The sequence below is a fragment of the Camelina sativa genome, chromosome 20, assembly GCF_030686135.1.
Source record: "Camelina sativa cultivar CO46 ecotype springtype chromosome 20, ASM3068613v1".
Lineage (NCBI taxonomy): Eukaryota > Viridiplantae > Streptophyta > Magnoliopsida > Brassicales > Brassicaceae > Camelina > Camelina sativa.
In genome coordinates, this window is record NC_141899.1 from 35,307,047 (window position 1) to 35,366,428 (window position 59,382).

General features: G+C 37.5%; 9 protein-coding genes, 2 long non-coding RNA genes, 1 other non-coding gene and 2 pseudogenes across 22 annotated transcripts in view; 4 read left to right on the forward strand and 10 right to left on the reverse strand.

The window, feature by feature from the left end:
* Positions 1 to 6,366: 6,366 nt before the first annotated feature.
* LOC104707625 (putative disease resistance protein At5g47260) lies at positions 6,367 to 9,120 on the reverse strand. Its single transcript, XM_087505285.1, has 2 exons — positions 8,666 to 9,120; positions 6,367 to 8,443 (listed from the first exon to the last, which is right to left on the reverse strand). Exons 1-2 carry the CDS (start codon positions 8,695 to 8,697, stop codon positions 8,098 to 8,100), a joined length of 378 nt encoding a protein of 125 aa, XP_087361411.1. The 5' UTR covers positions 8,698 to 9,120; the 3' UTR covers positions 6,367 to 8,097.
* LOC147919890 (putative disease resistance protein At5g47260) lies at positions 6,428 to 7,739 on the reverse strand. The gene is made up of 3 exons (XM_087504155.1): positions 7,312 to 7,739; positions 6,822 to 7,061; positions 6,428 to 6,632 (listed from the first exon to the last, which is right to left on the reverse strand). Exons 1-3 carry the CDS (start codon positions 7,737 to 7,739, stop codon positions 6,428 to 6,430), a joined length of 873 nt encoding a protein of 290 aa, XP_087360281.1.
* Positions 9,121 to 10,547: 1,427 nt separating the features above from the next.
* LOC147919891 (uncharacterized) lies at positions 10,548 to 11,445 on the forward strand. The gene is made up of 2 exons (XR_015593036.1): positions 10,548 to 11,022; positions 11,132 to 11,445. It is a non-coding gene; the product is annotated as an uncharacterized LOC147919891 (long non-coding RNA).
* A 2,390-nt stretch (positions 11,446 to 13,835) lies between these two features.
* On the reverse strand, positions 13,836 to 14,580 carry LOC147919892 (putative disease resistance protein At5g47250 pseudogene; annotated as a pseudogene).
* A 1,286-nt stretch (positions 14,581 to 15,866) lies between these two features.
* Positions 15,867 to 17,289, reverse strand: LOC104771983 (uncharacterized). Its single transcript, XM_010496617.3, has 2 exons — positions 17,101 to 17,289; positions 15,867 to 16,712 (listed from the first exon to the last, which is right to left on the reverse strand). The coding sequence occupies exons 1-2, from the start codon at positions 17,132 to 17,134 to the stop codon at positions 16,081 to 16,083; spliced, it is 666 nt and encodes a 221-aa protein (XP_010494919.1). The 5' UTR covers positions 17,135 to 17,289; the 3' UTR covers positions 15,867 to 16,080.
* Positions 17,290 to 18,589: 1,300 nt separating this feature from the next.
* Positions 18,590 to 20,202, reverse strand: LOC104771984 (uncharacterized protein At4g02000 pseudogene; annotated as a pseudogene). The gene has a single exon (XR_015592741.1). The product of XR_015592741.1 is annotated as an uncharacterized protein At4g02000 pseudogene (transcript).
* A 2,143-nt stretch (positions 20,203 to 22,345) lies between these two features.
* On the reverse strand, positions 22,346 to 26,003 carry LOC109131403 (uncharacterized). Its single transcript, XM_019242382.2, has one exon. The coding sequence runs from the start codon at positions 26,001 to 26,003 to the stop codon at positions 24,849 to 24,851; it is 1,155 nt and encodes a 384-aa protein (XP_019097927.2). The 3' UTR covers positions 22,346 to 24,848.
* On the reverse strand, positions 25,035 to 28,506 carry LOC104771985 (casein kinase II subunit beta-1). 4 transcript variants are annotated; one of them, XR_015592743.1, is made up of 6 exons: positions 27,843 to 28,506; positions 27,397 to 27,615; positions 27,124 to 27,218; positions 26,889 to 27,054; positions 26,497 to 26,722; positions 25,035 to 26,238 (listed from the first exon to the last, which is right to left on the reverse strand). XR_015592743.1 is itself a non-coding variant. In XM_010496621.3 (5 exons), exons 1-5 carry the CDS (start codon positions 28,087 to 28,089, stop codon positions 26,592 to 26,594), a joined length of 858 nt encoding a protein of 285 aa, XP_010494923.1. In that variant the 5' UTR covers positions 28,090 to 28,506; the 3' UTR covers positions 26,306 to 26,591. The 4 variants fall into 4 exon arrangements, 2 of the variants coding, with proteins under 2 accessions (XP_010494923.1, XP_010494922.1); XR_015592742.1 differs by having other exon boundaries at positions 27,124 to 27,233; positions 27,843 to 28,478; XM_010496621.3 differs by lacking the exon at positions 25,035 to 26,238 and having other exon boundaries at positions 26,306 to 26,722.
* LOC104771986 (uncharacterized) lies at positions 28,500 to 30,175 on the forward strand. The gene is made up of 4 exons (XR_015592744.1): positions 28,500 to 28,642; positions 29,177 to 29,272; positions 29,548 to 29,644; positions 29,788 to 30,175. It is a non-coding gene; the product is annotated as an uncharacterized LOC104771986 (long non-coding RNA).
* Positions 30,176 to 30,421: 246 nt separating this feature from the next.
* Positions 30,422 to 35,870, forward strand: LOC104771990 (regulator of nonsense transcripts 1 homolog). 3 transcript variants are annotated; one of them, XM_087504813.1, is made up of 13 exons: positions 30,446 to 30,942; positions 31,382 to 31,962; positions 32,152 to 32,403; positions 32,497 to 32,652; positions 33,052 to 33,166; positions 33,488 to 33,559; positions 34,122 to 34,214; positions 34,344 to 34,425; positions 34,507 to 34,566; positions 34,653 to 34,705; positions 34,959 to 35,125; positions 35,236 to 35,449; positions 35,735 to 35,870. In XM_087504813.1, the coding sequence occupies exons 1-5, from the start codon at positions 30,903 to 30,905 to the stop codon at positions 33,085 to 33,087; spliced, it is 1,065 nt and encodes a 354-aa protein (XP_087360939.1). In that variant the 5' UTR covers positions 30,446 to 30,902; the 3' UTR covers positions 33,088 to 33,166; positions 33,488 to 33,559; positions 34,122 to 34,214; positions 34,344 to 34,425; positions 34,507 to 34,566; positions 34,653 to 34,705; positions 34,959 to 35,125; positions 35,236 to 35,449; positions 35,735 to 35,870. The 3 variants fall into 3 exon arrangements, with proteins under 3 accessions (XP_087360941.1, XP_087360939.1, XP_087360938.1); XM_087504812.1 differs by lacking the exons at positions 34,653 to 34,705; positions 34,959 to 35,125; positions 35,236 to 35,449; positions 35,735 to 35,870 and adding an exon at positions 32,743 to 32,946; XM_087504815.1 differs by lacking the exons at positions 33,052 to 33,166; positions 33,488 to 33,559; positions 34,122 to 34,214; ... (4 more) ...; positions 35,236 to 35,449; positions 35,735 to 35,870 and having other exon boundaries at positions 30,422 to 30,942; positions 32,492 to 32,537.
* Positions 33,357 to 39,369, forward strand: LOC104771987 (regulator of nonsense transcripts 1 homolog). Its single transcript, XM_087504156.1, has 22 exons — positions 33,357 to 33,382; positions 33,488 to 33,559; positions 34,122 to 34,214; positions 34,344 to 34,425; positions 34,507 to 34,566; positions 34,653 to 34,705; positions 34,959 to 35,125; positions 35,236 to 35,432; positions 35,744 to 36,121; positions 36,311 to 36,544; positions 36,622 to 36,792; positions 36,929 to 36,979; positions 37,159 to 37,254; positions 37,368 to 37,418; positions 37,502 to 37,620; positions 37,722 to 37,893; positions 37,968 to 38,089; positions 38,169 to 38,240; positions 38,322 to 38,393; positions 38,490 to 38,556; positions 38,721 to 38,863; positions 38,935 to 39,369. The coding sequence occupies exons 1-18, from the start codon at positions 33,357 to 33,359 to the stop codon at positions 38,200 to 38,202; spliced, it is 2,178 nt and encodes a 725-aa protein (XP_087360282.1). The 3' UTR covers positions 38,203 to 38,240; positions 38,322 to 38,393; positions 38,490 to 38,556; positions 38,721 to 38,863; positions 38,935 to 39,369.
* A 12,559-nt stretch (positions 39,370 to 51,928) lies between these two features.
* Positions 51,929 to 54,834, reverse strand: LOC104772946 (BTB/POZ domain-containing protein At5g47800). Of its 2 annotated transcripts, none has more exons than XM_087504407.1 (6): positions 54,406 to 54,834; positions 54,119 to 54,190; positions 53,978 to 54,047; positions 53,491 to 53,889; positions 52,676 to 53,422; positions 51,929 to 52,544 (listed from the first exon to the last, which is right to left on the reverse strand). In XM_087504407.1, exons 2-6 carry the CDS (start codon positions 54,175 to 54,177, stop codon positions 52,134 to 52,136), a joined length of 1,686 nt encoding a protein of 561 aa, XP_087360533.1. In that variant the 5' UTR covers positions 54,178 to 54,190; positions 54,406 to 54,834; the 3' UTR covers positions 51,929 to 52,133. The 2 variants fall into 2 exon arrangements, with proteins under 2 accessions (XP_087360533.1, XP_087360534.1); XM_087504408.1 differs by lacking the exon at positions 54,406 to 54,834 and adding an exon at positions 54,326 to 54,402.
* Positions 54,835 to 54,969: 135 nt separating this feature from the next.
* Positions 54,970 to 57,979, reverse strand: LOC104771991 (protein phosphatase 1 regulatory inhibitor subunit PPP1R8 homolog). Of its 4 annotated transcripts, none has more exons than XR_015592502.1 (4): positions 56,760 to 57,979; positions 56,420 to 56,552; positions 56,101 to 56,308; positions 54,970 to 55,629 (listed from the first exon to the last, which is right to left on the reverse strand). It is a non-coding gene; the product is annotated as a protein phosphatase 1 regulatory inhibitor subunit PPP1R8 homolog (transcript). The 4 variants fall into 4 exon arrangements; XR_015592500.1 differs by having other exon boundaries at positions 54,970 to 55,485; positions 55,565 to 55,629; positions 56,101 to 56,552; XR_015592499.1 differs by having other exon boundaries at positions 56,101 to 56,552.
* Positions 57,980 to 58,239: 260 nt separating this feature from the next.
* Positions 58,240 to 59,382, reverse strand: part of LOC104771993 (farnesyl pyrophosphate synthase 2) — a 2,614-nt gene continuing 1,471 nt past the window's right edge. Inside the window, exons 7-12 of the mRNA XM_010496626.3 lie at positions 59,342 to 59,382; positions 59,125 to 59,220; positions 58,991 to 59,035; positions 58,808 to 58,897; positions 58,654 to 58,725; positions 58,240 to 58,569 (exon numbers count right to left, since the gene is read on the reverse strand). The exon at positions 59,342 to 59,382 is cut by the window's right edge and continues 11 nt beyond it. Coding sequence (XP_010494928.1) covers positions 58,441 to 58,569; positions 58,654 to 58,725; positions 58,808 to 58,897; positions 58,991 to 59,035; positions 59,125 to 59,220; positions 59,342 to 59,382 — 473 coding nt within the window. The 3' untranslated portion in view covers positions 58,240 to 58,440. The remainder of the gene's footprint in view (positions 58,570 to 58,653; positions 58,726 to 58,807; positions 58,898 to 58,990; positions 59,036 to 59,124; positions 59,221 to 59,341) is intronic.

Consider the following 59,382-nt stretch of genomic DNA (forward strand, 5'->3'; position numbering starts at 1 on the left):
CACATGTTATTAAGTGTAATAAATTTATAAATCTACAAAATTTTTTAGGAAATTATAAACCAAATTGGTATAGACATTTATAATTGATTTTGTTTTTTTGTGCAATTTTTTAGGAATTAACTTTGTAAACAAGTATAACTAAAAAAGGGTACCCTTTGTACTTCAAAAATGTTAATATAAATAGAACTATCGTGGTGGTGGGTTTAGGACTACTGAGCCGTACAGGCCCAGATAAATATACAATTTAAGCTAGTATACGGTCGTTAGAGGTTAGTTATGAACAGAGCTTATCGTTTTTTTTTCCTTTGGTTACAGGGATTAAGAAATCACAATTCAACGTTTTTAGTCTTCGCTAACTTCACCTTCAAGCTTTTTTGTGCCTCTCTTATCCTTCTTGCTTGTTCTTCATATCGTTTCTAAGTACATATAGAATCTGTACTAGAGAGTGTGAGAGATAATGATTGGTTCAAGCTTGTATAACCTTTGATTAGTACTTAGTAGTGGACTTTGCCGTTTGAGAGTCACAGTGATCAAGGAGAACTCGTTTATTTGGTGATGTTCTTGAGTGAGTTTCGATCTGTTATTGTCGGAAAACTAGAAGATTAAACTTTCACACTCACATTTATACAAACAAATCGAAAATGCTGAGGTAGACACCATAACATGTATAGTATAATCTATCAAACGTACTATTACAATATACAACTTAGAAGAAAATAAGTAAAAGAGTTTTAAATATCACAATTATACTTGGAAGAGCAAAAGGGAGTTTTTAATTACTACGGTGGTTGCTGCTTCCGCGGGTTGTCGGTGCGGTGGATGGAAGCAAACCTTGAGAAGGTCTGATTCCCACACCACAAAGCTGATTCTCAGCCTGTTCAATATTAATCCGTAATTCACGCTCACAAGAAGTTGCCTTTCCGAGTTCCGCTCTTGTCATGCTAAGGCGAACCAAGGCAGCTTGGAGCTCATCATAGCGGACTGTAACCGTTGCTTCACGGGAACCACATCCGACTGGGACGATCACTAGGTTCAAACGGATGCAAACCTTGAGCAAATGTCCTTCCTGTACGACAAAGCTGGCTCTTAACTTGTTCAAAACGAACCTTACCTTTAAGCTCTTTAGAAACCATAGCCTTTAGCTTCCTCTATAGCACAAGATGTTCAGCCAAGGCATCTTCCAGCTGCTTAATTCCAACTGCAACGTAGCCACGATGAGGACGCTCCTCAACTCTTACAATGTCCGTTCTACGGGAGGAAGCATGACCTGCTCTTCTGGAAGGAGGAGCAGGGTCCGGTCTCCTGGGAGAAGGTTCTGCTATCTGGGAATGACGTCGAGATTCCACAGCTCCTATAGGTTCTGAATGTTTCTTATATAGTTATATTATTAAGAAAGAGTTATACACATACATATAATACAAGGAAAGTCTAGGGTTTACTAATATTTACAAGTAGATCTCTAAGTTCTATTGTTATGTACTTATCACCTATATGCCCCCTCAAGATGGAAGGAGCTTGATCACACCAATCTTGTAACAGTCGTCCTGAAACCGTGCGCGGGGTAGAAGTTTGGTAAGATTGTCAGCCAACTGGTCATGAGTAGAAACATGTGAAACACGAAGCTGGTTGGATTGTATTTGTGTGCGTACAAAGTGGTAGTCAAGGGCTATGTGTTTCATTCGGGAATGGAAGACCGGATTTGCACAGAGATATGTGGCCCCAACATTATCACAATAGATGACAGGAGTGGATGGGAGATGCAAGCGCAGTTCAGAGTACAGAGAACATAGCCACCGAAGTTCTGCAGCAGTGTTAGCAACCGCTCTGTACTCAGCTTCAGTCGAAGAGCGAGCTACACCAGACTGCTTTTTGGAGGACCACGAGATGGGGTTGCGACCAAGATAAATTACATAGCCATTGGTAGAGATATAGTCATCAGTATCACCCGCCCAGTCCGCATCAGAAAAACCATAAAGTTTAACAGGAGACGTGGAGAAACAATGGAGAGAGTTAGGAGAGGAGGCCTGAAGATAAATACCATGAGTCGTAGTGCCGGCAAGATAGCGAAGAACTCTTTTTGCGGCTTGCCAATGATCCTGTGTAGGGCGATGCATGAACTGAGAGAGGCGACTAACGGCGTAGGAGATATCAAGGCGAGTGAACGAAAGGTACTGAAGACTGCCCACAACTGATCGATATTTAGAGGGATCATCAAGGGGAGCACCACTTGTGAGTGTAAGTTTTGGTGTTGTAGGTAACGGTGTAGAGACAGGTTTGGCGTCGAACATGTTGGTCTTGACCAGGAGGTCATTGATGTACTTACGTTGCATGAGATGCATTCCACGCTTGGACCGAGAGACTTCAATGCCAAGAAAGTAGTGAAGATCAACAGGATCCTTGATGGAGAATCGATCCGCAAAGGCAGTGAGTATAGCATCAACGGTGCGTGAGTAACTCTCAGTGACGATGATATCGTCGACGTAGACAAGGACATATGTGAGTTGAGACCCGGAGCCATGAATAAACAGGGACGCATCTGCAAGAGAGTTAGTAAAACTGGAATCAAGGAGGTGTTGTTTAAGGGCCATATACCACGCGCGTGGAGCTTGCTTAAGACCATAGATAGGCTTGCGTAGACGGCAGACGTAGTGTGGTTGATCCTTGTCAATAAATCCCGGCGGTTGAGACATGTAGACTTCTTCAGTGAGATCCCCTTGAAGAAATGCATTGTTGACATCTAGCTGTTTGATTACCCAGTTCTTCTTCACTGCAACATCAAGAACAACAAGGATAGTTGTAGACTTGATCACAGGACTAAAGGTATCAGCGTAGTCTTTGCCATATTGTTGATGAAATCCTTTAGCAACTAAGCGTGCCTTATACCGATCAAGAGACCCATCAGAAAGAAATTTTGTGGTGAATACCCATCTACAACCAACGATATTCTGTTTGACATCAGGAGGCACCAAATACCATGTGTAATTGTCCATTAAAGCATTGTATTCCACTGAACATGCCCTTCCCCAAAACGGATCCTTGAGAGCTTGAACTATTGTTTTTGGTTCCGGTGATAAAGAGTTGCGAACTGTTGCATGGAGACCAAACTTCGGGTTGGGTTTGGTAATATTATTTTTGGAACGAGTTTTCATTTTGTGGTGATTTTCTGGTGGTTCAACATGTTGTATTTGGCTCTGTGGTCGTGTGGGAACAGCTTGGTGTGGAGGGTGGTTTTGTGGTGGTTGGGTCTGAGTTGTGGGTTGCAACTCATTTTGTGGTCGAGCAGTAGGCTCAGGAAGACGAGGTTGAGTCTGAGTTGTGGGATTCAACTCAGTTTCATGAGGAGCAGTAGGCTCCAAAGATATTGAGGGAGTGAGAGAAGACGGAGAGGATGAGGAGGTGACAGAGATAGAAGAAGATACCTGAGGGAGAGGAGATGACCGGGGGTGAGGATCTGTGGTGGGGGGTCCCAAACTTATCGGCGGCGAGGAGGTTGTCGGAGACGGGTGAACCAAAGTTGGAAAAGCCGACGCAAGTGGCCTAGTAGTTGGGCCTTGTCGAGCTTGAGATTGATCTTGGGCCTGAGAAGTGGTTAATGGCCTAAAGAATTGCCCATATGGTTATTACGTCGTTGATACGTGAATAATATTGGAGGTCGTGAAGAACCAGCGACGTCTTCAATCGGTAATGTCGTCGATGACGGTGGAGACGGTGGTGAAATCACCGGTGATGGCGTAACCGGAGTGAAGGAAGGAAGCCACGACAAGGGTGGTGAGCTTTGAGATGATGTTGTCTCAGCAGTGTGTTGCAAGATTGTTTGACGAAACGGGAAGGTGTGTTCCACAAATTGGACGTGACGAGAAGTATAAATGATGTGAAGACAGTAGTATGCACTCTGCGTGAGGGAGTAACCAAGGAAGACACAGCCAAGAGATCGAGCATCAAGTTTATGAGTCGCATAAGGACTTAGCCAAGGGAAGCACAAACAACCAAAGACCCGAAGCTTCTCATAGTTTGGAGACGTCTGAAAAAGTTTCTGAAACGGTGATTGGTTGCCAAGGATAGGTGTGGGCATCCTGTTGATAAGATAGACCGGGGTGGCAAAAGCATATGGCCAATGATCAGTAGGTAAGTTTGCCGTCGACATGAGTGTGAGACTGGTCTCCAAAATGTGGTGATGTTTTCTTTCTGATAGACCATTATGCTCCAGAGTATGAGGTGGTGAGGTGAAGTGAGTGATACCATGAGTAGAGAGGAACTGCCTAAGAGCAATGAACTCGCCCCCATTGTCAGAAAACAATGTCCCAATCCGTGTTTGAAATCGATTTTCAACAAGGGGCTTGAAGGTAGAGAACACAGCTTTGACATCAGATTTTCGTTGGAGAGGATATAACCATGTGTATCGAGTGTAGTGGTCAACAAGAACAAGGTAATATTTGTAATTCTGAGTAGAGAGAATGGGAGAGGTCCATACGTCGGAGAAAATATATTCAAGAGGGTGTGTGGAGGTGATAGAAGATTGTGTAAACGGTAATTTGTGACTTTTATTAATAAAGCAATCTGAGCAAGATAAATGTTTGGAAGTAGAAGAAGCAACAAGAAGAGAAAAGGTAGAAATAATAGTGTTGAGAATTGGAGGAGAAGGGTGACCCAATCGTGAATGCCACAAGAGGAGACTTGTTCTTGGACCGGACGAAGATAACATGGCCATAGCCATCGGTTGTGTCAGCGGCCACACATACAGATCTTTTTCAGTTTTGCCTTGGAGTAATGGGACCCCCGTAGTCAGATCCTTCACCTGAAAGAAGGCAGGAAAGAAGTGAACAGACACTTGGTTAGCGTTACAAAGACGATACACATAGATAATATTCCGATGTATATCAGGAACACATAAGACTTTATCCAACTGTAAGATCGAGTTTGAGTGGGAAGAAGCATGGAACCAGTGTGAGTAATAGGCATAGTAGAACCATCAGCAATGGTCAGGTCTTCACCACCATTGTAGGGCTGGTGCAAGGAGAGGTTGTTGAGGTCTGAAGTGATATGATGTGTGGCGCCAGAGTCGACAACAGCAGCCACATAGGCGCGGGGTTGCCAAGGCGTGAACGGGCTGGAGTTGCTCGAGGAAGCAGACTGCATGGAGAGCCGTTGAGGACAGCGCCGAGCGCTATGTCCTTTTGTGTGGCAGAGTTGACACTTGCCCAAGTAAGGTCTGGAAGACCGATTGTTGTTGTTGTTGTTGTTGCCGTTGTAGGACTGCTAGTGTGCGTTGTTGTTGTTATTGGAGAAGCGTTGTGGTTGAGACTGAAAATGGTTGTTGTTCCTGTTGTTGTAGTTGGTGGAACGATGCTGAGCAATATTAGCAGAAACAGGAAAGGGAGTTGGAGTGGCAACAGCAATGGCGAGGAGCTTAGCTTCACGATTACGCAATCGTTCATGAACATCATAGATCGTCGGTGTAGTGTCCTTGCTCTCGATCTGGTCGACAACAGGTTTGAAATCCTCTGGAAGACCTTCAAGTATCTTCTCAATTTGATTGTCATGATCCATCGGTTTACCAAGGGCAGCGAGTTCATCAAAGCGTATAACAAGACCACGAACATATTCATCAATTGTTTTGTTTCCCTTGGTCCATACCTTTAGTTGTGTGCGAATGCCTTGGACATGTCCACGACTCGGTTTGGCGAAGGTAGAAGCAAAAGAGTTTCCCAGACTTCAGCAGCAGTGGTGGCACGAGAGACCATAGGTTGAACAGACGGAGTCATAACACCAAGTAAGGCACTAAACAAGAGACTATCTTGGCGTTTCCAGAGAGCAAACTCCGGATTTGGGATGGAGGTGGCGCCAGTAGTCACCGTGAGAGGAGGTGCAGCGGTGGATCCATCAAGGTATCCAGCAAGCTCATAGCCATCGACCAAAGCGTGGATCTGAAGGCTCCACATCAAATAGTTTGTGTTGTTGAGTTTGGTGACATGGCCAGTGTTAACAATGAAAAGCGGAGTAGTGGCGGTGGTGATAACCTCACCAGTCGATGGAGAGACATTGCCAGAGGTAGACATGATAGCAGTGGCGGATGTGTGTATTTAGAAAAATTTTAGGGTTATTTTGATCGTTTGCTCTGATACCATATATGTTCTGAATGTTTCTTATATTATTAAGAAAGAGTTATACACATATATATAGTACAAAGAAAGTCTAGGATTTACTAATATTTACAAGTAGATCCCTGAGCAATTTTACTCATAGTTACTCTTGAAGGTACTCTCAATTAAAAATTAAAAAAAAAATAATAAAGCAAATAAAAAAGTGAGAACCGTTTCTCTGGCAAGCATTGGAAGGAACATTCCTCAATAGTTTAACAGCTTATGATTGGTCAGTATTTTTATATTAATTTATTATTTAAATATATCATAATATTTTTAAAAAATCATTAAAATACATTATATTGAGTAACGCCAACTGTTACTACCGATAATGGTGGTCTAAGTTCTATTGTTATGTACTTATCACCTATAGCTCCGACTGCAGAGATCACTCTCTTGTCATGCCAACGCGGAGTCTCCACAGTTTCTTCCTCCCGTTCATCAACAAGATCCCATCGAATTCCATTATCGATGTCCGAGTAGACAGGACGCCTTCTCAGTTTCGGACAACGGCTCAATGTTGCTAAAATGTAGGGCGCTTCTCCTATCAGTGGTTATCTTCGGGAAATTACATCCCGAGATACTGAGTTACGAATACTGGACGCAGATTTTAGCAATAATATCCCTCCATTGGTTATTGTAAATCCGTTGAGATGTAAACGTCGGATACAACTTGCCAACTGGTTGTCACTTAGTAACCGCTGCAAAACAGCATCTTCTTCCACGGTTAGACTCAACTCTTTTAGACCTTTAAAAATTAGTAAATCCTCCATTAATCCGAGATCCATAGGAAAGGACCAGAATAACCGTAGTACTTGCAAACTCGATAAACCTGCTATCACCTCAATTTCTTTGAGCTTAGATGTGTGCTCAAGATCCAAGTGTATCAACTTCTTGAGCTCTTTCAGACCAAGCGGCAACCTTGTTATCGATGTAAATGACAAGTTGAGAAACTGCAGAGAAACCAGACAAGAAACTTCCTCCGGCAAATCAGCAAGTTCTTTATTATTAGATAGATCCAATAGTAAAAGACTTTTCATCCACCGGAAGAAATCACCCGAGATCCATTTCAAGTTGTTGTTTTCTTTGAGGAACAGGGTCGTAAGCTTGGGACAGTCGGGAGAACCGATATATTCTGAATATGAGTAGATGTCACCGACATCCTTCTAACCATTCTCCAATCATTGACCTCTGGCATCTGATGTATTCTCTCGCCCCGAAATCAGATGCTATCCACAAGGCCATTTCCCGAACTATCTTTACACCATATCCAGATTCATCCTCCATCAACAAAAACATTTTAACCAAAGTCTCAATCACCTCATAACCCTTGATCTCAACTATCTCTCTATCTTCTTCATCTGCAATAATTCCTTCGCCGATCAAGCAGTCGACCAACCCTTGTTTATTTGTAACACCACCTTTTGGAAATAAAGCACAATACAAGAAGCATAACCTGATATTCTCACGAGGCAGACTATCATATGAAAACTTTAAAACTGGGAGAATCTTATCTTTCATATCAGAAAACGCAGCTGCAGATGAAACCAAAACATGAATTGCATGGTACCACTCCCTTGTCGTTCTTTTGCTTGACATGGTCACACCGATGAGATAAAGAGCAAAACAAAAACCACCACATTTCTTACTTCTTAGCAACTATTCTTGCGAGCTGGGGTATGTCTGGATGACTTGTCAACGTGGCTTCTCCAACTATCTCTTGAAATAGATCCCATGATTCTTCTGGGCTCAAACATTTAGTTTCTAACGTAACCTTATCAAGAGTTGGTTGAAGTGGCAGGATCTTCCTCACATGAAGCAGAGGAGCTCTGTCAACCGCCAATTCAGAAAACTCTTTAGTTTTGAGGGTTTCAACTTCTTTCAACCTCTTGTGTACCATTTCACTGTAATGATTTGACGTTGGTTCAGAGATATGGGATTCATCTTCAGACTTAGATCACTTATGAAGTTCCGAGATACTCTTATCAAGCAGAGGATTAGCCTTGGATTCAATCTCTTCGACATCTGAAATCCACTTTTTGACTTCTGATAGCACTTGTAGACCTCTGCCCTCTTCTTTATACACTCTTTGCAGCAGCTCATTTCTCATTGCATTTAGGGCTCGCAATCCCATCTCCAAAGCCTCCAGGCTTTTCTCAAGAGCTTCTTTTTTATCTAAATCTAACGCAGACTGCATTTCAGGTACCACCATGTCCATGACATGAAAATCTCTAGATGCTGTAGCCTTTAGTTTATCTGAAACATCTTTTGCAATCTTCTCCGTCATATGTGCTTCATTGTCCCTAACAAAAGAGAGGAAAGCAAAATCACCGCTTCCATTAAAACAGTCATGGGTGAAAAACATCATACCTCTCTTCCCAGTAATCTAATGACATCTATTTCTAATATATACAATAAAAATTTGAATTGATCATATATATTCAGCGTTATTTCTCCTATCCTCATCAAACACCATTATTATTCACCCTTGTAACAAATCTTGTGGTTACTGCCTTTAACTGTACCTGCGAGACGTACCAGAAGAAGGAGAAGCCATCAGAGACGAGCTTGAGAGATGGAAAATGGTAAGAGAAGTTGAAGGCAATGTCTTTTTGGAAAACTATGAAAATACAACGCCTAATGACTTACAATAGACGAAACATCAAATGAAAAGAGATAAGGTTTCTTTGTCAAGACTTTAAGCAAGTTACATAAACTAGGACGACCAATCTATATGTGGTTCTTATGGGGGTGCTCCCTTTAAAAAATAAAATAAAAAATAAAAAAAATCAAGCTTTGTTTATGCATTTCGTCCACATATGACAGTACTTATTTACAGGCGAAAAGTCTTTGCAACAAAGAAGAAAAATGGTTGTCACCGTCCATCACCCCCAGGAAAAAAGTTTAAACGTACATAAATCAATCAACCACACTCGATAAGAATATTATATTATGTGCCTCGATATTGTTGAATATCTGTACTATTAATTAGGGAGTACACTTAAGAATAAAAAAAAAATTCATATCAAAGATTCATATTGGCAAACAGACCCAATTTTCTATATATTAAAAAAACAAAAAAAAATTAAAAAATATCTTTATTATATTTTAGGAAATCGTTCAAATTATTTCCATAAAAAAGGTTATTAAATTTAAATTATTAGAAAATCAATTTACTTTTAAAAATAAATTTAACCAATTTAATAAAATCTACAATAATCATAATTTAATGAAAGTATCAATTAATTAATTCTGATTTTTGTGGTTATTGAAAGAAGAAATATGTTAGATGAGGAAATAAATTATTACTAAAATATATAAAGTTAAAAAAAAGCATAAACCATTAGATTAGGATTGACAAATAAAAAACCGTTAGATTAGAAATACTTTGATACTATTTAACGCAATTTCAGGAAATTTTTATATCATCACCAAATTGGGTAACTGAAAAAAAAGAGAGATTAATATCAATATTTTAGGAAAGTAAACAATTCGGTATCCCTAAATATCTTAACTACCATAAGATTATAACTAATATACGGAATAATTAAATTAAAATAATGCAATAAATTCATTTATATCAAATTCTTATTCTATATTTAATAATTATCCATATTAGTTCTTACTTCTTAGCATTATATTTGAGCGATCAGAAAACTAGGAAATCACACAATTATTATTTTTTTAGTTTATTCGGGAATCTTTGAAATCGGATTTTGTGATAACTGATTAGTCATATTAGGATTTTCCATATTTCACAACCGACTCAAACATCTTATAAATACATAGATTCAAAGTTAGTATTTACTCTCAAACCTTCAAAGTTCAAACTTATTCCAAAGACAAAAATGGATGTTGATGTGAAGAAGACATACACCAATTGATTACATTTACAGCTTCCGATTATGCAATTTCTTAGGAATTTTTCTTTTCTTTCTTTTTTACTGTGATTATATTTAATTATTGTTTGTTCTATGTGTTTAGTTTGTAAATCATTCATCCTCATCGTTTTGTTTTCTTTTGTATCTTATAGATCTCTTTATGAAAAAGAGTTTTATGGAACAAACTACTTTTTTATGTTGTTCTTATGAAAATTATTATAATTGATTATATATTTTTGTATATTTATCAAGTATGGTTATGTAACTTAATTAGTATCTATTGTGATTTCTCTAAAGTCTAAACAAACATTCAAGATGATCAAATAACAAAATTTGCTTTTGTTGAAGATAGCTCTCAAAATTAGTTGGTTCTGTATTTGTACATGGGGATAATCCGTAATTAGTCGAGGCCTTGAGATAATCCGTAATCTTCATATACAATATATTGCGTGGGGCAATATCCAATCCATGTATCACTCCACGCAATACATGGTTGTCCCATGTACAATATATTGCATGGAGTAATATCCAATCCATGTATCACCCCACGCAATACATGGTTCAAGAACCTCTCAGCTGTGGAACTACTCACATGCGAGGGTCTAACGACTTTGACGTGGCTGATATATGCTGCAAATATTGAGTCTCTAAGCATCAGACTGTCACCGAAGTTGGAAGAAATAATAAGCGAAGAGAAAGCTGCTGCAGGTGTCAGTGTGGTGGATCTTTTTCAAAAGCTAAAAGTCCTTCGTCTAGAGTACTTGGACGAACTGAAGAGCATCTATTGGAGTCCACTCTCTTTTCTATGTCTTAAGAAAGTACATATAACACGCTGCCCTAAGCTGCGTAAGCTTCCATTAAATTCAACTAGTGTCGAGAGAATTGATGATCTTCCCATAGAAGTGGATGATGGATGGGTAGAAGAAGCTGAATGGGAGAGTGGAGCTGAAGAGCGATTTCTTCCTGTAATCCGCACAGCTTCTGTTACTAAGCTTCATCTGGTAATATCTTTTCCTTATGCTCCATTATAGAATCTCTAGTTTTCTATTTTCTTTTATTCGACTCCTCACTTTGTGTACCTTTGCATATTTATCTTCTATCATCTTTTAGGTGTAGAAATGCAAGCCCATGAAAAACCAGACATCACTGAATGCAACTCAAAGTTCCTACTTCTGTTTTTTTCTTTTATGCTAGCTTAAACCTGATTCACAGTCGTTTGCTTGTCTTTTTCATTCGTAAACTCAAGATGACTCAAATTCGCAAGTATTGTGAAGGACTATTGAGAATTTATGTTTTCTTTAATCTTGAATTTCGTTTTTGCAATATCTCTGAACGTATGTATGTCTAACTAATTCGAGTTCATGTATTGCCCTAAATGTGGCATCACTTTATCTAAATTGAAATTGAATCATGCCATTTAATTATGCTCTAGGTTCGGATCCGGACGTACGTGCAGGGTTATATTTGCCTAAATTTTTTAAAATTGAAAAAAAAATTCATGTAAACCTCTGCTCAGACCTGTATGAATGATATATATAAGAACAAATTACGATATAATTTAGATAAGTGATATTATGTGTATATTATTTTAAGCTAATCCAAACATTTTCAACTGTTTGTTTAGGGGAGTTAAATCAAATTTGGATTCAGCTTCAGTTTCATTTATTTCATGTATTTAACCTAGATGTATATATTTTGGAATGGGAAACTTGTTTTGTTCTGTATGCGTTAAAAAGTTTCATCCAATAACCATTCTCTTTTAAATAATACATATTCGAATATATTTATTATAATAGGTTTAGACAGAATACATGAATTCTCTGTTTATAAATTTAATTTTTATTAACTTTAAATATTTATTTGGTATAACATATATAATTTGAATGCATAGCAGTTTGATATTTGGTTTATTTTCACAAATGAATGATGATTTTTTTAATATCAATAAAAAAGACAATGAGAGAAAGTGATCTTGTCCTTAGGCATAATCAAAACTAAACCATAACCGTATTTTGGACCGTAGTCGTATATAACATTTAGAAACTTTAACCGTTAATCGTAAATATATGGTTAAATTTATATTAATTGTAACTGTTAATTATCGTAATTGTATCAAAATCGTTGTTAACCGGATGGTTAAAATATAAAGTTTTTACCGTAACTATTTTAAGATATAATAAAATATACTAATAATTATTTATTTAATATGAATAGTATGATATATAAATACATGATTACACTGAAAGAGCATATCAACTAAAAATAAATAATATCAACCATATTATATCATCAAATAATATCAACTATATAATATCATCAAATAACTGAAGCTGTATATAACCATAACCGATAGTTAATGAACCGTAATCGTATCCGTGTTCATGCCTACTTATCAATACCCATCCCGTTGCGTATCATATAATTTCCAGATGACCTAAATATAATTTTCAAGCGATCAAACCCGTCTAATATATCTGTTTGCAATGTTTAAAAATTTTTGACCCAAAAAATCCCATTCTGCGTAATTCATATTAGTAAATAGTACGTCCGCATATGTTCTGCTTGAATTCTTGTTCCCAAAATTCTCGTCCCGTATTTTGTTAAAAGTAGTTTAGATAATGATTTTTATTTTCTAAATTACGCGTTTCTTTCCTTTACCCATTATTTAATGTCCCGATATTTGAAATAAATATAACGGTGAATTTGAATTTAGTTATTTGGTATTCGAAAGCCCCAATTAAATTTAAACATTTAAATTGTATGTTTTTGCCTCCTTACCTCTATTTCTTGTCCAACTTTTTATGAGAAACAGTTTAGATAATGTCATTATTTTTTTGAATTACTTGTTCCCATTTCATATTGGTTATTTCCTATTAGATCAATTAAAAAAAAAAACCATTTACATGTTATGAAAAAAAACTAAAAATTTTGAAAGAATCATCCCAAAGTAGAGATTTTCACGTCTAGAAATTGACCCTTACACAAATATTGAGATTTTGAATATTAGATATCACTACCAATTTTTTTTGTATTTAACTATAACAATATTAAAAAGAAAAGAAAATAAGATATAGTAAATTTTCTGATATTATGTGCCTCGGGAAATAAAGCACAATATTGAAAACACAACTTTGCATCCTCTTTTTCCAAATGATCATAAGGTTTTAGGTGGTCTAAGAGATGATTTCACTCCGAGTTGTGGAATGTTATCTATCTCACTGTAGTTAAAAAAATGCATGGCTCGCGATCGGGTAGCGTTGGTTCCGCTAGTGTTCCAGGGTTGTACCTGATTAACCATTGTATTTGTCTTCGTCCAAGTCTTTAGGGGGAAATGTAATATTCCTGTGATTTGGTTGTAAGTCTAATTTGGTGAATGAAAAGTTGATGTTAAGAAAAAAAAAAAAAAAAAAAAAAAAAAAAGAAAAAAAGAAAAAATGATCATAGCTGTACTTCAAAACAGGAAATACTTTCTTCTCCATATCATCCGACACAGGCAGAGAAGATTCCAAAGTAGAGAATACCTGATGCCATTCATCTACAGTCGTTTTACAGGACAGACACTTGCCAATGACCCCAATTGCAAGGGGTAAGTAAAGGCACTTTTTCACAATATCTTTTGCGTGCTCAAGCATTTCGCCATTTAATGTGTCTCTTCTCTTCTGGAATGATGCTTTAACAAATCCAATGCGTCCTTCTCGGCTAAACATTCAACTTTTATGTCCTTATTTGCCCCCATACTTCCACAGACATCCTTAAAACGAGTAGTAAACACGACTTTGAATTCTCTCCCCTGCAATGGAATTCCGATTGCTGTTCAACTCACTTCCTCCGATAAGTCATCTAATAACAACACGAATCGGTGCTTCACATGTTTTAGAACCCTGCGTATATCACCGGCTTTCTCCCTTTGTGATTTATTGATCCAATCCTCGCCACAGAGGGCTAATCTTTTCCCGATATCATCTTGAATCATCCCAATATCTGCATCTTTAGAAACTTCAACCCAAATGACCACATCATAATCATCCTTAGAGCTAACGAACTTGTTATCAATTAGACTGAGGAGTGTAGTTTTACCCACTCCCCCCATACCATATAGACCCAACATACTAATATCAGATTCCCTAAGAAGGCTCCATGTCCTTTGAAGCAATGTATCAAGGCCAAATGTTTGCTGAACAGGTTCTTCTACTACCACGGGAGGAGGAGCTTGCCCAGCCACCACTTCAATATCATATGTAGACAAGAGACTTTGAACTTCACTTAACTTCATGGAAATCTTTTTGCCAGAGCCGTAGACCGAAAAGAAAGTGCTGGAACAATACCCGTACGTTGACAGCCTTTGTTGTACAGCGGAAGCATCAGCAACCAGGAGATTGGTGTCGGTTTCAATGGTTTCAACTTTTGAAAGCCACCTTTCCACTTTAGCTGACCGTAGCCCACCCCTGAGTTCTCCAGCATCAACTTGGCGTAACAAATCACATCTTTTTGCTTTGAGATCCTCCAAAGCATTCTTCAGATCGTCAGATTCTCCTCAACCTTGCAAATGTAAGCTCCATGTGCAGCCAAGAAATTAAAAACTGGTCGAAGACGTCCAACAGCTGCAAAAACAGTCTCGAAAATGGTACCCATTATTCTCAGTATCGGAGACAAGATGAATGAGAAGAGCAAATCTTGAACGTGAGAAGACTAAAAGGATGTAAAATAGTAGTAATTACAGTTTGGTCTCTATATATATATATATATGTATATATGTATTATATGTTTTGCAATTTGCATGTCATCATCGAATAACAAAAAATATGGTTCACACAAATCAATGGATGTATAAACTTCAAAGAAAACCACGAAGTCAAAAAAATCAACGCAAACCATTTTGTATTCTTTAAATATTTGCATCATGTTATCGTTGTCGTTGATATTGCAATGTAGGTAGGTAGCTGTTGAAAGTTCCAGAGCAATACGAATCCGAAAAAGCTAGTAGCTAAAAAAATCACACTGTAATTTAGAGTTGAAAGAAGAAAGGGTCAAAGCAAGAGAAAGGATCCAATCGTTTCACTCAAAGAGTCTTTAATGACTTAATTTGAACTAAGTATAGAGATTAATTCGCAAACAGAGGAAGAAGAAAGAATTTGAGATACATACACCAGCACTGCATAACCTTGTTGAATAGAGAGAGAGATTAGTCATCAACAATTTGTGGCTCACCTGTGGATATGAAAAAAAAAAAAAAAAAAAACAGAAAACATCATCACATACGACACCATCAAAATCCATAGACAAAATTACCCCATTGGATTTTTAAGATTCCAAATCGAATAAAGAAGTATCTCATTTTTTTGACTGACCCCATTGGATTTTAGACAACACACCATAACCCAATCTCTGCAACCCAGTAAACACCGTCTACGCATCAGAGAAGTCGCAACGGAAAACAAAACTCACTGTTGTTCTCGGTGAATTCGGGTCAACCGGATCCGAGTCGGGTAAAGCTTAGCAATGGGCTGAGATTTAAAACAAAGGAGGACAGTGTAATGGGTCGTACAGGCCCAGGTTACTTTCCGTTGGAACTTGTAATGTTTTTTTTTTTTTAGTTAAAGGTTGCTTAAGAAATCACATTTCAAATTTCAACGTTTTTTAGTCTTCGCTAAATCTTCAAGCTTGTCTACTCTCTTCTCCATCTTGCTTTGAGTGAGAGACTGGGAGAGAGAGAGACTATCCATTGTTGATTCAAGGGGAACTCGTTTCATTGGTGATGTTCTTGAGTGAATTTCGATCTGTTATTGACGAAAAACCAGAAGATCAAACTTTCACACTCACATTTATACAAACAAATTGAAAACAATGACTACAAACTACGATTTATTGTTGGAACCAAAGTACAATGACATGTTTATAGTATAATCTATCAAACGTAATATTACAACTTAGAAGAAGACAAGTACAAGAGTTTTAAAAAGATCACAACTTGTAAGAGCAAAAGAGAAGTTTTTTTATTACTACAACTTGGAAGACAAGGAAAAAAAATAGAAAGTGCATCTATAATGAGCCAACGGTGGCTATCTGCTGCTTCCGCGGGTCGTCGGTGCGGTGGATGGAAGCAAACCTTGAGAAGGTCTGATTCCCACACGACGAAGCTGATTCTCAGCTTGTTCAATATTAATCCGCAATTCACGCTCACGAAAAGTTGCCTTTTCGAGTTCCGCTCTTGTCATGCTAAGGCGAACCAAGGCAGCTTGGAGCTCATCATAGCGGACTGAAACGGTGGCTTCACGAGAACCACGTCTGACTCGAACGATCCCTCTCTGATCGAGATAATGCTGATCACTATGATGATCACTTGGTTCAAACGGAAGCGAACCTTGAGCAAATGTCCTTCCTGCACGACGAAGCTGGCTCTTAACTTGTTCAAAACGAACCTCAGCTTTAAGCTCCTTAGAAACCATAGCCTCCAGCTTCCTCTGTAGCACACGATGTTCAGCAAAGGCATCTTCGACCTGCTCAACTCCAACTGCAACGTAGCCCCGATGAGGACGCTTCTCAACTCTTACGATGTCCGTTCTCTGGGCGGAAGCATGACCTGCTCTTCTGGCATGAGGAGCAGGTTCCGCTCTCCTGGGAGCAGGCTCTGCTGTCTGGGAACGACCTCGAGGCTCCACAACTCCGACTGCAGGGTTGGAGCTACGGGGAACTAGAAATAAGTTTGATTGGAGTCATCATGATTAATTAACAACTTTAATATAGAATATTAAATATTACTATCCCCATTTTTACATAACAAGTATCCTTCTACAACTCTATATTTAATTTGTTCTATACAAAAATGCTGTTGTGTATTTTCTAATACATATACTTTGAAACCAAACACACTTTTATCTCTATGATTTGATAAAAGAAAGAAAAATTGAGAATATATAATAGAAAATTTGAGAATAAAAAAGTCTATGAGTAACTATGGAAAAACACTAGAACGATAAATTTGTAATGAAACGGAGATCAATATAATAACCCTACTTAGAATCAAAGACCAAAAATTTAATGTATCTTAATCACATATACGCTAAAGGTAAAAAATATACTGTTCTCCGAGGAGCTTCCGCGGGCGTGGCTCATCTTTTTGTAATGAAACTTGAAATGGAATCGTCTCTCACTCTCTATCTACTCAGCCTACTCTATATATACGCAAAACGGGTAGGTTTGATGGAGAGGCCATGTGTCCTCCCCTATAATCAACAATCAACGGTGCTTATAACCACATAAATAATCTTATGTCATTTACAGGCCGTGCCTACCCTTATAGAAAAAAAGCAAGTGCCTCACACCACACTAAAATATAACAAATTTATAGAAATTATCTTAATATTTCACACTGTTTTACCTTGTGAGTGGTCAATATTCCAAAACTACATTCTACAAATATACTATTACTTATACATTTATTAGACGCTTTTTCTATTTACAATGCCTTTTAAAGTTTGTTTTTTCAAATTTTAAGCTTAGATGCATTTTTTTCTGTTTTTTTCTTATACGAAAAAAAATGTCCACAATCTTCAATATTTGCCTTAGGTCTCTAGATCCCTAGGCACGACACTGGTCATTTATTTGTTTTCCTTAAGTTTAGTCAACAATATACGGAATCAAATTGATCGTTGATATGAATCTTTTTACTCATTTAACTATTTTAGGATTTATAACGATCATATATGCTACTTACCAAAGATATTCAGTTACATCTACAATATATTTCATTAGTCTTTTTCGTCAATGTGAAGAAGAAAATCTTTTTAGCTCCATAAATATTAGTCTATATAGGGATATATCTATTTAATTTTGAGTCGTTTCTTCCACGAAAATATGCCAAAGTTTCCCTCAAATTAATGGACCATTAGTCGTTCTCCAACTTTTGTTCGTGGAAATTTCTATCCTAAGAAAGGAGTGTTTAGTATCCAAAAATATCTATAAATGGGTATCTCAATCCTATTTTCTAAACTGATATTTTCATAAATAAATAAAAGTAGAATGCAAATATCTAATAGGTTATCAAACTTTTTGTATGATTAATGTCATTTACAACCACAAACGATATAGTGGCTTGAAAAAATATTCTATTAAAGATGGCAAGAAAGGTGGGCAATATTTTCTCCATTACGTACTTACTTACTCAAATAAGTGACTTCTCTAAATGTTTCTTTTATTTAATTATTTATTTCATTGGAAGTTTGGAACACCTAACTCGTCCAAAGATAATAATTTATTTCATCAGCAACGATACGTCATCCTTAATTATACGTCCTCTTACGTCACAACATCACAATAATTTGTCTCTAAATTTCCTTCATGGCTTGTGTAATTTGAACACAAACACTCTTTGAATTATACAGTTTTTGTGTTGCCTTTGGTTTGGTGGCTTGACATGCATAAATAAATGTTGAACCGTCGTCCCAAAGTAAGCTACTAAGCTCCATCAATGTCTTTTCATCATTTTAAGAAAAACCCCACAAAAGTTAACACCTACAAGACTCAACAAGACTATACAAAACTCAAAAATAACCATTTGTCCGTTGATCCCAATCAGGACACGCGTAGATCTGACAATATTTTATTACAGTTCCATGGGCACCCATGATAAATAAATAGCTTTTTTTTTTTTTCCACCAAGTCTGATTTTATATAACATGAACCAAAATTACAGCTGTGGAAGCTTCTACTTTTCACCTATTACAAAGTTTGGATTATCACATGAAGAAAGATAATCTCATTGTTGCATAACTCAAAGTGGCCAACGCCTTTTTTCTTCTAAAGTTACTTATAGATTGGTAAACAAACCGATTAAGCTAAAAGATGAAACAGAGATCAGTAGACTGATCTGCGGCCATTTCTTCATCTTCCTTCTGCTGTAGATAGGCAGGATTCAAAAAATGCAAACCATGCTTGAAAAGTAAACTAACTTTCTACTATTCCTGCTTCGAAGATACCGCAGGTTCCCAAAAAACCTTGACAGTGATTGTAGAGTGTCTTTATCTCTTCTTCGGAGGTATCTGAATTCCTCCATCTTTGTACTCTTGTATCTTTTGCTTTTGTTTTCTTTCTTTATCTTTAGCTATCTCTGATCTTGGATGTTTCGATGACTCTCCTACTTCAAATTTAGATGTTTGTCCAATTCCTGCATTTTTTATCTCTTTTGCAGTGCTTTCATGATCATTAAATGGAGTCACATTAGAGCAGTTTGAGGATTGTACTCTGATACTTGATACCCTTTTTGGTATTGGTACTGCAAAATGTTGAATATTTTCAGCTTTGAACTCTGGAAAGTAAGGCGAAGCTGCTGCTATTTCCTCTGGATTAAGAGGAGGAGTTTCCACTCTTGGAGGTTGAGACCTTGGTGCTGGAAATGATGTATCTGATATATGGGATTGTGAATTGATATCATCCCTGTTTAACTCATCATTCTGAACCACTCTATTCTGATCAAGTCTTTCGGAAATTGCAGGGTTGACTCTATTAATCGGGATACGCTGAAGGAACGGACACTGAATCCTATGGTGAGTCATTCTGTAACAGTTACTACAAATTCTTCTCAGACGCTCATACTGAAAGCGTATCATTGCTGTTTCTCCAGATCTAAACCTGATTCTTCGAAAGAAACGTAGACAATCAGTAATTCCAAACCTGATTCTTACTCTGATACAAGCTATCTGAGTCGCTGTTGCTTCATGAAAATCCACTGTCACTATTTCTCCAAGTCTTTCCGCTATAAGCACGACTGTCTCATCAGAGACATATGGTAATGGGATGCCACGAATTTGAACCCAGAGATCGATAGTTGTTAGAAAATCTAAGCTTGGAAAGTCCTCCCATCTTTGGACAGCAACAAACCAATTATTGAAAATCCATGGTTCTCTTCTCTGCACTGAGATAAGATCAACTTCTGATTGAAAAAGAAACTGAATAAAAGTACCATCCAGAACTCTTCCATGAACTTGTGAAGCTAGACCCCACGACCTTGGTAAGGAGGATATCACAGTCTGAAAATTCTGAACACTTGGATTCAGTGGTCTAGCTATCAGACTTAGCCTGTTACGAGTTATAGCTGCTGCATATGCAGAATGAGGGATGAGTATTTCTGGATCATCACGTCCCAAAACCAAGTTGTGAATTTCATTCCACATCTCATCAGCCATGAAAAGGTATTTAAAAAGAAAAAAAACAGATGAGGAGAAGACTGAGGTAGAAAAGAGAGAGAGAAGGGAAGTATTGGGTAGAAAGGTTAACTAAAAGGGTATATAAGTAGTAGAGATATAAGAAAATTAAGGGGATACTTAAGAGGAAGGTTTGCTAATAGATATAAGGAAAGTTTTATGGAGATAATAGAAAGATATTGTAAGAAGTTAAAAGAAGAAAAGGTTAAAAACCTAAGGAGATAGCGTAGAAATTTTCACATTGATAAAATAACAGTCAACAAGACTAAATCTTATCAAGGAGAAAACAGAGGATAATATTATGAAAACAACCTCTTCATGCAAGCTGCCAGCAAAGAGGACAAAAAACAAACCTTTCACTCTAGGTAATTTTTAAGTGGAGATACCATTCCTGATTCTGAAGTTACCTTCTGTCACAACCGACTTTGACTGATCTTAGAAAGTCAAGGATGAAAACTGTAACCTTCTACTTCAACTTCAGGTCACACCCAGCGTGTGATACTCTCGTGTTTATATCCAGTCTTCGTTTTTTTCAAAAAAACACACTCTTTAGCAAATAACTCTGATAGCCATTGAGGATGACCACTAGCAACATAGGATTGTAAACGTAATCCTTTTATTACACTATTTGCTATTTCAAACGCTCCTCTGTTACAGCTTGGAGGTTCCATTACCATAAACCAATTGGATTTATCTTTTGTAAAGCTTAACAACTCGGCAATATGACCTATCATAGCTGGCCAATCTTTCGGTTTATGGAGAGCTTGAATGATCTCAAAAGAGGATGCTCCAAAAGTAACTCTCTGTAGATGATGCCTATTCATGCTATCTAAAGCCCATGTCCAGCTTTTTAATTTAGCTTCAGTAAGAGAATGTACCTGAGTATATGCTCTTCGACTATGAATTAAGACTTTTCCATTTGAATCTCTGACCACCCATGATGCACCTGATAAAGATTTTTTCCTAGACCAAGCAAATCCAATGTTGCATTTAAGATCTCCGATCAATGGAGCGGTCCAAACATTTTGATGAGATTTATTTTGCTCCTTGTGAGTTTCATTGTTTTGAGCTATCCACCATGCGTGAGCATCTTCAAACGCCTTGTCCACTATTTTATTTGCCCAAGATCCTTCTCCTTCAAATAACATCTTGTTTCTATTTTTCCATAGAATCCATAAGATCCAAGGGTAGACAAATCTTATATTCCGCGGAGTGGTTTTCACTTGCGATATTTGAATCAAATGATTCATGTTGGCATAGATTGAGTTACCAAAACCTTGCACTGGATATGGTACATTGGATAAGGCCCATACTTGTCTTGCTAATGGACACTGAAATAGAATATGATTGACTGTTTCAGTTTCTTCTTCACACAATTGGCAGCCATTCTTTTCATGTATGTTTCTGGTCTTGAGCCTTTCTTCAACTGCAAGAGCTCCTCTCAAGGCTTTCCACATAAAAACTTTAACTTTTGGAACAGTCTTAATTTTCCAAAGAGTTTCGAACAGTGGACTTAATGAAGGTTTTGTTTCAGCAGTTTTGTAGAGGTTTTGATGAACTTTTCTACTGCTTAGATCATAACCAGACTTTACAGAGTACCTACCACTATTTGTTTTTGCCCAACAAACAGAATCTTCTTGAGAAACCCATGGTCTTTGTTTGGAAATGATTTTTATCTCTTCTTCAGGAAACAATTCTTTCAGTCTAGTCAAATTCCAATTTCTAGTGAAAGGATCTATAAGATGAGAAACTTTCATGTCAATATTCACTAAGGAGTGAAGACTTAAAGCTCTTCTAGACTTCCCATCGAAGATCCATTTATCTATCCATACACTAGTTTTCTTACCATTGCCAATGACACTCTTTAAACCTTCATTTAGCAGATCTCTCCCATGAAGGATGCTTCTCCAAGCATACGAAGGACGAGTTCCGTAAGTGGCATTGAGAAAATTTGTGTTGGAGAAATACCTACTTTTGAAGATTTGCGAGAAGAGACTGTTCTTGTCATTAAGTAATCTCCATGCTTGTTTAGCTAAAAGAGCTTGATTAAAACATTGGAGATCTTTGAAACCAATTCCTCCTAGTTTCTTAGGCATAGATAATTTCTGCCAGCTTAACCAATGAATTTTCTTTGTATTCTGAAAATTATTCCACCAGAAATCCATCATCACGCTTGTCAGATTTTTACAAAGACCAACAGGCAGTTTAAAACATGTCATAGCATACACTGGGAGAGCTATTGCTATAGAATTTAACAGAATGTCTTTTCCTCCTTGAGAAAGTATTTTTGCATACCATCCATTCATTTTTGCTAAAAGTTTGTCTTTGATAAACCCAAACAACTGATGCTTCGAGCCACTTAGACATTCTGGCAAGCCAAGATATTTCCCTGTTCCACCCTCCATTAATATACCCGACTTCATCTTAACCCAGTTCTTAATCTCTGTTTTTACATTCACTCCAAAAGTAATTGTTGATTTATCTAAGTTTATCATCTGACCTGATAATCTCTCATACTTAGATAAACACAACATAATCTCATCACATTCCTCTCTATTAGCCTTGCATATTAATAGAGTATCATCGGCAAAAAGAAGGTGATTCACTGACGGACCTGTATTGTTGAAACTGATGCCTGTAGCTTTTCCTGTTTTTTGTGCTTGATTTAGTAGATGAATCAGAGCTTCCGTACATAGAACAAAGAGAAGAGGAGATAGAGGATCTCCTTGTCTAATGCCTCTTCCTGGTTTAATGAATTCACGTGATTGTCCATTAATCAACACTGAATAAGTTACAGTTGTAACACAGCTCATGATCCAAGCTATCCACTTCTTATCAAAACCTAAAGCTATGAGAATTTCCTCCAAAAAAGTCCATTCTACTCTATCATATGCTTTGGACATGTCAGTTTTGAAGGCCATGAACTCTCTGGCAATCTGATCATTGGTTCTTAAGCTATGCATTATTTCATGAGCAACTAAAATGTTATCAGATACTAACCTTTCAGCCACATATGCAGATTGTGTTGGAGATACAATATCTGGAAGATGCAATTTCAATCTGCTTGAAATAATTTTGGAGATTATTTTATACAAAACCGAGCATAGACTTATTGGTCTTACTTCTGTCATTCTCTGAGGATTTGGAATCTTTGGTATTAAGCAAAGATTAGTATGATTCCAGCCTTTAGACAGAGTTCCTGTGTTAAAGAATCCCAGAATCTCCTTTATAACCTGAGCTTTCACCACTGACCAGTATTTCTGAAAGAAAAGTCCTGTAAAACCATCAGGACCCGGAGACTTTTCACTATTAATAGAGAAGACTGCATTGTATATCTCCTGTTCAGTGACATCCTTAAGTAGATCTTGATTCATTGATGTTGTGACTCTAGGCTGAAACCCCTCCAAATAAGAACTCAGATTGATTGGAGACGAAGTTGTAAATAGCTTTGTAAAAAAAGAAGAAGCAATCTGTCCTTTTTCTTTGTTTAAATATCGCTCTACTCCAGTCTCATCCAGTAAGAACTTCAAAGAGTTTCCAATCTGTTTAGATTTAACTGATGCGTGAAAAAATTGGGTATTTTTATCACCATCTAGTAACCATTTTTCTGAGCTCTTTTGCCTCCAATAAATTTCTTCATCATGAAAAGCAATACTCAACTGTTCTTTTATAGCATTAACTCTTTGCCAACAGGGGTACATGCGACTGACCTGATCGTCTAACTCATTTCTCAACCTCTGAATCCTTGCTTTAGTATTACAATCCGCTGATCTTTTCCACTTACTGATAGCTTTTCTACACTCTGCCATACTAAACATGGATGAATGTTTATCATCTGACCTTTCAGTATTCCAGGAATCTTGAATAACCTTCATCAGAGAAGGATCATTTGCCATTCTTTTATCAAAACAGAATTGCTTTCGTATCCATTCTTGATCATTGATGAATTTCACCAAAACTGGACGATGATCTGAACCTAGTTTCTCAAGAAACCATTGATGAGAATTAGGGAACATTGCAAACCAAGCTGAATTTCCAAAACATCTATCAAGCTTGCATTGAATCCACTGATGATTTCTTGTTCCTGCCCAAGTAAAACTGTTTCCAGACTTGCCAACTTCTTGCATATCACATAAGCTTAGCATCTTTTTAAAATTTCTGAAAGATGATAATGGTCTAAGTGGACCACCTAACTTATCCTTATTAGAAAGGATATCATTAAAATCGCCTATCATACACCAAGCCTCTTTTCTATCAACACCAAACTCACTTATTCTTTCCCATAACAAAGGTCTAAGATGTGAAACCGGATTTCCATAGACACAGGAAATAAACCATCTTTTTTTACCTGAAGAGATTTGTAAATCTAGCAAGTTCTTGTCCCCAAAAAGAAATTTAATATCTAGTTGATTTTTCCAAAAAATAGCTAAACCTCCACTGTTACCCTCTGGTTGCACTGTATAGGCTCTATCATAACCAAGCTCCCTGAAGATCTTTAAAACAAAATCGTCAAAATTTTGAGTTTCCATGAGGAATATTATATCTGGGAAGTGATCCTTTCTCATTTCCTTTAGATGTCGAATTGTCCAAGGATTCCTCAAACCTTGACAATTCCAACTTAATATGCCTTACTCATACATCGGCGGTTCCTCTGGAACCACCGTGTTTTTGTCAAGCTTAAGGCATTTGTATGACGTATTTCTTACTATCAGAGTTTTCCTCTTACAAACTTTATCCGGCTGCTTTTCATTAGTACTAACCTTTTGTTCTTCAACCATATCCTTTGTTGCTTTGTCTTTTTTGATGCAAGGAGATTTTCTTTTTTGAGGGTTTTTCTGTTTGACACTTAATCCCGATGAACTAGCTTCAAAAACACCAGGGTTACATCCCGAGAAAAAGGAAACATCTGAAAATCCTGAAAAGATATCATCATTCTTTTTCTTCAAAGAGACTAACTGATTCTGAAATGAAGGTTCTTTTAAAGCATCAGCTAGCAGTTTAGGAGGAGCTTGTTGAGAAACATCATGATCTGATTCATGAATTAGCAAACCTTTCTGCTTATCCAAGCTCTTTGATGTGGATGGATGATTTCCTACCTCTGATGAGTAATTAAAAGGACATACAGTTTTTTCATGTGTCAACCTTTGACACTGAAAACATCTTTTTCGGATCCTTTCATAATCAAAGCTTATTAAAACTAGTTCTCCAGACGGAAGTTGAACTTCCTTTGAATTTCTTAGAGGCTTTCTGACATCAAGTAGAACTCTAACTCGCACATAGTCTTGAGCTTGAGATTTTTCAGAGTCAAACAGCACCTGTAACACTTTACCGGCACATTCCGCTATTTCCTGAATTGTCTCCTTTGTGTAGTAATTTACCGGAATATTTCTCAGACGGATCCAGACTGGAAGAAACATTAGATGATCAGTTGATGGTTTTACACTCCATCTTTCCATTACGACACACCACTCATCTTGTGTCCAGACTCCTGCTTTTAGGATATCCTCTAAATCATCCTCTGATTTGAAAAAAAACTGGAATTTTTCCTGAGATAAAGCCACACCACGAACTCTATTCTGAATCCTCCAGATTCTGGGCATATCTAATATCCAATTAGACATCCTCTGATTACTAGGATTTAAGAACCTGCCCAGAATACTACAGTAATTCTTTTCCATAGAACAGAATTTCGCTTGATCAGAAAGAACTAGAGGTTTGTCTTCTAATGACATCTCGTAAATTGCTTTATCTAGATCCATTTCTACACCTTTAGAAGAGACCATAGCACCAAATCAAAGCTATGAAGAGCTACAGATGTACTGACTCAGCAATCTTCTGGTTTTGTGAACACGAAGTATTGAGACCCAGAACAGCTAATAGAAGAGAGAGAGAGATGTGATACTCAAAGCCGACAGAACAAGGAGAAATCTTCGGACGGAAGCTCTGCTCAATTAGAGACAATCCCTTTTTGAGAGAGAAGTTCTTAAAGCCCTATCAAAGGGACGGCGTTAATAATTCCTGCAAAGTTTTACAAAAGCTTAAGAAAGCTTAGAGAGAAGGCAGAGAAAATTTTAGAGAGAGAGAGTTGTGAAATCTATAATATAGCTAAAAGAGAGCAATTTGATGACATGATTAATTCTCTGATATCAGATATAACATTAATAAGAAGGAAAACGTAGAAAAATACAGGTTCAAGTTTAACAAACTCATCAAAAGATTTTGGTTTTTTTTCTTTCTTCTAACCATGCTTCTTGATTGCTTCTAATGAGTATGTACCTCAAGACAAATAAAGCCATGACAGCTCTCTTCACCTTTGCCCTTCGGTGATTACAATGCTTTTTGTTTCATGGGTTTTGTCTTTGAAACTTCCTTCACGGTTTGTGTAATTTGAACCCAAACACTCTTTGAACATAGTTTTGTGTTGCCTTTGGTGGTTTCAGATGCCCATAAGTCATCAAGAACAGATGTGGAAACGTTGTCCCAAAGTAAGCTCCATCAATGTCTGTTTATCGTTTTAAGGAAAAACCCAAAAAAGATAACACCTGCAAGATCTATATAAACTCAACATAATAATTTCTTTATGCATTACGAATCCAACTTCAGATTTTTCAGAACTGCATTCATAAATATGTATCAGCAAAAAGTGAATGTGTGGAGAAAAAGGATACTGCCTTGATACTTCGATCGTGGGTAATAAATATCTTCACATTTTGGGCAATATATCTTCACTGTGCTAGATCGAGGTAAATCGGATTGGCCAACCGGAAGACAAGGTTGGCCACAGCAATAAACTCTTGGGCATCTTCCAAAGTCATAATTTTTATACTTGTCTAACTGCAAATAAATAGAAGAATCAAGCGGGTGATGTTTAAGATATGCAAATGGGTTGAAAGATTTGTTTACCATAGCAGCCAACCCTTTGCTTGTCAATATGTAACGAGCATGAATCAGTCCATAAAGCATCTCAGCAGCTGACTCGATCAACTCATTCTGTTCCTCTGTAAACATCTCTCCTGTTACCGACCCAATCCATATCAAACATTCAAGAGACATAATCGTAAAAGCAAAACCCATATTGGTTTCACTACTATTCCTAAATGCAGATTCTGTCCCTAGAGCTAGGCCGCAACAAAAACTAAAACTGAATTGACATAAACAAGCATTAAACAAACTTACCGTGAGAAGATTCAACATCCAAGATCAAATCAAGAGCGTACTCGTAGTAAGGAACTAGACTGCTGAGTCCACACAAGTTGAAGTCATCTTGAATGTAATCGTCATCAACTTCACAAAAGAACTCGTTCCCTCGTAAATTACAGAACCAAGATATCCATGAAGTGTCCTCTCCATCAGACCCACTAACATCTGATTCCTCACTATCTGTATCTGATTCATCTATATTTTTACAAAACAACTCATCAGTCACATCAAAAAACTACAGAGACTTAAACAAATGAATTTGCTGGATTCAGCTCATTGTAATGAGTACAATTCCAATATCTCTATCTCTACAATATCAAAACTTGAATTCCCAAATCAGGAAAGCTAGGTTAAAAGTCTCCTAATCAAACCAAAAACAACAAAATTCCAAATGCAGAAGAAGGCAAAAAAACGAAACTAACCGTCAGAAACATTATTGTTCTTAGAGAGAGAAGCAGAACGCGAATCTCTACTATGGCTATCATTCGACTGCTGCTGCTGCTTCTTCCCCATCAAAACGGAGCTCGCCGTCGCCGCCGTGACGGTTCCTTTGCCTTTACCGTTAACTTGACGAGACGTTGACGGAGAAGGCCGTTCGAGAGCGTCGTTGATCCGTTTACGATCCACAACCTCAGGTCTCGAATTCGCCGTACCTCTTTCTCTATACATGATTCTTCTAAAAAAAATTTACCTAAACAAATCTCTATCTATCTATCTATCTATTACAGGCTAATAATGGTACACGTTTCACCGGCGTGAGAATCGCCGGTGAGGGATTGAGAAATCGACGGCGATTATAATACCGTGAGCTCTTCTTAGGGTTTTTGCGTTTTGTTCGAATCTTTTTTGGTTTCTCTTGCGTTTCGCAACTACCCCTCTCTCTCTGTTTTGTTACACAGACAGAAAGAAAAAGAGATTATTATTATTTTTTAAAAGTTTTTGGTTAAAAAAAAATAAAAAAAGATAATAAGAGGAAAAAAAGAGAATCAATGAATATATGGGCTGGGTTGAGCTATATGTACATTTAAAGTCTAATAAGAAAATATAAAAAAGCGAGACTATCACCGTCTTTGTGTCGTATCTCACAACGGTCTTTGCGATATTGGTATTGTTCAAAGCAATGTGCGATGTACGTTTCTGTCATTCTCATCAAAATCTATCTTTTTCTTTCTTTGGAACGGTGATACTGAGTTTCTTCGAACACCATCTTCATCATCGCCAGGTTTTGTTTGATTATCTTCGCTTTTTTTATTTAGGATATTTTTAGTGATTTTATGTTTATTCCATATATAAATCTCTCTTTTGATTGTTTGATTTTGTGTTCTTAGATTTCAAAATCTCTCTATGTAAGATTCAAAAATATCTTTTTTTTTTTTTTTTTTATTTCAATCGATTCAGAAACCTCTCATTAATTTGAATTTGTATATTGATTCTGCAATTGAATTATAAAAGAAAAAACCTCCTTTTCGCGATTTGTGTTTTCTCTAATCTAATTAGGGTTTTGCTTTCGTAATTGCATTTGATTTCAAAATACGAAACCTTTTGTTTTCAGGTTCATAGTTTCTACAAGTCTTCAAATTTTGCAAATCAAAAGCCCTCTTTTATTTTATCGTATGGAGTTCTTTCAAGGGTTTGATCTTTTTTTTTTTTGTTAAAAATTAAGGTTTCTAATCAAAAGTCTTCTTTCTAATTAAATTCATTTATTTAAGTCTCTGAAGTTTTGATGTGACTGATGAATTGTTTTGTGGAAATATAGATAAATTGTTAGTATGTCTGATGGAGAGGGCACTTCATGGATATTTTGGTTCACTAATCTACGAGGGAACGAGTTCTTTTGTGAATCTGCATCTGAGTAATCAAACTCTACCACTTTTACTCTAGTTCGGCCACCGTGTCGGACTAAAATTTAAGAGGGTGTTATTGGATGGAGGTTTTTAATGGATTTGAATTATTAGTGGATTTTAAAGTTCAATAGATTTCTAATGCATTAGACGAGGATTTGATGTCATTATAGGTGGATTTGAAAAGCATAACTGATGGATTTGAAAGTTACTACTAATGGACTTTTTTTTTTTTAATGTTGAAGGTAAATAAAAAATATTACTTATCTATAAATTGTGTTGTAAGGAACATCGACGTACGCTTCCTCTCTTCCCTATGCATGGTGAAGATCACATAAATGGTGCCAGCTGGAAGAATGGCAAATTGGACAGTCGTGATTGACGTACGCTTCCTCTCTACTGATCTATACGTATTGTTAAATGATACTTGATATTAAAGTTGATGCAGAGCTCCAATGATCTATATGTATTCTTAATCAATGATCTATACGTATTCTTAAATGATACCGTCGATGAACTGATGCAGAGCTCCAATGATCTCCCATACCGTCGATGAACTAAGGATGGCAAGTTCAACTGAACATGATGACGATGATGACGGTTATGACGGTGATGACGATGATGATGACGGTTATGACGGTGATGACGATGATGACGACGGTTATGACGGTGATGACGATGATGACGACAAAGACGAAGACGATGATGACGACGAAGACCAAGAACGATGATGACGACAATGACGAAATGACTAGATGTTATCGATCGGGAGAAATATTTATGAAAAGTGTGAGAGATGAAATACTTAAAAATTGTTAGGATTGTCTTTGTTCATGTTTTGGATGTAAAATACTTTAAAATCTAAAGTGAAACAAAATCTATTGAAAATAGAATAACAGCAATTTTGTAAGTGATTTAAAATCATCCAACAAATATTAAATCCAATAACAACAAATTTTAATGTACTTTTTCAAATACCAAATTGAATAACGCTGGATTTCAAAATACATCAAATTCTTTTAAAATCCATTATTCAATAACATCCCCTAATTGTTAACCTCACTGGAAAGGGCCCAAAACGTGAAGCCCATAATAACACATAGACCACGGCGCGTGTAAACAACGCACACCTTATTATGTTTTTTTTTCTTCTTTCCCACGCGCCCCTCTTTCTTCTTCTCTCTAAACTTTTTCTTTTTTCTTGTTGTAAGGGTCCGTTTTCAACTAGCCCTAACTCTCTCGTTCGTACTTCGTACTGGAGAAAGAAAAAAAAGCAATTGAAGAAGAGACGAGTCAAAGAGCGACATGATCGTAACCAGGGAGCTTGATTTCTCCCCAGATTCTTTTCTAATGGATTCTCAACAGAGCGATCGTTTAATAAGCGATCGGTTTATACCTCTATACAAAAACAAGCAAACATATCATAACGCAGTAATGTGCGCCGTTTTAATAAGGGCTTAGAATGAAGATATGGGCTGGGCTATAAGTTCATTTAAGCCCCCACCAATACATAAAAAATAAAAGATAAGCGAGAGAGAGAGAGATCACCACAGACCGTCTCTCTTTGTAAATTCTTCACAACGGTCATCAAAATCTCAATTCTTTCTTCTTCTTTTTTTCCTCTTCGGAGCGGAGGAGAAGATGCTTCGAGCACCATCTTCAATTCTTCATCGTCTTCAAGGTTTTGTTCTTCTGAAATTATTTGGGGTTTGTTTTATGGCATATACATACAGGGCGGAGCCTTCTTTCGATTGTGTGTTCTTAGAATTTCGAAATCTCTCTACAGAAACTTGGATTTAGACTTCTCTTTTTCTTTCTTTCTTTCTTTTTTCAATAGATTCAGAAACCTCTCTCATGAATTTGAATTTGTATGTTGATTCTGCAATTGAATTTTAAAAGAAGAAAAAAAAACCCCTTTTTCGCGATTTTGTGTTTCCTCTCTTTAGGGTTTTGATTTCGTGAGTATGTTTTTTTTCCTAATGTTCGTAAATCTTTCGTTTCAGGTTACATAGTTTCTACAATTCTTCAAATTTCGCAATTCCAAAAGCCCTCTTTTATTTTATCGTATCAAGTTCTTTCAAAGGTTTGATCTTTGTTTTTTTGTTTTTGTTACAAATTAGGGTTTCAAATCAAAAAAGCAATTGAAGAAGAGACGAGTCAAAGAGCGAGACGATCTTTTCTAATGGATTCTCAACAGAGCGATCTCTTTGACACCGTATCGCAGCCTGACACGGTGGCCGACGCGTATAACTTTTTGGAATTCGATACTCAAGGTGATTCGGAGTTTGATTACCCGGAGTTTGGATCACCGACGGCATGGCCTACCCCATCTGATTCTATTTCCATCGCTGACGCTTCCGATCGTGGTGGAGGAGGAGCTGCCGCGGATCATCATTCCGAGGCTTCGTCTCCTTCTTCCCTCTCTGCCGGTGCCGGTAATGGTGCAAAATCGGGACGTGGTGGTGTTAGTAGTAGTAGTCAGGTTGATGCATTGGCCGCTGGTATCGGAAATTTGAACTTGGAGGAGACTGGAGATGATGATGGTTTCGATTATGGTCAGAATGATTTCACGGAGCACGCTTGTAAGTATTGTGGTATCTCGAACCCTGCTTGTGTGCTTAGGTGTAATGTGGCTTCCTGTAGAAAGTGGTTCTGCAATTCAAGGGGGAACACCTCGGGCTCGCATATTGTGAATCATCTGGTTAGTAATCTGTGTTTTTCTTTCTCGTCCTTCCTTTGTGGAATTCATTTTATGGACGTGTTGTGGTTAAGGCTGGTGGTATTATGTATCTAGTTTGCTTTGTTTACTGAACCATTGTTATGAGATATTCTGTAATTGCGATGAATTTACCCTTCTAAACAATATTTCCTTCTGTTGGTTATTTTTAAGGTTCGAGCTAAACACAAGGAAGTTTGTCTCCATAGAGACAGTCCACTAGGGGAAACAATTCTTGAATGCTACAACTGTGGGTGTCGAAATGTCTTTCTCCTCGGTTTCATCTCATTAAAGACAGACAGTGTCGTCGTCCTTCTCTGTAGAGATCCTTGTTTACATGTTAATGCCCTCAAGGATATGAACTGGGACCTAAGTCAGTGGTGTCCCTTGATTGACGATAGGTGTTTCCTCCCCTGGCTTGTTAAGGTTAGTTTCTGTCCTTGCATTTTTCTTCTTTTCAAGACATGCTCATGTGAGAGCTATTATTAACTCTTTTTTTTACATGTCCCATCAGAGCAGGAACAGCTGCGGGCACGCCAAATTAGCGCACAGCAAATAAACAAGATAGAGGAATTATGGAAGACAAATCCGGATGCTACTCTTGAAGACCTTGAAAAACCTGGTGTAGACGATGAACCTCAGCCTGTTCAACCTAAGTATGAAGATGCATATCAGGTATAGATTTTCTCAGCCTTATATGGAAAAAAAAAAGTAACTCTTTGTTAGAGAAACCGCAAGTTCATCATGCCAAATTACTGGATGTAGTCAGTCTTAGTATTATTCTTTACACTAAGACTGCTTCTAGCACAAACAAGCGCCCACCTGAATATATCTTACTGGAGTCTGGATTCACACTTCGTGATGTCATGAATGCATGCAAGCAAAATCCCTTGGCTACACTAGAAGAAAAACTTCGTGTGGTAGTTGGACCAACTTTAAGGAAATCTAGCCTGTGTTTGAATTGCCAAGGTTACTGATTGGTTCATTGGTTTGTGCAAATATTATACAGACTGCTTTCACTTGTTTCTTTTTCTCTTTATAAAGAATAGACTGGTTACATCCAAATGATTGCAGGTCCAATGGTTGAGCCTTGTGATACAAACTCATTAGTTTTGTGCAAATCGTGTTTGGAGGCTAAGGAGTTAGAAATCTATAACAGTCCTTCTAAAGCAAATGATGCTCTTAACGGGTATGGCTTATCTGTCTTTATTTATCGCAACAACCTTTTCTTTGCAGTTGAATCATGTGAAATTAAGATGGGCATACAATTATCCTTTTCAGTTAGTTTTTCAGACTGGGTGGAAAGTAAAATGTATAACTCAGGAATAATGATTTTCTAAATAAGTAATGTGGATTACGAGCTGTACATCCTCTATTATATGGTTGTTTATGTAGAATTCTATAAGTACTAACATGCATAACTTTATTTCCGGATATATCTAATACACCAATAAATATGTTAACCTTTATCTAATTGATTGATTTTAATTCTGTTCCCAATTTTCAACAGTTCGTCTAGGCCAAGTGTGGCTCCAAAAACTATCCTTAGTGGGTCAAAATCCAGTCCTCGCCAAAGTAACAGGTGAGAAAAACTAACTAGAAAGTGAGTATTATTGTTATGTGGATGGTGCCATTTCTTTGATGGTTGTGCTTCCTAATTTTATTTTGTTGCATTTTGTGTTTCTGCTGCCTTTTATATTATAATTAGCTCACAATTTGCCATTATCATTCTAGAAAATGATTAAATAGAATGTAATATTGGAACTGTGCCATATACTCTTTAGTTGTACATTGGGGTTATTGGCTAAGCTAAATTTATCTTGTTGCATTTTGTGTTTCTGCTGCCTTTTATATTATAATTAGCTCACAATTTGCCATTATCATTCTAGAAAATGATTAAATAGAATGTAATATTGGAACTGTGCCATATACTCTTTAGTTGTACATTGGGGTTATTGGCTAAGCTAAATTTATCTTGTTGCATTTTGTGTTTCTGCTGCCTTTTATATTATAATTAGCTCACAATTTGCCATTATCATTCTAGAAAATGATTAAATAGAATGTAATATTGGAACTGTGCCATATACTCTTTAGTTGTACATTGGGGTTATTGGCTAAGCTAAATTTATCTTGGAGTTCCACAGGTCACCCAAGCCAGGTGTGGTTCCAGGAACTATTCTGAGCGAGTCAAAATCCAGTTCAATCAAAAGCAACAGCCAAGGGAGACTAACCAGAAAGTGAGTAGTGTTGTTATAAGTGTGACAACACTTTTCCAATGCATCTATGGTCTAGTGCTAGATTGTCGCCTTCCTTTCCGTCTGTCATACTTATATTAGTTCTCAGTCTATCTTTTGTCATTTTGAAAGGGATGTGCGGCTGCGCAAACTTGTTTTTGAGGATGATATACTGCCAGATGGTACCGAAGTGGGTTATTTCCTTGCTGGAAAGGTTAGATCTACATGGAAATCGGCTTTTTTTCCATCCCGTTTTGTAACTTATTCTTCTTTAACCATTTTGATCATTGTGCAGAAATTGCTTGTTGGCTATAAGAAGGGATTTGGGATACATTGTTCTTGTTGCAACAAAGTGGTAAGTTCTCTCTAACATCAAACTAGCTTTCCTGGCATTAAAGTATATAGGGCTCTGAAGCAGCCTTTATTATGTTTATGGCACAGGTCAGTCCTTCATTGTTTGAGGCCCATGCTGGCTGTGCAATTCGTCGGAAGCCGTAAGTTCCTTTCAACTATTTTCATATTTATGCTGTAATAGTAATGGGTCTATACCTGTTCTACTACTTCTTTTTAATCTCCAATTCTGATATAATTAAACTTGAGTAACTTAGTATAATAATTTGCTGTAATACAAGAGATCAAGGATTATACTGAAGCTACGCGTACAAGTTGTGGATCCTTAAGATCATTAATTGTGTGAGTCACAGAGAAATTGTTGTTTCAACTAGTTCATCTTCTGTTGATGATCAGGTTTCAGCACATTTATACAACCAATGGGGTCTCTCTTCATGAACTATCAGTAGCACTATCCATGGACCAGAGGTTTTCCATCCGTGAAAATGATGACCTTTGCAGTATCTGTAGAGATGGAGGCGAGCTCTTATGTTGTGATACCTGTCCAAGATCATATCATACAGGTTTAATATCTGCCATTTTCTCTATGTTTCTTTGATAGAATTCTCCTATTGCTCCTTTTAAAAAGTTTTTGGAGCGTCAACTTCTAATCTGTCTGTTTTGGTTTATCTAGTATGTGCTTCTCTCCCAAGCCTTCCGAGTGAGAGGTGGTCCTGCAAATATTGTGTGAATATGGTTGAAAGAGAGAAGTTCGTGGATAGCAATCGCAATGCCATTGCAGCTGGGAGAGTTCAGGGAGTTGATGCAATTGCTGAGATAACCAAAAGATGCATTCGAATAGTCAGCTCCTTTGAGAGCGAGCTCCCAAGTGTATGCGTGTTGTGCAGGTGAATATCATGTTTTTCTCTTATTTCAAGTATCTTGGTGGTTTCCTTTTTAGTGTCTCGTTTAATGTCTTACATAATTTCCTGTAACAACCTTACAAAAAATTGCAAGTTGTAGTTTAATGAGGTCTTATTTGGCTAATATATTATCGGGTCCTATATTATCCTATTTCTTTTCCTTCATGTTTCTAATTCATATATGTATATCTAACTAAATTAATACATTGGCTGCTTCTCTCCTAATTGAAACCGAACTTGACCTTTACTTACTTTTCTATGCTGGTGCAGAGGTCATAGTTTTGGTCTGATTCTATTTCCATTGCTGACGCTTCCAATCGTGGTGGAGGAGGAGCTGCCGTGGATCATCATTCCGAGGCTTCGTCTCCTTCTTCCCTCTCTGCCGGTGCCGGAAATGGTGCAAAAGCGGGACGTGGTGGTGTTAGTAGTAGTAGTCAGGTTGATGCATTGGCCGCTGGTATCGGAAATTTGAACTTCGAGGAGACTGGAGATGATGATGGTTTCGATTATGGTCAGAATGATTTCACGGAGCACGCTTGTAAGTATTGTGGTATCTCGAACCCTGCTTGTGTGGTTAGGTGTAATGTGGCTTCCTGTAGAAAGTGGTTCTGCAATTCAAGGGGGAACACCTCGGGCTCGCATATTGTGAATCATCTGGTTAGTAATCTGTTTTTTTCTTTCTCGTCCTTCCTTTGTGGAATTCATTTTATGGACGTGTTGTGGTTAAGGCTGGTGGTATTATGTATCTAGTTTGGTTTGTTTACTGCATCATTGTTATGAGATATTCTGTAATTGCGATGAATTTACCCTTCTAAACAATATTTCCTTCTGTTGGTTATTTTTAAGGTTCGAGCTAAACACAAGGAAGTTTGTCTCCATAGAGACAGTCCACTAGGGGAAACAATTCTTGAATGCTACAACTGTGGGTGTCGAAATGTCTTTCTCCTCGGTTTCATCTCAGCAAAGACAGACAGTGTCGTCGTCCTTCTCTGTAGAGATCCTTGTTTAAATATGAACTGGGACCTAAGTCAGTGGTGTCCCTTGATTGACGATAGGTGTTTCCTCCCCTGGCTTGTTAAGGTTAGTTTCTGTCCTTGCATTTTTCTTCTTTTCAAGACATGCTCATGTGAGAGCTATTATTAACTCTTGTTTTACAGGTCCCATCAGAGCAGGAACAGCTGCGGGCATGCCAAATTAGCGCACAGCAAATAAACAAGATAGAGGAATTATGGAAGACAAATCCGGATGCTACTCTTGAAGACTTTGAAAAACCTGGTGTAGACGATGAACCTCAGCCTGTTCAACCTAAGTATGAAGATGCATATCAGGTATATATTTTCTCAGCCTTATATGGAAAAAAAAAAGTAACTCTTTGTTAGAGAAACCGCAAGTTCATCATGCCAAATTACTGGATGTAGTCAGTCTTAGTATTATTCTTTACACTTATCCTTTCTGGTGGTTCAGTATCAAAATGTGTTTGCACCTCTAATCAAGCTTGAAGCAGACTATGAGAAGGTGTGTATTTAGTAATTCATAGGTTTTTTGGGGATTATTTTTCATGTCCCATTTATACTTGTTATGTTGGGGCTTATCATCTTGATTCTGCTGTAGATGATGAAAGAGTCTCAAAGCAAGGAAAACCTCACAGTTCCCGATTTGATTAGAACATTTCCCGATTTGAACTTTTGATGCAGGAGGAAAATGAATTACGATTGGTGCCGGGTGATGAACTACGTCTGCGCTACTCAGGAGATGCTGCTCATCCAGCCTGGCAATCAGTTGGACATGTGGTATACCTCTTTCTCGGTTTTGTTAGGTTTACACAATATTTGTTCTGTTAGTAGGGTGGATCCTGTAATTGATATAGTGTTTAGGTCCTTAACGATTTTAAAAAATCCTCCAGATCAAGCTAACGGCACAAGAGGAGGTTGCTCTTGAACTCCGAGCTAATCAGGTCTGTTTAATTCCATTGTTAGTTAGCTTTGCTCTTGACATCAACATGTAGAGATATGTTCAATTTTACTTACTCGTCTGCAGGGAGTTCCGATTGACGTGAACCATGGATTCAGTGTTGATTTTGTTTGGAAAAGTACAAGCTTTGATCGAATGCAGGGAGCAATGAAGAACTTTGCGGTATATGAAACAAGTGTGAGTGGGTAAGTTCGTCAACGGAAAGCCTATCTCCTTCTTGGTGCGTGTCCGTTTGTCACTTCATGCTAATTTAACCACTAAATCACTCTGTTTGTATTCTTTGAAGTTATATTTACCATCAGTTGCTCGGACATGAAGTTGAGGCGCAGATGGTTCATAACACACTACCTAGACGTTTTGGGGTACCTGGTAATCAATTGCTTTCAAGTTCACAAAGAATGTTTCTCGTAACTGTCTTCTTGGAACTTTCAGAATCGTTTTGGAGCCCATTTACTTTGGTAACAAAATGAGTAATTAATGTCTGTTATCTATAAAACGGATTTATAACAGGTTCTATCGTATCATTGAGCAGGTTAATGCGGCAAAAAGTGTCCTTCAGAAGCCCATCAGCTTGATCCAAGGTCCGCCTGGCACGGGTAAAACTGTAACTTCTGCAGCAATTGTGTATCACATGGAAAAACAGGCCAGGGACAGGTAAAGCTGTTTTTTATCGACCCCCTTAAGATGCTTTTTGTAAGTTGACTACCAGATATTTATTATTACTGCATGACAGGTTCTCGTTTGTGCCCCAAGTAATGTTGCTGTAGACCAACTAGCTGGAAAAATTAGTGCTACTGGTTTAAAGGTAAACTCTTGAACCTCCGCGGTCCAGTTTATCTATAAAAGGTTATACTGCTTCTTTTGAATCTTCCTACTATGATGTCAGGTTGTTCGCCTTTGTGCAAAATCAAGGGAGGCTGTAAGTTCTCCTGTAGAGCATTTAACCCTTCACTACCAGGTTAGTAAACGTGGTGACACGCTGTAACTCTCTGATTCATTCTGTCCCTTTTATCTTCTTTTTTTGAAGATAATTCATATAAGTGGTTGCTTTCAGGTACGACATTTGGACACATCTGAGAAGAGCGAGCTGCATAAGCTACAGCAGTTGAAAGATGAACAAGGTCCCGCATTTTCAACTTGTTGACATCTTCAAATTTTCATTTACATTTCTATTGCCGTTTCTTGTAATTGATCTGATGAACTTTCTTGTTGTGCTTGCACCCTGTGACAATTGAAGTGATCATAGCTTTTAAACTATTTGCTTTTTGTATTTTATTATCACTAGGTGAGCTGTCGAGCAGTGATGATAAGAAATACAAAAACTTGAAAAGACCAACAGAACGTGAGATAACCCAGAGTGCTGATGTCATATGCTGCACGTGTGTTGGTGCTGCTGATCTTCGGTTGTCAAACTTTCGATTTAAACAGGTTAGCAATATTTACTTAATGTTGAGCATCTTTAATTGTATGGAAACTGATATGCCGTTCCTCTCTGATAGGTACTTATTGATGAGTCTACTCAAGCAACAGAACCTGAGTGCCTTATTCCTTTGGTCCTTGGAGTAAAACAGGTATTGGGGTTCCAGTGAACTGACTTGTTATCATTATTTGCTAACAGAGAGTTTCTGCAAGCATGTGTTTATCACAGTAAGACTTGTCATATAATTGTCTCCAAGTAAGGCAAGCAAGTGTTTATCACAGTAAGACTTGTCATGTAAATTGCCCCCAAGTAAGACAAGCAAGTGTTTATCACAGTAAGACTTGTCATGTAAATTGCCCCCAAGTAAGACAAGCAAGTGTTTATCACGGTAAGACTTGTCATGTAAACTGTCCCCAAGTAAGACAAGCATGTGTACACAGTAGCACTTGTCATGTATTGTTGCCTAAGAATGTGAATGAAACAGAGATATATGTCCTTAAGCATGTGTTTAACATAGTAAGACTTGTCACATGATCTCTGCGATTATCTTTTATTCATTGCTGGCTGGGCAGCATGATAATAAGGATTCAATATTCTGCTTAAAAGATCTCAATGATCTGCTATGAAAATTTTGAGTTTAAAACTCTCAATGATCTGCTTATTGATGGAGATATATTCAATGATCTGCTTAATGATAAAGATAATATTCAATGATCTGCTATGAAAAATTTTGAATTCAAAAACTCTCAATGATCTGCTTATTGATGGAGATATATTCAATGATCTGCTTAATGATAAAGATAATATTCAATGATCTGCTATGAAAAATTTTGAGTTCAAAAACTCTCAATGATCTGCTTAATGATGATATTCAATGATCTGCTTAATGATAGAGATATATTCAATGATCTGCTTAATGATGAAGATATATTCAATGATCTGCTAAGAAATTTTTTGAGTTTAAAAACTCTCAATGATCTGCTGCTTATTGATGGAGATATATCAATGATCTGCTTAATGATGGAGATAATATTCAATGACTGCTTATTGATGGAGATATTCAATGATCTGCAATGAAAACTTTTGAGTTTAAAAATCTGCTTAATGATGCAGATAATATTCAATGATCTGCTATGAAAAATTTTGAGTTTAAAAACTTTCAATGATCTGCTTATTGATGGAAATATATTCAATGATCTGCTTAATGATAGAGATAATATTCAATGATCTGCTTACTAATGAATATATATTTAATGATCTGCTATAAAAACTTTTGAGTTTAAAAACTCTCAATGATCTGCTTGTTAATGGAGATATATTCAATGATCTGCTATGAAATATTTTGAGTTTAAAAACTCTCAATGATCTGCTTGTTGATGGAGATATATTCAATGATCTGCTTAATGATGGAGATAATATTCAATAATCTGGTATGAAAAATTTTGAGTTTAAAAACTCCCAATGATCTGCTGAATGATGGAGATATATTCAATGATCTGCTTAATGATGGAGATAATATTTAATGATCTGCTTAATGATGGAGATATATTCAATGATCTGCTTAATGATTGAGATAATATTCAATGATCTGCTTAATGATGGAGATAATATTCAATGATCTGCTATGAAAACTTTGAAGTTTAAAAACTCTCAATGATCTGCTTGTTGATGGAGATATATTCAATGATCTGCTTAATGATGGAAATAATATTCAATGATCTGCTTAATGATGGAGATAATATTCAATGATCTGCTTAATGATAGAGATATATTCAATAATCTGCTATGAAAACTTTTGAGTTTAAAAACTCTCAATGATCTGCTTGTTGATGGAGATATATTCAATGATCTGCTTAATGATAGAGATAATATTCAATGATCTGCTAAGAAAAATATTGAGTTTAAAAACTCTCAATGATCTGCTGTTTATTGATGGAGATATATTCAATGATCTGCTTAATGATGGAGATAATATTCAATGATCTGCTTATTGATGGAGATATTCAATGATCTGCTATGAAAACTTTTGAGTTTAAAAACTCTCAATGATTTGCTTGTTGATGAAGATATATTCAATGATCTGCTTAATGATCGAGATAATATTCAATGATCTGCTATGAAAAATTTTGAATTTAAAAACTCTCAATGATCTGCTTATTGATGGAAATATATTCAATGATCTGCTTAATGATAGAGATAATATTCAATGATTTGCTTAATAATGAAGATATATTTAATGATCTGCTATAAAAAATTTTGAGTTTAAAAACTCTCAATGATCTGCTTGTTGATGGAGATATATTCAATGATCTGCTATGAAAACTTTTGAGTTTAAAAACTCTCAGTGATCTGCTTATTGATGGAGATATATTCAATGATCTGCTTAATGATGAAGATAATATTCAATGATCTGTTATAAAAAATTTTGAGTTTAAAAACTCTCAATGATCTGCTTAATGATGGAGATATATTCAATGATCTGCTTAATGATGGAGATAATATTCAATGATCTGTTTAATGATGGAGATAATATTCAATGATCTGTTTAATGATGGAGATAATATTCAATGATCTGCTTATTGATGGAGATATTCAATGATTTGCTATGAAAACTTTGAAGTTTAAAAACTCTCAGTGATCTGCTTGTTGATGGAGATATATTCAATGATCTGCTTAATGATGGAAATAATATTCAATGATGTGCTTAATGATGGAGATAATATTCAATGATCTGCTTAATAATGGAGATATATTCAATGATCTGCTATGAAAACTTTTGAGTTTGAAAACTCTCAATGATCTGCTTGTTGATGGAGATATATTCAATGATCTGCTTAATGATGGAGATAATATTCAATGATCTGCTAAGAAAAATATTGAGTTTAAAAACTCTCAATGATCTGCTGTTTATTGGTGGAGATATATTCAATGATCTGCTTATTGATGGAGATATTCAATGATCTGCTATGAAAACTTTTGAGTTTAAAAACTCTCAATGATCTGCTTGTTGATGGAGATATATTCAATGATCTGTTTAATCATGGAGATAATATTCAATGATCTGCTTAATGATGGAGATATATTCAATGGTCTGCTAAGAAAACTTTTGAGTTTAAAAACTCTCAATGATCTGCTGCTTATTGATGGAGATATATTCATTGATCTGCTTAATGATGGAGATAATATTCAATGATCTGCTTATTGATGGAGATATTCAATGATCTGCAATGAAAACTTTTGAGTTTAAAAACTCTCAGTGATCTGCTTGTTGATGGAGATATATTCAATGATCTACTTAATGATGGAGATAATATTCAATGATCTGCTATGAAAAAATTTGAGTTTAAAAACTCTCAATGATCTGCTTGTTGATGGAGATATATTCAATGATCTGTTTAATCATGGAGATAATATTCAATGATCTGCTTAATGATGGAGATATATTCAATGGTCTGCTAAGAAAATTTTTGAGTTTAAAAACTCTCAATGATCTGCTGCTTATTGATGGAGATATATTCAATGATCTGCTTAATGATGGAGATAATATTCAATGATCTGCTTATTGATGGAGATATTCAATGATCTGCAATGAAAACTTTTGAGTTTAAAAACTCTCAGTGATCTGCTTGTTGATGGAGATATATTCAATGATCTACTTAATGATGGAGATAATATTCAATGATCTGCTATGAAAAAATTTGAGTTTAAAAACTCTCAATGATCTGCTTATTGATGGAAATATATTCAATGATCTGCTTAATGATATAGATAATATTCAATGATCTGCTTAATAATGAAGATATATTTAATGATCTGCTATAAAAACTTTTGAGTTTAAAAACTCTCAATGATCTGCTTGTTGATGGAGATATATTCAATGATCTGCTATGAAAACTTTTGAGTTTAAAAACTCTCAGTGATCCGCTTATTGATGGAGATATATTCAATGATCTGCTTAATGATGGAGATATATTCAATGATCTGTTATGAAAATTTTTGAGCTTAAAAACTCTCAATGATCTGCTTGTTGATGGAGATATATTCAATGATCTGCTTAATGATGGAGATATATTCAATGATCTGATATGAAAACTTTTGAGTTTAAAAACTCTCTATGATCTGCTTGTTGATAGAGATATATTCAATGATCTGCTTAATGATGGAGATAATATTCAATGATCTGCTTAATGATGGAGATAATATTCAATGATCTGCTTAATGATGGAGATATATTCAATGATCTGCTATGAAAAATTTTGAGTTTAAAAACTCTCAATGATCTGTTTATTTATGGAGATATATTCAATGATCTGCTTAATGATAGAGATAATATTCAATGATCTGCTATGAAAAATTTTGAGTTTAAAAACTCTCAATGATCTGCTTAATGATGGAGATAATATTCAATGATCTGCTTATTGATGGAGATATTGAATGATCTGCAATGAAAACTTTTGAGTTTAAAAACTCTCAGTGATCTGCTTGTTGATGGAGATATATTCAATGATCTGCTTAATGATGGAGATAATATTCAATGATCTGCTATGAAAAATTTTGAGTTTAAAAACTCTCAATGATCTGCTTATTGATGGAAATATATTCAATGATCTGCTTAATGATAGAGATAATATTCAATGATCTGCTTAATAATGAAGATATATTTAATGATCTGCTATAAAAACTTTTGAGTTTAAAAACTCTCAATGATCTGCTTGTTGATGGAGATATATTCAATGATCTGCTATGAAAACTTTTGAGTTTAAAAACTCTCAGTGATCTGCTTATTGATGGAGATATATTCAATGATCTACTTAATGATGGAGATATATTCAATGATCTGTTATGAAAATTTTTGAGTTTAATAACTCTCAATGATCTGCATGTTGATGGAGATATATTCAATGATTTGCTTAATGATGGAGATAATATTCAATGATCTGATATGAAAACTTTTGAGTTTAAAAACTCTCAATGATCTGCTTGTTGATGGAGATATATTCAATGATCTGCTTAATGATGGAGATAATATTCAATGATCTGCTTAATGATGGAGATAATATTCAATGATCTCCTTAATGATGGAGATATATTCAATGATTTGCTATGAAAAATTTTGAGTTTAAAAACTCTCAATGATCTGTTTATTTATGGAGATATATTCAATGATCTGCTTAATGATGGAGATAATATTCAATGATCTGCTATGAAAAATTTTGAGTTAAAAAACTCTCAATGATCTGCTTAATGATGGAGATAATATTCAATGATCTGCTTATTGATGGAGATTATATTCAATGATCTGCTATGAAAAATTTTGAGTTTAAAAACTCTCAATGATCTGCTTGTTGATGGAGATATATTCAATGATCTGTATTCAATGATCTGCTATGAAAACTTTTGAGTTTAAAAGCTCTCATTGATCTGTTTAATAAGTGATATATATTCAATGATCTGCTTATTGATGGAGATATATTCAATGATCTGCTTAATGATGGAGATAATATTCAATGATCTGCTTATTGATGGAGATATTCAATGATCTGCTATGAAAAATTTTGAGTTTAAAAACTCTCAATGATCTGCTTAATGATGGAGATAATATTCAATGATCTGCTTATTGATGGAGATTATATTCAATGATCTGCTATGAAAAATTTTGAGTTTAAAAACTCTCAATGATCTGCTTGTTGATGGAGATATATTCAATGATCTGTATTCAATGATCTGCTATGAAAACTTTTGAGTTTAAAAGCTCTCATTGATCTGTTTAATAAGTGATATATATTCAATGATCTGCTTATTGATGGAGATATATTCAATGATCTGCTTAATGATGGAGATAATATTCAATGATCTGCTTATTGATGGAGATATTCAATGATCTGCTATGAAAAATTTTGAGTTTAAAAACTCTCAATGATCTGTTTATTTATGGAGATATATTCAATGATTTGCTTAATGATGGAGATAATATTCAATGATCTGCTATGAAAAATTTTGAGTTTAAAAACTCTCAATGATCTGCTTAATGATGGAGATAATATTCAATGATCTGCTTATTGATGGAGATTATATTCAATGATCTGCTATGAAAAATTTTGAGTTTAAAAACTCTCAATGATCTGCTTGTTGATGGAGATATATTCAATGATCTGTATTCAATGATCTGCTATGAAAACTTTTGAGTTTAAAAGCTCTCATTGATCTGTTTAATAAGTGATATATATTCAATGATCTGCTTATTGATGGAGTTTATATTTAATGATCTGCTTATTGATGGAGATTATATTCAATGATCTGCTATGAAAAATTTTGATTTTCAAAACTCTCACTGATCTTCTTAATGATGGAGATTTATTCAATGATCTGCTTATTGATGGAGATAATATTCAATGATCTGCTATGAAAACTTTTGAGTTTAAAAGCTCTCATTGATCTACTTAATAATGAATATATATTCAATGATCTGCTTATTGATGGAGATTATATTCAATGATCTTTTTATTGATGGAGATTATATTCAATGATCTGCTATGAGAAATTTTGAGTTTAAAAACTCTCAGTGATCTGCTTAATGATTGAGATATATTCAATGATCTGCTTATTGGTGGAGAAAAATTCAATGATCTGCTATGAAAATTTTGGAGTTTAAAACTCTCAATGATCTGGTTATTAATGGAGATATATTCAGTGATCTGTTTATTGATGGAGATATATTCAATGATCTGCTATGAAAACTTTTGAGTTTCAAAGCTCTCATTGATCTGCTTAATAATGGAAATACATTCAATGATCTACTTATTGATGAAGATTATATTCAGTGATCTGCTTATTGGTGGAGATTATATTCAATGATCTGCTATGAAAAATTTTGAGTTTAAAAATTCTCAGTGATTTTCTTAATGATGGAGATACATTCAATGATCTGCTTATTGATGGAGATATATTGAATGATCTGCTTATTGATGGAGATATATTCAATGGTATGCTATTAAAATTTTGGAGTTTAAAACTCTCAATGATCTGCTTATTAATGGAGATATATTCAATGATCTGCTTATTGATGGAGATATATTCAATGATCTGCTATGTAAACTTTTGAGTTTAAAAACTCTCAGTGATCTGCTTAATGATGGAGATATATTTAATGATCTGCTTATTGATGGAAATTATATTCAATGATCTGCTATGAAGAATTTGGAGTTTAAAAACTCTCAATGATCTGCTTATTGATGGAGACATATTCAATGATCTGCTATGAAAATTTTGGAGTTTAAAACTCTCAATGAACTGTTTATTGATGGAGACATATTCAATGATCTGCTATGAAATTTTTTGAGTTTAAATGTTCTCATTGATCTGCTTAATAATGGATATATATTCAATGATCTGCTTATTGATGGAGATTATATTCAATGAACTGCTATAAAAAATTTTGAGTTTAAAAACTCTCAGTGATCTGCTTAATGTTGGAGATATATTCAATGATTTGTTTATTGATGGAGATTATATTCAATGTTCTGCTATGAAAAATTTAGAGTTTAAATCTCTCAATGATCTGCTTATAGATGGAGATATATTCAATGATCTGCTTATTGATGGAGATATATTCAATGATCTACTATGAAAATTTTGGAGTTTAAAACTCTCAATGTTCTCCTTATTAATGGTGATATATTCAATGATCTAATTATTTATGGATATATATTCAATGATTTGCTATGAAAACTTTTGAGTTTAAAAACTCTCAGTGATCTGCTTATTGATGGAGATATATTCAATGATCTGCTTATTGATGGAGATTATATTCAATGATCTGCTATGAAGAATTTGGAGTTTAAAAACTCTCAATGATCTGCTTATTGATGGTGACATATTCAATGATCTGCTATGAAAAATTTGGAGTTTAAAACTCTCAATGATCTGATTATTGATGGAGACATATTCAATGATCTGCTATGAAAACTTTTGAGTTTAAAAACTTTCATTGATCTGCTTAATAATGGATATATATCCAATGATCTGCTAATTGAAGGAGATATATACAATGATCTACTTATTGATGGATTTACATTTACTGATCTGCTATGAAAACATTTGAGTTTAAAAACTCTCAGTGATCTGCTTAATGATGGAGATATATTCAACGATCTGCTTATTGATGGACATTATATTCAATGATCTGCTATGAAAAATTTTGAGTTTAGAAACTCTCAGTGATCTGTTTATTGATGGAGACATATTTGATGATCTGCTTATTGATGGCGATATATTCAATGATTAGATCCGAGACAGACCCGCTGCTCCGCAACTGTCATACACCAAATCAAGGTTCCTCGGGTTGCTCAGATCTAACCCGCCAGAGACCCGTTTTATTTTGGGATCCCGGCAGTTCAAACCAAGGGGTCACTTCTGTGGTTACACCCATGGGTCCTGCGAGTCCCACGGGAAACAGGAACGAGTCTCGGGTAACGAACCTTTCCGAAAATAACGAAACGAATCGACTTGGACAGCCTCCAGTGCCACCCCCTCCTCGGGGGTGCACAGCGCATCTGACCTCTCCGAGATACGGGGAATGTTTGCCGTCTTGATCGCTAAGACTCAAAGTCAGAACGTCACGGATCGGGCTCTTATGAGCAGGATCGAGCGGCATGAGCAAGAGCTCGCACTCTGCTCAAATCCCGATCTCCGCCAGGGAGGCACGCATCCTTCACACACGTTCTTCACCGACTCTGCGGAAAAAGCACTCTCCTAGACATGTCTGGAATTCGCAGCGGTCCACGTTACGCCACCTGGGGTTAGAACGTTACCTGTGTTCGCATCCTCGGGACATCCCCGAGCTCCAAGCTCGTAAGGGTACAACGCTGATACGAGCATGCAACCTATCGACCCGCCATCTGTCGGGTATGGTAGCTCAGCAGAACCAGATGCCGACATTGCCAGCGCGCCCAGGGATCCCTTGGTCGGGGTAAACCCGGTGTTGACTGAGGAACTCATAAGCGGGACACCCCGTCTCGCTGTGACTAGTAATCTTGGCCTCCCTGGCCCGCCGAGGAATGACGCGATAAGCGCCCAATTTCTCACGGAATACATGAACAAGGCCAGGGCCGAGATAGCCCAAATACGCTCCAAGGTCCCTCTGGCTACAAGCGCGGCCCTAGATGCCGACCGAATCGCGAAAGTTCGCCATCGGGACGTGGCTAAGCTGTGTTTGCCCAAATATGCAGGAGCCTCGGATCCCGGGGTAATCTCCACGCATTCAGATTGGCAGTAACCAAAGCCCACCTCACCGATGACGAGTGCGAGGCCGGCTATTGCCACTATTATGCTGAGATCCTAGTCGGACCTACGTTGGAATGGTTCGCTTCCTTCGAATCTAACTCCATCCACAACTTCGACCAACTCGCCTCGGCATTTTTGAAATAGTATTTGGTCTTCTTCCAAACCAAGGTAACCAAGTCGGACCTTCGGCTCCTGGTCTAGGGGAAAGATGAATCGATATGCGAGTACGTTACTCTTTTCAAGGAAACCAAGGCCATGATAGCCAACTTAAACAACGAGGTCGCCCTAGCGGCCCTCCGACACGGCCTATGGTACACTTCTAAATTCCAAGAAGAACTCACTGTTCTACAAGCCCCGTCGCTCGACGACGCGCTTCACAGATCTATCTACTTTGCCAGAGCCGAGGAAGAATGAGCCGCTATGGCCAAACTCCATAAGTCAGCAAAGGCACCCTTTAACCCTCCTAAAAGAACTTTTCGGAAGGAACCCCTCGAGTCTGGTCCTCACACTTTCGCGGTCGATTCCGCACCTATGACCAAAAATCAGAAATTTGACCCTGAAAAATTCTGCAAATACCACAAAGTGCGAGGTCACTCCACCGAAGAGTGCAGAAGCGTGAAACGCCTCCTTGCAAGAAAACACGAAGCAGGAGAGCTCGGCGAGATCGACCTCGAAAAAGAGGAAGAAAAGGCCATAGAAGGAAACGTTAACGCCAAATACGTTGCCGCGAAACGGGAAAGAACCAACGAGGCAGAGAGATCTTCCCCCCCCCCCCCCCCTCCAGCCCCGAAGAAACGTATTGACCTCGCTCTCGCGGCCCCTATCCTCGGTAGAGCGAGGGATATATGTCTTGGCTCTTTTTTGGGGCAGAGGGGGCTTGCACGGCTCGTAGGGCGGAAGCCAGCATGGCATCGACATCCCTGGTTCGGACTCGATGAAGCGATTGAGTCTGTTCCCTGAGCTCGTGAAGGGTCGACTTCCTGGCCATATCGAACAAGGGAGTCGAGGTCGAGGTCGAAGATGAGCTTAGCACGCGGTTTCGGATGGGATCGTCTGTTCAAAAGCAAAAATTTGGAAACATAATAAGTTACGAGTAATAATACCACAATACTCGCGTAATTAAGCTGTTAGAAACACCTTGATACCTCGTCAAGCAGGAGAGTGTTCTGCACCTTCGCTGGGTGGGAGTTCGGCTAAGTCCGGTGGGTTGTAATCTTCGGGCAAGACAGGAAGCGCCGGAGGGACTATCGGGTTCGCAACTAGGGCTGGTACGTTTTGGCTGACAGGTGCGTTGAGCGCCGTAATAATGCGGGCTCGATAAACGAGTTCCAGTTAACTTGGCCTCCTCGGAACGTATCCACCAACGTCTGGATCGCCGGGTCAGGGGATGCTAGCCGGAATCTGAATAGATGAAAAACTTAAAAGTTCAATTCGAGTGGGCGAAAATTACTATTATCTTCGAAAATGAAAATTTCTAGGTTCTATGGATATTTAGAGCCCATCCTGACCCACGCATACGGCCCATTGGGTCGGGAGACGGTTGAAGTTGAGCTGCCCCACCGAGGCTGGGTTAATACGGAAGTAGAAGTACTTCTCCCTCCATCGATTGTCTCGCCCGGGAATCTCCTGGATGATCTCCCGGTCCTGACATCGGGACATGTAGAAAGTCCCCTGGAACCCCAAGTTGTGCTTAATGTGGAACAACTGGAGAATGTCGTCGACTCCAATGTCAAACCCCTCCTCTCGGACTCTAACATAAAGGCCGATGACGTGCCGAACAAAGTTATGGCTGATTTGAGGGAACGCCATCCAGAGCCGTCAGATAACTTGAAAAATTATCTGCGGTATGGGAAATACAAGCCCACACCGCTCGAAGTACGTGGTGTAGGCGCAACAGTAGCCTGGAGGAACGTTCTCCGGGGTAAACGGTTCCCTGGGGGAAAGTATCATCTCGACCCCGGGAGGGACGCCGTGTCTCTGACGAAGGTCCGCGAGATGCCTCTCGATAGTAATCGGCGGGATGTGATTCCCCTAAAGTTCGAGTTTAGGCATGGTTAAATAGGATCGGAAAAAAAATTGACTTGGTAGTTGACGAGAAGTTGAAGGAAGTAGAAAACCAAGAGGTAAAAAAACTAGAGCAAAAGAAAGTGGGGAAGGAATTAAGGAATTTAACAGCGAGAGAAGAGAAGCAAGTTACCTTAACGTAGTGGATGGGTTCGCAATTGTGACGAGACGTGTGATTAAGGGGATATAAATCATAATTATCTTGGTTTGCGGGATTCCACTTATCTCTCTCGGTTCAATCGTATTCGTCCAAACCTTTTGTATCCACCGTTGGATCTCAGGAGGAAAGAGGAGGTAATCATATCAAATCTCGGGAATTCTTATTCGGCGTAATCTCCCTCGAGAAAGATCGCGAAACCTAAACGTCATAAGATTCTGCGAAGATTCGCCCTTCGACTTGGATGTAAGGCCAAAGGGCTGGGGGCAATTGTTGGAGTTGGGTTTCGCTGCTCCTGGGCCCGTATCCGGTCCGTCAAAATAATAAGCTTAATGGGCTTAGAGCCCGGGTTAACGGCGAGTCCAGAAATATTTTGGAGATGAAGAAGGAGCGGTAAAGTCAAGCAGTTGAGAGAATCACGGGAGATCGGGGTTAAACGATGAGAGATCGATGGAATAAATCTCGGGATCCGGGCACAAGATTGAGCGATTTAAAATACTGCGATAGATGAGTAGAAGAGATAGAATAGACTCTAGCAAAAAAACTTGTAACCTCGCAAGAGCACATAAAAAGACAACATTAATATCAATCCAGTTCGTTATTTCTTCTAAGTTCATATTGTTGTTTAAAAAACTCTAAATTGTTACTTAAAAAACTTTAAATTGTTGTTTCTCATATCAACAGGTACCTATCACCAACACTCTTTTATTTGGTAACTGTTTTTGGAAGAGAAGCTAAGGTGAATCAGTGTTATACTAACTTATGGTTTGATATTTTTAGGATGAAGCTGGAACAACAGCTGCTAAAACAGTTGAACTCGATGCTGTTCTTGGAGGCCGTGATGTCCAACACCGGGAAATTCAAGGCCATGAATCTGACAAATTTCTAGTCTTTTCTTCACTTCTTCATCTACTTTTGATTTCTCTTTTTTTGATTCCCCCATCTTCTCATTACCAATCCAGTCACTTTCTACAGCAAGGCCTAATCTCTGCTGCTCCTCTCTAATCCGAGTAACCAACGTTGCTCTCTGCTCGTCTCATCAACATATCTGACCAAAGTTCTCCAGGCCTAGCCATGTTCCTTCCCATTTAATCCTGAAATGTCCCGACATACTCGTGGTGTAGATACGACTCTCTATCTCTCATACCCTCCCTCTGAGAAATACTATCCTTCTGATACAAGCCAGTCTTCTATTCCTAACATCTACAGGCCTCGATTTCAGCTCTTCTGAAGTCGGACTTAACTTCTTCTGCAGGTGTTTTAAGTGCCAATCAACCTTGTTATCATGTTTTAAAGCATCAAACTCAGCCAAGTCATCTACACTCATCTCTGATCCATATCGCTACACTCATCTCTGATCCATATCGTTATCATCATCTCTTCGCCAACCCCTCTGCATTCAGTTTCTTTCTTATCTTTGGCTGTTGGTTCATTCAAAGAAGCCTATGACGTGCCGATGGTCTTGCTCAGATAAATCTAAATAACAGTAGGCATCGACACGAGAGCAACTGCAGGACATTTGAGATGCTTGATATCTAGGTAAACCCAGGGGAGAAATGGGAAACAAAGATAGGAACAAACTGTACTACGTATAATTCCATGTTGCATAATAATTGGTTTCTTAAGATATAAGCTACACGATAATAGTTGAGCAGGAGCTTGAGCTCTGCACTGTATTAATACAAGATTATGCCACTGGATTCTACAATCATCATCAGATGTCTGGTGAATGCAAAGAAGACACTGAGTTTCAGTGGCCTAAGACGTTTAGTCCACTACCTGTCTCTACTTATATGATGCTTGTGCTCTGATCTTGTTTCTTTCCGCACTATCTTCTTGGGGTCTGTACTGGATCTAATTTTCTCTTCTCCTCTTTTGGCTCCCTCAAGTATATTCTTAGCTTTCCCTATAGAAGCTGTTTCCGCTTGACCTAGGTGAAGCTTGTGCATATTGCTGTGTATATCCGTGGACGTCTCTTTACCTCTTGAAAAGAGTTCTTGGCTCTCTAATCGACTTGATGCTCCTTTAGAACTGCTCTCTTGGTCGAAGAAGAGGGCTTGGACAACCGTCCTTAAGGGCATCCTCTCATTTTTCACAGCGTGTGCACGTACCTCTGCAGACAGTTTCTGGCAGTCAAGACTTCGGCATAGTTGTTTCTTCTCTTCTTTGCTTATCTCGGGATGCACCTGCCATGTAACCCAAATATTTTTCAGTTCCAAATACTGTATCCATGCTCTGTTCATAAAATGGATGATTGCTAAAAGTAGTAGACTGGTGTGACTCTCAACTATAGTTAGTAGCTCTTCTGCACTGATACCTTGAGATATATGTTGATCGCTTTGTAAAGTCTGTCATGGCTTTCACGTGCAATGTCGGGCACTGTCTCAGCAAGAGACACGAATTTGGAAACTGACATATGGACATCTTGTGCCACTGCCTGAAGATATGAATCAATAAGCTTTGCCACCTTCCTGATTGAATGCACCAATTGACTGTTGTTACTAGATAGATGCGCAGAAGATTGTCTTCTCCAGAGCATTAAAAAACTCTCAAGAACTGTAGCAACCAAGTCGGTATCATAGCGACGGTGATGAGAGGATGAGTGTGAACGCAACAAGAGGTCATCAAGAGTTGCCTCGTCGAGTTGCAGACCAGCTTTTCTAATCAACTCAGTCTTTGTTGTGAGAGATGCTCCCACATAACTCGCTATGCTAACAAGTCTCAACCAAAACCCCTCTGAAACCGACCCTTTATCTGCAGGAATCATATTCACAACTGTGTTAACAACACGCCGATGCCTTTCCAGCGCTGCTTCGTTTTCTTTAACTGAGAAACCTGAATGGCTCTTTGATTTGAAGTACGGTAACCAACGGCAGGTGTATACATGCAAAGCTTCACCAATGAGCTGAGGCGGAAGCGTGAAGGTTGACCTGGCTGCTGTGATAACACAGCGGAATAAGTCCAAGTCAAGGTCTGATATGTCTTCTGTCCACCAGTCTTTTGGAACAGAGTGGTGTTGTCTCTTTGCATAGCCTGGTCTGGTGTATGTATGAGACCAGGAGACCTGCAAAACGAAAAGATAGATGTGTAAGTATATCATCTGGACTCAAAAAGAGAAAAATCTGAACAAACCTCTGCAATAGGAGTGAGGATCTTCTCCACAATTGAATCTATACACTTTCTGATGATTCCAAGATTCTCACACCATTCAGGCAATTTGGAAGTGGACTGCAAAGCGACAATGGAGTCTTTCCAGCCTTGGAGAACGCAGGAGTGGAAAAAAGCTTCAAGCTTTGGTAACAAATTTCCTTTCTCAACAGAATCAGACATCCGGAGAAACGTGGAAGCACAGAGCACATTCACAAGGTTATGAGCACTGAGGTTGATGGTGATGCCGTAGCAGAACTTAGCGCACAGCTCAAAAGCATCTGAACCCCCAGGTATGTCATTCAGCTCTATTGTAACACTATCTGACTCCTCTGAATCAGTGAAAAGCCTTGGCAACAGCCCACATTTTGGAACAAGAGAAGACTGCAGAGATATATGAAAACCACTATTAACATACATATATATATGTGTGTGTGTGCTACTATGAGAATAAAAGTCATTCGAGATATACTCTGTGGAGATGATAAGTGGTGTTGTTGATTCTAACAACGAGATCGTTGGGTGTGTCTGTTATCAAAATCCTGCAGTGTAAATATTTTATTAGAGAAAATGAGATTTGGGAATATAGAGGCACAGAGATGAAGGGAACAACCTTGAAGCATCTTGAGTGTAGAAAGTGTCAGGCTTTGTCCCTATTTTCATGAACTTCATCTTAGACTTCTCTCTGCGTTCAAGAGGAATGAATATATGATGAGAAAGTGATCAAAAACTTTAGGTCAAAGGGGGAAAGAAAGGAAGAGAATTGGAATATAGAAGCTAAAGTTTTGTTATCTGTATTGCTAAATGATACTAATCACACCTGAGACAATCCTGAAAACCAAAAGAGTGAAAATAAAAAAATAAACTAAAAAGATCAAGCAAAGAGGATGGTTGATTTACCATGAAAAACTGGTGTGCTCAAAGGTGTTGATATGAGAGAGGAAGAAGGAGAAGAGAGAGAGACGGAGGGATGTGAAAGTGGTAATGATCAAAATGACATAAAGTGTTTAGTGAAATAAATTTCCAAGAGAGAGAGAGAAAGAGTTGAATGGCAACAAGGGTCCCGGCCTCATCACTTGTTGCTCCCCGCATGGACTCAGTCTCCAAATGGTGTCTGATATTTATTTCCTTCGTACCTACTTGTTTTGGTTTGAAAATGAAAACCAGAAAATTTGGCTCACTAACCTATCTGTCATCGAAGTAGCAAAGTTAGTGCTACGCAGCGTATTAGTAGCTATAAGTTGGAGTCTCTAACTCTATGGTCTCCTTCGAAGATAAGGTGAAAAATTAAGAGAACAGAGAAGATGAAAAGAGATAGTTTGTGTGGTATTAAAAGGGTTGAGGTGGGTAAGTATATCAAGAAAGTATCCACAACCAAAATAAATAAAAAGCCAGACACAAGTGTCCTTCATGCATTCCAACTTTTGCACAAGGAAAACAACTTCTCACCAAACAGGAAGAAAGTGAGAAAACAAAAGTGGGTCATTCATTCACCTTTTCCCTACTAGAATTGATTACAAGCGAGTTTACTCTTATGATAAATTACAATGGACCACACTAAGGAGTTAGGAGTTGGGATAGGCTTAACTTAAAAGAGAGTTTTAATTTGGTAGCAGCACATATAGCTTCTTTCTTCTTTATAGTATTTTTCATAAAGCAAAGATGCATGGATCCCCAGACAATACCTTCCCACTTCACCCCCACAACTTTAAAGCATCAGAGCCAGATTACCATTTTTTTACAAGTGTTTTACTTGTTGTCCATTTCCCCTATGGAATCTCTGTTTATGTGGGGGAGGAGCAAGTCAACCCACATCATTAGTGTGCTATTTTAATAATGCAAAAAAAGGCAAAAGTGATATAGAATGAGAGGAGAGGTATTTGAGTACAAACGTCCTCTTCTGATGGAATTGGTCTGCCTTGAGGAGAGAATTTGTAAGTCAGTAATAGTCAAATCCAATGCACTCCATTTGCAATGGCCCTACTTAGAAACATCCAATTCACAATGAACAGTAAAAAATGCTCCAAAGTTAAACAAAGAGACGTTTAAGTTAACATACCACAACTTCATTATCAAACACATTCAAAGCTCTCATCCTTTTGTTTTTCTTTTTTAACTGCAAAACTATTAAATAATAATATGTTTTAGAAGAGATATGGTAAATCCAAATGCCCACTCCTAAACTCAATAAGTCAAGACTCAATTATGCATTTCGTTTAAAATGAATGTATATGACAAGTCATATCTACTACTATACACCATTGGAGTTTTGATTGTGAGGAAGAAAAATTCCAAAAGAATATACGATACTGGGGTCACCAGACGATCACTACACTTACGAACCACAATAATAAATATTCTATGATCATATTGCCAAAAGAAAAAGAATATTCGGTTTTTATCATCGCACCACTTAACCATCCTACCATTCCACTATATGTTTAGCTTCATGATTTACATCAATGAAAATTTACATCGACTAAACTAGTAAGAAACAAAAACCACCACAGTACTAAAATCATTTGATTACACTAACCAATTCTACTAGTGTTACATAGAGATTTCAAGAACATTCTTTCAACCAAAACAAATTACCTCTTCAAGGCTTGAGCTAGCTTCTGTAGATTTTTTCACTTCTTCATCTTCTTCTGATTCCTCCTCTCCCTTTTCTCCTTACCAATCCAATTACTCTCTGCTGCTCCTCTCTACTCTGAGTAACCACCAACGTTGCTTCCTCTGCCCGTCTCATCAACGTATCTGACCAACGTTCTCCAGGCCTAGCCATGTTCCTTCCCATCAAATCCTGAAATTTCCCGACATACTCATGGTGTAGTCTCTCATAGCAACCTCTAAAATATTGTCCTTCTGATACAAGCTTATTCAAGTAAGTCTTCCATTCCTCACAGATACAGACCTGGATTTCAGCTCTTCTGAGGTTGGACTTATCTTCTTCCGCAGGTTTTTCAAGTGCTGATCAACCTTGTAGTCATGTTTCAAAGCATCAAACTCAACCAACTCATCTAAACTCAGCTCCAATCCATATCACTCTGAAATCAAAAGCAAACAACAACTAATGTTTAAGTTCCAAAATCAAAGTCCAGTAAGGTTTCAGTTTAACAAGAAAACGCACTACACACTCAATACTTAGATTAAAGAAACCAAAAACTCATCGAACTATAGTATTCTACATAGCCATGCTTAGAGCTCTAGTTGCGTGCTTCAGCCATTAGATAGACAAAGAGGAAACAACATACCAATGCCCTGGAATGGGATGTAGACATTAGAGAAGAAGAAGCTGCGTAAATCTCTCGTGTTCAAAATCAGTCAGTCAGTCACCAAACAGGTCGTCGGTATCAACTTCTTCACGAGCCCCTCTGCATTCAGTTTCTTCTTTATCTTTAGCTACTGGTTCACTACCAGAAGCCCATGACGTGCCAACAGCCTTAGCGAGTGAGTCACCACCGTAAAGATCATCATAAATCCCTCTTTTTGGACCCCCTTTTAACAACGTCATCGCTTCCTGAAGTCGATCAGTCACACCTCTGGTTCCTGTAGTAAAAGATTTATCTCCCTTCCCTTGGCCTTTAGGTATCAGTGTGACATGCACCAGTGATTCATACTTCCCAACGAGACTTCCTTCTTTGACATTTATAGGACCAGGCTCTGTTTCCACGTCAGCTCCATCTGACATCCCAACAACCTCAGCCAGCTCTCCACCTAACTGATCCTTGAAGCTCACTCTCATTTTCTTCATCCTCTTGGCCACACTCGCTTCTTCTGAAGCAGCCTTCTCTTTCCTTTTCCCTAACGTACAACCCAACTCTCCATCGCTTAAACAGTACCGATTCAGCAAAGTATTGTAAGCAACAACAGCTTCCTCATCATAAGGATCAGGTGGTGGAGGAAGCTTAATCTGATCAGGAGGTGGAGGACGAGTAAAGAGAGCTTCCTTGTTCTTTCTCAAAAGATAGATTCTTGTAGAAGCAGCAAACCGTAAGGATTGTCCTACTTCAAGCTCTACAGGATTACTTTTAGTCAACCTCTCATTAGCAACAAACGTACCGTGAGCTGATCCCAAGTCAATCACAAAGATGCTACCATTCTTGTGATGAACAACGGCTGCATGCTGGCGAGAGACAGACTGGTGATCAAGAACAAAGTCACAAGTCTGGTGTTGTCTACCGAAGATGTGTCTTCGTCTATCTAGATGAACCCGATCAAGGATCTGGCCGTCTTTTACAACTTCTAGAGAGTAGACACCGGGACGAGGCTCAATCGCCCATTCAGGTGGATGCCAAGTTGATTGACCTGCTCCAATCTGAGTCTTCTCCGGCAATGGCGCCGCCTCCTTCGGAGACAAATGTTGTTGAACCACTGGCTTCTTTACTGGAGGAGGGTTTGATGATGATGATACAGAGAAGGGTTCTAAAGTTTGGGACTTTTTAAACCTGTCGAGACCAGATCTTCCATACATTCTCGAATCTCTCTAAAAAGCAGCAAGCAAGCACTGCTTTACAAAGGATCGGACTTAGGGTTTCTCACTTTATCGCTCTTCTGTGTTCTGTCTCCCCCCCTTCAGAGATCGATCTACTCAGATAAAATAAATAAATTTATAACCTCAGTCCCTGTATTTTAATGTATTCTCCCAAACATACCCGTGTAAATAATTTTGACTCATGTTTGTGTATATTCATGGATTGCTTAAATTTATGATTTTTATGTTGGTCAAGCATCAACAAGAATCTCAAATTGATATAAATGATGAAAAGAAGATCAGAGTCATGAAAACAAATATGATTGTAACACAATAATCAGAGTTATTCCCCCCACCCTCTCTGGAATCAGAGCATTTAACAGACGAATTACACAAATCACCAATGAACGAAGAATCAACAAAAGACAACAGGGAATTTTATTTATTCAGGGCTGAGACTACTACTTCTGCCTCTTGTAGATCTTTGCCAGGAATGATTTTAGCACTGCTTGGATTGCTTTACTTTCGTGAGCCTCAATCACTCCCGTCAGCTTCTCGTAGCTTTTGCTCTCATACTCCATGAACACTCCCTATATCATGTTCACATCCAATTAGTAAATGTTAGTTGTGTATTACATAGATCATATCTCTCATGTGTATCACTAGTTTCAAACCTCAAGATCAAGCTCTTTGTAGAGATCCTTCACTTTAGCAACGTTTGATGGATCGGGTTTACCATAGTTCTCCTACGAATCCAGAACAAGAAAAACATATTTCAGGTTCCAAAATACGATACAAACCTTATGATAAAAGATATATGCTTCTTACATATAATGTCTTGGTTTGTTCTTCGCTGCAGCGTTCCAATGCCTTAACCACCAACCACGAGCATTTGAAATCTTCTATATCTGTTCCTATCTGCATTATAAAACAACCAATATACTGCATCAAGTGAGCACAGTAATACATTCATATCAGTCTGAGAAACCAAGTGTTAACAGGAATGAAAACCTTGCCAAGCGTCTCCGGATCAGCAAAACAATCCAGATAATCATCCTACACAAAAGAATGGATATCAGATATCAGAGTCCCGGCATTACCCTTTCCATATAGCTATCATGAATACTTTAACAGCAAACTAGTACCTGCACTTGGAAGTAGATTCCCATGTCAACAAGTACATTCTTCACATCAACATGCTTTTCCAAATTTTCACCCGCCATAAGCAATGCACAAGCAACCTGAGTGGGAAAAAAAAATGCAGCTTGTCACGGGATCTACAATTGCAATGATGGGAATAGCATGATTGCTCTATACTCTGAGCCCAAGTAATGACTAGAGAGGGAGAAAATTCATACTCACAGGGAGATAAAATGAGTAATAAGCCGTTTTGTACTGAACAA

What these genes read in the sequence shown, in the direction of transcription:
- LOC147919890 (XM_087504155.1), bottom strand. Translation starts at nt 7,739, where the DNA reads ATGTCAAGCAAAAGAACGACAAGGGAGTGGTACCATGCAATTCATGTT. An exon ending in AGGTCAATGATTGGAGAATG is followed by an intron (nt 7,062 to 7,311) that starts GTTAGAAGGATG and finishes ATCGATAACAAG; the next exon opens with GTTGCCGCTTGGTCTGAAAG. An exon ending in CGGTTACTAAGTGACAACCA is followed by an intron (nt 6,633 to 6,821) that starts GTTGGCAAGTTG and finishes GAAACTGAGAAG; the next exon opens with GCGTCCTGTCTACTCGGACA.
- LOC104707625 (XM_087505285.1), bottom strand. Translation starts at nt 8,697, where the DNA reads ATGGCTTCTCCTTCTTCTGGTACGTCTCGCAG. An exon ending in TCTTCTGGTACGTCTCGCAG is followed by an intron (nt 8,444 to 8,665) that starts GTACAGTTAAAG and finishes CTCTTTTGTTAG; the next exon opens with GGACAATGAAGCACATATGA.
- LOC104771983 (XM_010496617.3), bottom strand. Translation starts at nt 17,134, where the DNA reads ATGAGCCACGCCCGCGGAAGCTCCTCGGAGAACA. An exon ending in CGGAAGCTCCTCGGAGAACA is followed by an intron (nt 16,713 to 17,100) that starts GTATATTTTTTA and finishes ACTTATTTCTAG; the next exon opens with TTCCCCGTAGCTCCAACCCT.
- LOC109131403 (XM_019242382.2), bottom strand. Translation starts at nt 26,003, where the DNA reads ATGGTCTCTTCTAAAGGTGTAGAAATGGATCTAGATAAAGCAATTTAC.
- LOC104771985 (XM_010496620.3), bottom strand. Translation starts at nt 28,089, where the DNA reads ATGTATAGAGAAAGAGGTACGGCGAATTCGAGACCTGAGGTTGTGGAT. An exon ending in GAACAATAATGTTTCTGACG is followed by an intron (nt 27,616 to 27,842) that starts GTTAGTTTCGTT and finishes GTAAAAATATAG; the next exon opens with ATGAATCAGATACAGATAGT. An exon ending in GCAAAGGGTTGGCTGCTATG is followed by an intron (nt 27,055 to 27,123) that starts GTAAACAAATCT and finishes ATTTATTTGCAG; the next exon opens with TTAGACAAGTATAAAAATTA.
- LOC104771990 (XM_087504812.1), top strand. Translation starts at nt 30,903, where the DNA reads ATGCTTCGAGCACCATCTTCAATTCTTCATCGTCTTCAAG. An exon ending in AATTCTTCATCGTCTTCAAG is followed by an intron (nt 30,943 to 31,381) that starts GTTTTGTTCTTC and finishes GTTACAAATTAG; the next exon opens with GGTTTCAAATCAAAAAAGCA. An exon ending in CGCATATTGTGAATCATCTG is followed by an intron (nt 31,963 to 32,151) that starts GTTAGTAATCTG and finishes GTTATTTTTAAG; the next exon opens with GTTCGAGCTAAACACAAGGA.
- LOC104771987 (XM_087504156.1), top strand. Translation starts at nt 33,357, where the DNA reads ATGGTTGTTTATGTAGAATTCTATAA. An exon ending in CAAGGGAGACTAACCAGAAA is followed by an intron (nt 34,215 to 34,343) that starts GTGAGTAGTGTT and finishes TCATTTTGAAAG; the next exon opens with GGATGTGCGGCTGCGCAAAC. An exon ending in TTGAAGCAGACTATGAGAAG is followed by an intron (nt 36,980 to 37,158) that starts GTGTGTATTTAG and finishes CTTTTGATGCAG; the next exon opens with GAGGAAAATGAATTACGATT.
- LOC104772946 (XM_087504407.1), bottom strand. Translation starts at nt 54,177, where the DNA reads ATGAAGTTCATGAAAATAGGGACAAAGCCTGACACTTTCTACACTCAA. An exon ending in TCCTCACTCCTATTGCAGAG is followed by an intron (nt 53,423 to 53,490) that starts GTTTGTTCAGAT and finishes TTCGTTTTGCAG; the next exon opens with GTCTCCTGGTCTCATACATA. An exon ending in CGATCAACATATATCTCAAG is followed by an intron (nt 52,545 to 52,675) that starts GTATCAGTGCAG and finishes GTTACATGGCAG; the next exon opens with GTGCATCCCGAGATAAGCAA.